Source organism: Salmo trutta, chromosome 19 (assembly GCF_901001165.1).
Source record: "Salmo trutta chromosome 19, fSalTru1.1, whole genome shotgun sequence".
NCBI lineage: Eukaryota > Metazoa > Chordata > Actinopteri > Salmoniformes > Salmonidae > Salmo > Salmo trutta.
This window is the reverse complement of record NC_042975.1, coordinates 55,740,311-55,812,399: the sequence shown is the minus strand read 5'-3', so window position 1 is coordinate 55,812,399 and position 72,089 is coordinate 55,740,311. Positions and strand designations below refer to the sequence as shown.

The 72,089-nt window shown below is 42.0% G+C and overlaps 1 protein-coding gene across 1 annotated transcript; it reads left to right on the top strand.

The window, feature by feature from the left end:
• Nucleotides 1–29,850: 29,850 nt before the first annotated feature.
• LOC115153784 (transcription initiation factor TFIID subunit 6-like) lies at nucleotides 29,851–58,963 on the top strand. The gene is made up of 12 exons (XM_029699359.1): nucleotides 29,851–30,006; nucleotides 30,210–30,296; nucleotides 31,753–31,873; nucleotides 34,683–34,804; nucleotides 44,354–44,431; nucleotides 52,166–52,267; nucleotides 52,517–52,699; nucleotides 53,011–53,085; nucleotides 55,776–55,901; nucleotides 56,279–56,452; nucleotides 56,693–56,884; nucleotides 58,685–58,963. Exons 1-12 carry the CDS (start codon nucleotides 29,851–29,853, stop codon nucleotides 58,961–58,963), a joined length of 1,695 nt encoding a protein of 564 aa, XP_029555219.1.
• Nucleotides 58,964–72,089: the final 13,126 nt, after the last annotated feature.

The following is a 72,089-nucleotide window of genomic DNA, read 5'->3' as shown; positions in this document are numbered from 1 at the left end:
AGCCCAGAAGACGGTATCCTGGAGAGGTCTCCCCATGAGACCCTATCCTTTTCTTTTTAATTCATTATTTAAATAAACACCCTTGAAACCGAGCTAATCGTACTCTGTCCGTGTCTGATCTGTGTAAACGTCTTGACCAAACCCCCTGGTCTGCCACACTGTACACAGCCAATCTGTAAATAGCACACCCGATTACCTCATCCACATATTGTTATTTATCTTCTTGCTCTTTTGTACCCCAGTATCTCTACTTGCACATCATCATCTGCACATATATCACTCCAGTATTAATGCTAAATTGTAATTATTTTCACCTCTGTGGCCTATTTATTGCCTATCTCCCTACTCTACTACATTTGCACACACTGTACATATATGTTTCTATTTTTCTTTTCTTTTGTGTTATTGACTGTATGTTTGTTTATGTGTAACTCTGTTGTTTTTGTCACACTGCTTTGCTTTATCTTGGCCAGGTCGCAGTTGTAAATGAGAACTTGTTCTCAACTGGCCTACCTGGTTAAATAAAGGTGAAATAAAAAAATCCTATTGAAGAAAACTTGGAGTCACGCGATAACATGTTGTGTGGTCCTCCCACTGCGACTCATCTGTAAAGCATACAATTTGAGGCTACAGATAAAATAAATGATGATGAACTTCACAGGGTGCTGAAAGTGCAAGTTGATGAGCTTGATGCTCCTTTCCAATAAATATTGAGGGTCTTATTCTGGTGACATGATAGATGATTGGCTGCAGTTTGACAAATAAAAATAAACAAGCTATTTTGTCAGTATTCTCATAATTTAGGCTATAAATTGTGCGCTCAAGCCAACAGCGTGCAGGTAGCCTATCTGCTGTCGCTGTTGGCTAGAGCACACGTGCCAATATCAGAGTGGGCAGACTCGCTATAACGCAACAACAACAAAAATTGAGAAAAACATCAGTAGAGTTGAAAATCCGATTCAAACCCATTTAACTTGTATTTTTTATTCGGTACATGGGAATGTGACCGCAAAAGGTATTTTTATGCACATCATGCACAGCCTTTTGTGTGCAATAAGTCAATTTGATGGAAAGTTATCTCTAACCACAATTCCATTCACAGTTTTTATGCAAGTAAAGTTATACTGTATAAAAATGAATGGCACCTGTGATGGAAACAGGATGTTTTGATATAATTGTAAAAATACTGACAGATAATTCGTTCGTTTTACATGGTGGGGTCCTTTAGTGTAGGTAAAATGAATTATGTGAGAAATGGGGTGGTAAGGCTTGATAAAATAACCAGAATATCAAAGTAAACTGGACAAGCGATGATATGGTGTGTGATCCTCCCCATATGACGCGGGAAACCATGCAGTTTATTAGGCAACTCACTGCCTTTCTGAAGACAAACAATGTATATGAAATGCGTCAGTCTGGTTTTAGACCCGATTATATCACTGAGACTGCACTTGTGAAGGTGGTAAATTACCTTTTAATGGCGTCAGACAGAGGCTCTGCATCTGTCCTCGTGCTCCTAGACCTTAGCGCTGCTTTTGATACCATCGATCATCACATTCTTTTGGAGAGATTGGAAACCCAAATTGGTCTACACGGACAAGTTCTGGCCTGGTTTAGATCTTATCTGTCGGAAAGTATCAGTTTGTCTCTGTGGATGGTTTGTCCTCTGACAAATCAACTGTTAATTTTGGTGTTCCTCAAGGTTCCGTTTTAGGACCACTATTGTTTTCACTATATACACTGCTCAAAAAAATAAAGGGAACACTTAAACAACACAATGTAACTCCAAGTCAATCACACTTCTGTGAAATCAAACTGTCCACTTAGGAACCAACACTGATTGACAATAAATTTCACATGCTGTTGTGCAAATGGAATAGACAACAGGTGGAAATTATATGCAATTAGTAAGACACCCCCAATAAAGGAGTGGTTCTGCAGGTGGTGACCACAGACCACTTCTCAGTTCCTATGCTTCCTGGCTGATGTTTTGGTCACTTTTGAATGCTGGCGGTGCTTTCACTCTAGTGGTAGCATCAGATGGAGTCTACAACCCACACAAGTGGCTCAGGTAGTGCAGCTCATCCAGGATGGCACATCAATGCGAGCTGTGGCAAGAACGTTTGCTGTGTCTGTCAGCGTAGTGTCCAGAGCATGGAGGCGCTACCAGGAGAAAGGCCAGTACATCAGGAGATGTGGAGGAGGCCGTAGGAGGGCAACAACCCAGCAGCAGGACCGCTACCTCCGCCTTTGTGCAAGGAGGAGCAGGAGAAGCACTGCCAGAGCCCTGCAAAATGACCTCCAGCAGGCCACAAATGTGCATGTGTCTGCTCAAACGGTCAGAAACAGACTCCATGAGGGTGGTATGAGGGCCCGACGTCCACAGGTGGGGGTTGTGCTTACAGCCCAACGTGCAGGACGCTTGGCATTTGCCAGAGAACACCAAGATTGGCAAATTCGCCACTGGCGCCCTGTGCTCTACACAGATGAAAGCAGGTTCACAATGAGCACGTGACAGATGTGACAGAGTCTGGAGACGCCGTGGAGAACGTTCTGCTGCCTGCAACATCCTCCAGCATGACCGCTTTGGCAGTGGGTCAGTCATGGTGTGGGGTGGCATTTCTTTGGGGGGCCGCACAGCCCTCTATGTGCTCGCCAGAGGTAGCCTGACTGCCATTAGGTACTGAGATGAGATCCTCAGACCCCTTGCTGGTGCGGTTGGCCCTGGGTTCCTCCTAATGCAAGACAATGCTAGACCTCATGTGGCTGGAGTGTGTCAGCAGTTCCTGCAAGAGGAAGGCATTGATGCTATGGACTGGCCCGCCCGTTCCCCAGACCTGAATCCAATTGAGCACATCTGGGATATCATGTCTCGCTCCATCCACCAACGCCACGTTGCACCACAGACTGTCCAGGAGTTGGCGGATGCTTTAGTCCAGGTCTGGGAGGAGATCCCTCAGGAGACCATCCGCCACCTCATCAGGAGCATGCCCAGGCATTGTAGGGAGGTCATACAGGCACATCTGGGATATCATGTCTCGCTCCATCCACCAACGCCACGTTGCACCACAGACTGTCCAGGAGTTGGCGGATGCTTTAGTCCAGGTCTGGGAGGAGATCCCTCAGGAGACCATCCGCCACCTCATCAGGAGCATGCCCAGGCATTGTAGGGAGGTCATACAGGCACATCTGGGATATCATGTCTCGCTCCATCCACCAACGCCACGTTGCACCACAGACTGTCCAGGAGTTGGCGGATGCTTTAGTCCAGGTCTGGGAGGAGATCCCTCAGGAGACCATCCGCCACCTCATCAGGAGCATGCCCAGGCATTGTAGGGAGGTCATACAGGCACATCTGGGATATCATGTCTCGCTCCATCCACCAACGCCACGTTGCACCACAGACTGTCCAGGAGTTGGCGGATGCTTTAGTCCAGGTCTGGGAGGAGATCCCTCAGGAGACCATCCGCCACCTCATCAGGAGCATGCCCAGGCATTGTAGGGAGGTCATACAGGCACGTGGAGGCCACGTGCCTGTATGGCTAGCCTCATTTTGTCTTGTTTTAAGGACATTACATCAAAGTTGGATCAGCCTGTAGTGTGGTTTTCCACTTTAATTTTGAGTGTGACTCCAAATCCAGACCTCCATGGGTTGATAAATTGGATTTCCATTGATTATTTTTGTGTGATTTTGTTGTCAGCACATTCAACTATGTAAAGAAAAAAGTATTTAATAAGATTATTTCTTTCATTCAGATCTAGGATGTGTTGTTTAAGTGTTCCCTTTATTTTTTTGAGCAGTATATTTTACCTCTTGGGGATGTAATTCGGAAACATAATGTTAACTTTCACTGCTATGCGGATGACACACAGCTGCACATTTCGATGAAACATGGTGAAGCCCCAAAATTGCCCTCGCTGGAAGCCTGTGTTTCAGACATAAGGAAGTGGATGGCTGCAAATGTTCTACTTTTAAACTCGAATAAAACAGAGATGCTTGTTCTAGGTCCCAAGAAACAAAGAGACCTTCTGTTGAATCTGACAATTAATCTTGATGGCTGTACAGTCGTCTCAAATAAAACTGTGAAGGACCTAGGCGTTACTCTGGACCATAATCTCTCTTTTGATGAACATATCAAGACTGTTTCAAGGACAGCTTTTTTCCATCTACGTAACATTGCAAAAATCTGAAACTTTCTGTCCAAAGATGGTGCAGAAAAATTAATCCATGCTTTTGTCACTTCTAGGTTAGACTACTGCAATGCTCTACTTTCTGGCTGCCCGGATAAAGCACTAAATAAACTTCAGCTAGTGCTAAACATGGCTGCTAGAATCTTGACTAGAACCAAAAAAATATATCATATTACTCCAGTGCTAGCCTCTCTACACTGGCTTCCTGTTAAGGCTAGGGCTGATTTCAAGGTTTTACTGCTAACCTACAAAGCATTACATGGGCTTGCTCCTACCTATCTTTCCGATTTGGTCCTGCTGTTGTAACAGTATAGCTTCCGTCCCTCTCTTCGCCCCAACCTGGGCTTGAACTAGGGACCCTCTGCACACATCAACAACTGACACCCACGAAGCATCGTTACCCATCGCGCCACAAAAGCCACGGCCCTTGCAGAGCAAGGGGAACATCTACTTCAGGTCACAGAGTGAGTGACGTCACCCGATTGAAACGCTATTAGCGCGCACCACCGCTAACTAACTAGCCATTTCACATCAGTTACACTGTACATACCTACACGTACGCTATGGTCACAAGACGCAGGCCTCCTAACTGTCCCTAGAATTTCTAAGAAAACAGCTGGAGGCAGGGCTTTCTCCTATAGAGCTCCATTTTCATGGAATGGTCTGCCTACCCATGTGAGAGACGCAGACTCGGTCTCAACCTTTAAGTCTTTATTGAAGACTCATCTCTTCAGTAGGTCCTATGATTGAGTGTAGTCTGGCCCAGGAGTGTGAAGGTGAACGGAAGGGCACTGGAGCAACGAACCGCCCTTGCAGTCTTTGCCTGGCCGGTTCCCCTCTCTCCACTGGGATTCTCTGCCTCTAACCCTATTACAGGGGCTGAGTCCCTGGCTTACTGGTGCTCTTCCATGCCGTCCCTAGGAGGGGTGCATCACTTAAATGGGTTGAGTCACTGACGTGATCTTCCTGTCTGGGTTGGCGCCCCCCTTGGGTTGTGCCATGGCGGAGATCTTTGTGGGCTATACTCGGCCTTGTCTCAGGATGGTAAGTTGGTAGTTGAAGGTATCCCTCTAGTTGTGTGGGGGCTGTGCTTTGGCAAAGTGGGTGGGGTTATATCTTGCCTGTTTGGCCCTGTCCGGGGGTATCGTTGGATGGGGCCACAGTGTCTCCCGACCCCTCCTGTCTCAGCCTCCAGTATTTATGCTGCAGTAGTTTATGTGTTGGGGGGTTAAGATCAGTCTGTCATATCTGGAGTATTTCTCTTGTCTTATCCGGTGTCCTGTGTGAATTTAAGCTTGCTCTCTCTAATTCTCTTTCTTTCTTTCTCTCTCTCTCTCTTTCGGAGGACCTGAGCCCTAGAACCATGCCTCGGGACTACCTGGCATGATGACTCCTTGCTGTCCACAGTCCACCTGGCCGTGCTGCTGCTCCAGTTTCAACTGTTCTGCCTGCGGCTATGGAACCCTGACCTGTTCACCGGACATGCTACCTGTCCCAGACCTGCTGTTTTCAACTCTCTAGAGACAGCAGGAGCGGTAGAGATACTCTGAATGATCGGCTATGAAAAGCCAACTGACATTTACTCCTGAGGTGCTGACCTGTTGGACCCAGTGATTATTATTATTTGACCCTGCTGGTCATCTATGAACATTTGAACATCTTGGCCATGTTCTGTTAATATCTCCACCAGGCACAGCCAGAAGAGGACTGGCCACCCCTCATAGCCTGGTTCTTCTCTAGGTTTCTTCCTAGGTTCTGGCCTTTCTAGGGAGTTTTTTCTAGCCACCGTGCTTCTACACCTGCATTGTTTGCTGTTTGCGGTTTTAGGCTGGGTTTCTGTACAGCACTTTGAGATATCAGCTGATGTAAGAAGGGCTTTGTAAATACATTTGATTTGATTTGGCTACAGATTAAATAAATGATGATGAACTTCGCAGGGTGGTGAAAGTGCACTGTGACCTTGATGCGCCATTCCAATAAATATCGAGGGTCTCATTCTGGGGACCTGATGATTGATGCTGGACTAACATTTGACAAATCAGAATATTCTCCCTCATATCCATAATAATCTCATCATGTAAACTAGCCTACCTACAGAGCCTATCTGCACTGTATCTGTGATATGTTGGCTAGAGCACACATTCCAAGATGAGTAGGCAGTTTTGCTATTTAATCAGTAGAGTTGAAAATGAGATGGAAATACACTAAATTCAACATACTTTTTGAGGGATAGGCTACATGAAAACTTAAAACAAAGTACATTTTGTGTGCGCTGCTTCATCAAGCACTGATTTTTATTCGCAAAAAGTTTGGTGGAAACACCAATATTTTCTTTATGCGGATTTTTGAATGTTCACATTAACATCTGTCGCCAATTGGATGGAAACCTAGCATTCACATTTGTTATTGCCAATAGAGTGGATGCTATCGAAATTCCACTTCTCACATGATGCTGAACATGGTCCAAGGAATGAAAATCTTGATTATAAGGAAATGAGTTACCAGCCCAAGCTCTTTCCTACATTCACAAGACTTGTTTTGTATTGGTTTTCTCAAAATATAAGTGCAGCACATAGTCTGCTAGAATGAGAACATATAGGTGTTTTTTCAGCATATGAGAAATGCTCTGTTAGCCATTACTTCAATCCCTTGTACCTTCCTCATTATTTGTGATTGTGCAACATGGTATTGTAACAGATGGAGTCCACAAAGATTTTTACTGTATGGTAATTGATTGCAGGTCAGCATCACTACAACTTGCAGTGTATTTCTTTAATTCTCAATCTTTATTTATCTTTTTTCAGTAAGCATGTAAAGCATTATTCAATCATGTGAAGAACAAAACACTCACTGTACAGAAAAGGATTAGACTATACAGTACCAGTCAAAAGTTTGGACACCTTCTCATTCCAGGGTTTTTCTTTATTTTTTACTATTTTCTACATTGTAGAATAATAGTGAAGACATCAAAACTATGAAATAACACATATGGAATCATGCAGTAACCAAAAAAGTGTTAAACAAATCAAAATATATTTTATATTTGAGATTCTTCAAAGTAGCCACCCTTTGCCTTGGTGACAGCTTTGCACACTCTTGGCATTCTCTCAACCAGCTTCATGTGGAAACCAAGATTGAAACCTGGCACCATCCATACTGTAGCATCATGCTGTGAAGATGATTTTTTAGCAGCAGGGACTGGTAGAATAATCAGGATAGAGGAAAAGATGAAAGGAACAAGGTACAGAGAGATCCTTGATGAAAGCTTGAGAGGATCTGCAGAGAAGAATAGGAGAAACTCCCCAAATACAAGTGTGTCAAGCTTGTAGCGTCATACCCAAGAAGACTCGAGGCTGTAATCGCTGCCAAAGGTGCTTCAACAAAGTATTGAGTAAAAGGTTTGAAAATATTTATGTAAATGTCATAGTTCAGTTCTTTTTAAAAACCTGTTTTTGCTTTGTCATTATGGGGTATTGTGTGTAGATTGATGAGAAAATAAAATTGAATCCATTTAAGAATAAGGCTGTAACGTAACAAAATGTGGAAAAAGTCAAGGTGTCTGAATACTTTCCATCAGGTATCAAGGTAAGACCCAGATGCAGACCGTGTTGAAGTAACAATGTTTATTACAGCAACACGGGCAAAGGAAACAGGAGACAAAGGGCTGTGATACATGGGTTTACATCTAGACACAGAAAAGGTAGGAAAATACGGAGGGTACAGAGCAACAGAGAATGAACAGCAGAGGGGCTAATGATCTTGGAGCAGGGGGGAAAGGTCTCGGCTTCCAAGGGGTGTAGCCGCGGCACTATAGCAGCGTGCCAGCGCCTCAGGCTTGACCTTCTTGGATACTGGTCGGTGCTGCGGAAGTAAAGTGGCCCGGGCCTTACTGCATCCCTCCCGGAGGTCCTGGTACTCCGGGGCAATTTCCAATCCCCCAGGAAGACGTCCCGGGGCAGGCAGAGCTGACTTCAGGTAATGAGTGTAGCACGATGGCACCAGTAGACCAGTCAATGGAGGGATTGTGTTGCTGGAGCCAAGAGTATCCCAATACCACGGGAACCTGTGGAGACTCAACTAGCAGGAATTGGACTGTCTCGCTGTGGTTCCCTGAAACTCGTAGGTTGATGGGGGTGGTATGGTGGTTGACCTGGCCTAGAGAGCACCCGTCCAGCGCTCTAACATCCATAGGAATGGAGAGGGGTTGAGTGGGGATGCCCAGCTCGGACGCCAGGGTAACGTCTATAAGACTCATATCAGCCCCTCGAGTCGATGAGTATCTGGAGAGACTTGGACTGGTCGCCCCACAGCAGGGTGGCATGGAGAGGGGGGTGAGTAAGGGGAGAAGCAAAATGATCCTTAAGATCCACCAGAGTACTCATTCCTACCAATGAGCTAGATCTCTTAAAAGGGCAGGTAGACACATAATGACCAGCATTACCGCAATACAGACAGCTCTGGGTGTTAAGTCTGCGTACGCGGTTGGCTGGAGACAGCCTAGCCCTGCCAAACTGCATCGGCTCGGGAAGAGGAAAATCGGCAGTCTTCAGAGGAGAAAATCGGCAGTCCTCGGGTTAGCTCGGATCCTCTTGGGAACGAAGACGCCAAGGACTTCCGGAGTTCATCGGATGCAAGGTGGGATCCTTGAGTGAGTGATTGGGACCGCAATCAGACCTCTTCTCCCTCCTACGTTCCCGTAGCCGACCATCGATCAGGATGGTTAAAGCGATGAGTGAGTCGAGATCCGTCGGTAGTTCCCGGGCTGCAAGCTCGTCCTTTACTTCCTCCGATAATCCGTGCAGGAACGTGTCAAACAGCGCTTCCGGGTTCCAGGCACCCTCTGCTGCTAGCGTGCGGAAATCCACCACATAGTCTGCCACACTGAGGGAGTCCTACCAAAGCTGAAGTAACTTCCAGGCAACCTCTCTCCCGGACACCGGAGCCTCAAACTTTTCTCACTTCCGCCACTAATATCTCCAGACTGAGGCAGACAGGAGATTGTTGCTCCCACACCGCCGTGGCCCAAGCGACTGCCCTCCCAGACATCAGCGTAATAATGTATGCTGTCTTTGAGCGGTCTGAGGGGATTCGTAGAAGGCTGCAACTCGAAAACAGGGAGCACTGGGAGAGAAAGGACCGGCAGGTTCTGGAATCTCCATCGTAGCGCTCCGGGGGAGGTAAGCGGGGTTCCCGGAAAACCGAGTGGTCAGGCAGGCAGGTGGACGGGAAAAGAGAGACTGGGGAAAACCAGGAGCTGACACAAAAACGCTGGTTGGCTTGACAAACAAGACAAACTGGCAACAGACAAACAGATAACACAGGAATAAGTACCCAGGGGATAATGAGGAAGATGGGCGACACCTGGCGGGGGGTGGAGACAAGAACAAGGACAGGTGAAACAGATCAGGACGTGCACTTTCTGAATGCACTGTATATTGTTGCAAGTAGGATATTTAATGTATTTATGTTAGAAATTTCAGATGTAAGCCTGTGTAATTAGATTGTAAGGAGGAATATTTATTTAAGCTCTAAATAGTCATCCACTCAAAACAGTAAACATGCATTGATAATAACCAATAATAGGTGGCGACTTCAACCATTTATGAGCATGTAGTGCCTTTTGCTTCCAAAAAACGATTCTCCCACAATGCTTTGGTTCTGACGTCAATTTGCAGTTGGTGAGAAGCAACTGCAGAAATTTCCAGTCGACTGCAGTCGAAAGTTCATGACCTTTGATCACATGGTTATTGTAAAGGTCTTGCAGTCGACATGTTTTAGAATTTTTTTTATTTGACCTTTATTTAACCAGGTAGGCCAGTTGAGAACAAGTTCTCATTTACAACTGCGACCTGGCCAAGATAAAGCAAAACAGTGCGAAAAAAAAACAACAACACAGAGTTACATATGGGACAAACAAACGTACAGTGATTAACACAATAGAAAAATCTATGTACAGTGTGTGCAAATGTAGTAAGATTAGGAAGGTAAGGCAATATATAGGCCATAGAGGCAAAATAATTACAATTTAGCATTAACACTGGAGCGGTAGATGTGCAGATGATGATGTGCAAGTAGAGATACTGGGGTGCAAAAAATAAATACATAAATAACAATATGGGGATAAGGTAGTTGGGTGTGCTATTTACAGATGGGCTGTGTACAGGTACAGTGATCGGTAAGCTGCTCTGACAGGTGATGCTTAAAATTAGAGAGGGAGATATGTCTCCAGCTTCAGTGATTTTTGCAATTTGTTCCAGTCATTGGCAGAAGAGAATTGGAAGGAAAGGCGGCCAAAGGCGGTGTTGGCTTTGGGGATGACCAGTGAAGTATACCTGCTGGAGCGCGTGCTACGGGTGGGTGTTGCTATGGTGACCAGTGAGCTTAGATAAGGCGGGGCTTTACCTAGCAAAGACTTATAGATGACCTGGAGCCAGTGGGTTTGGCGACGAATATGTAGCGAGAACCAGCCAATGAGAGCATACAGGTCACAGTGGTGGGTAGTATATGTAGTCACAAATCGAACAATTTATACCCATAATGCAACACACTTTGAAAGGTGGTGACCAACGTCAACATCTTGACAAAAGTGATCCGCTCGAACGCGCCCATTGTGTATTGTATTGACAAGATAGTCAGTGACCACTCTAACAAAGTTTCCACTAGTTACCACAGCCACAAAGAATTGGCTATATCATACAAATTAATGAAAACAAAAATGTGCTTTTTGGTCTAAATTTAAGTTTAGATTTAGGGTTAAGGTTAAAGTTAGGGTTAAGGTTAGGTTTAAAATCACATTCTAAGAAGATAAATGATAGAAATAGGTGGGGTTCCTCAAAATGGGAATCCTGGAAGTTCCATGGCAGAAATAAGCTAAAGAGGGGTCGGAACCCAGTGTAAATCAGTGATGCCTCGCAACACATCAAACCAATCAAATGCCTTGCTTGCACGGAGCTCCAAAGGTGCTCACCAGATTAGTGCCATAGGAGCAAACAATGCGTGAGGACTAAACATGTCAACAAAACAAGCACTGGTGACAAAACATTTTAGAACATTTGCAGCACACTGGTTTTCACAGCATTTCTCTGTTATTTCGTGATGAGCTGAAGCCGCAGCAAGAGGGTGGAAAGTCTACAATGCTGGCCATATCAATATTTTTATTTGGGTGTTTCTGATGTGATTTTTGTCTGTAAAGGCTAGCATGAGGGACAAGAAGTAGATAGCCACAATGAGGTTTGTTTTGAGAAAAGTCAGCTAACCTTGTAAACTACCTAGGTATAACTAACTAGCTAGTTACTAACTAGTTACATTTCTCTCACGATTATAAAGCCAACAAAATGTTAATAAAAATATATATTATTGATCTTAAAGGTTGACTGTGTTATCCCAGTTGCTAGCTTATCCAGGGTCAGTGATACACAGAGCAAACTCCGCTATTAACAATCGGCCTGAAAGAGGACGTGTGTCTATATTGACCCCACGAACAGTGAGGAGGATGGTTAGAGTGGCCAAAAAAATCTCCAAGGATCACAGTTGGAGAATTGCAGACATTAGTTGGATCTTGGGGTCAAAGTCTCTAACTATGATCAGAAGCCACTTACGTAACCACAAGTTGTTTGGGAGGGTTACCTTAAAAAAGCCTTTGCCATCAAACAACAAACTCAAGTGCCTACAGTTTGCCAAACATTAGCAGACCTTTCAATGGGACCAGGTTCTATGGTCAGATGAGACCAAAATATAGTTTTTTGGAAACAAACACCAGAGGGGGGTTTGGTGTAGACAGAAAGATGTTCATGCAGAAAAGTACCTCATTCCCACTGTGAAGTATGGTGGTGAATCTTTAATGTTGTGAGGCTGTTTTTCTTCCAAAGGCCCTGGACAACTTGTTAGGATACATAGTATCATGGACTCCAAGTACCAGCAGATATTAAATCAAAACCTGACTGCCTCTGATAGGAAGCTTAAACTGGGCCTTGGTTGGATCTTCCAGCAGGACAATGAACTTAAGCACACATCAAAATCAACACAAAAATGGTTCACTGGCCACAGAATCAAGGTTTTGCCATGGCCATCCCAGTCCCCTGGCCTAAACCCCATAGAAAACCTGTGGGATGATCTGAAGAGGAGAGTCCGCAAGCGTGGACCTCAGAATTTGAAGGATCTGGAGAGATTCTGTATGGAGGAATGGTCTCAGATTCCTTGCCATGTTTTCTCCAACCTCATTACGCATTATAGGGGATGACTCAGAGCTGTTACCTTGGCAAAGGGAGGTTGCACAAAGTATTGAATGAAGGGGTGCCAATAATTGTGGCACACATATATTTGAGAAAAATATTTGTTTTATGTTAAGAATTAATTTTTTATTTAAATTATTTTACTTTAATTAAAAGTTACATTTTTGTGAATATTTTGAATGAAAGACCAAGAGGATAAACAATAAATACACATATAAGGGTGCCAATATTAGTGGAGGGCACTTTATATACAAAGTATGCAGATACCGCTTCAACTTAGTGGATTTGGATATTTCAGTCACACCTGTTGCTGACAGGTGTATAAAATCCAGCACACAGCCATGCAATCTCCATAGACAAAGATTAAGTAGTAGAATGGCCTTAAGAGCGCAGTGACTTTCAATATGGCACCATCATAGGATGCCAACTTTCCAACAAGTCAGTTCGTCAAAGTTCTGCCCTGCTAGAGCTGTCCCAATCAACTGTTATTGTGAAGTGGAAACTTCTAGAAGCAAAAACTGCAAAGTGGTAGGCCACACAAGCTCACAGAACGGGACCGCAGAGTGCTGAAACACACAGCTCGTAAAAATCATCTGTACTCGGTTGCAACACTACCAAGTACCAAACTGAATCTGGAAGCAACTTCAGCTCAATAACTGTTTGTCGGGAGCTTCATTAAATGGGTTTCCACACAAGCCTAAGATTACCATGCGCAATGCCAAGTGTCGGCTGGAGTAGTGGCTCAGAGGTCTAAGGCACTGCATCTCAGTGCAAGAGGCGTCACTGCAGTCCCTGGTTTGAATCCAGGCTGCATAACATCCGGCCGTGATTGGTCAGTCCCATAGGGTGGCGCACAATTGGCCCAGCGTCGTCTGGTTTTGGCAGGGGTAGGCCATCCTTGTAAATAAGATTTTGTTCTTAACTGAGTAGCCTAGTTAAATAAAGGTTAAATAAAATTATATTTAAAAAAGCTTGCAGCCATTGGACTCTGGAGCAGTGGAAACACGTTCACTGGAGTGATGAATCACGTTTCACCATCTGGTAAGTTTGGAATAATGGTTTGGGCTAGGCCCCTTACATTCTAGACGATTCTGTGCTTCCAACTTTGTGGCAACAGTTTGGGGAAGGCCCTTTCCTGTTTCAACATGACAATGCCCCCGTGCAAAAAGCGAGGTCCATACAGAAAGGGTTTGTCAAGATCGGTGTGGAAGAACTTGACTGGCCTGCACAGAGCCCTGACCTCAACCCCATTGAACACCTTGGGGACCCAGGCCTAATCGCCCAACATCAGTGCCTGACCTCACTAATTCTTGTGGCTGAATGGAAGCAAGTCCCCACAGCAATATTCTACATTTTTTACATTTACATTTTAGTCATTTAGCAGATGCTCTTATCCAGAGCGACTACATTTCATACAATTTCATAAAAAATTTTTTTTCTGTGCTGGCCCCCCGTGGGAATCGAACCCCCAACCCTGGTGTTGTAAACACCATGCTCTACCAACTGAGCTACCAACTGAGCTTCTAGTGAAAAGCTTTCCCAGAAGAGTGGAGGCTGTTATAGTAGCAAAGAGGGACCAACTCTATATTAATGCCCACTTTTGTATATATAGTGTATTTTTTTATTTAACCTTTATTTAAATAGGCAAGTCAGTTAAGAACAAATTCTTATTTACAATGACGGCCTACACCGGCCAAACCCTAACCCTGCTTATTATTTATTGTTTGATGATATAACTAGTTAGAAACTTGAAGAAATGTGCACTAGTCTAGTATTGACATAGTGTAACAAGCTGTCAATGGTGATTTTGAATAGGCAAACAGTAAATGTGTCAGTTTTCAATAGTAATTAAAGGGTTTATGTAGGAAATGAAAAGGGATCAGGAGCAATTCAGTAGTGACAACACTACCCACACAAATGGCAGTATAAATTCAATAGAGATTGAGTAGGCATAATAGTGAACATGTAGGAATTTTATTGGTATGTGAAGGTTTGGGCAACTCCAGTCCTCGGGGGCTTGATTGGTGTCTTTGATTGGTGACTTTTTCCCCTGCCCCAGCTAACACACCTGTCTCCAATAATCAACTAATCATGATCTTCAGTTAAAAATGCAATTAGTTTAAATCACCAGTAGGTTTGTATAGATCTTGTGAAGTAGTGATTAAGTAGTATTCTTTCATGAGGGTGGGCGTTAGGGCTAAATAACATTAGTGGAGGAACCCGCACTAACGCCATGGATCAGAGCTAGGGCGTTAGGGCTAAATAACATTAGTGGAGGAACCCGCACTAACGCCTTGGATCAGAGCTAGGGCGTTAGGGCTAAATAACATTAGTGGAGGAACCTGCACTAACGCCCTGCATCAGAGCTAGGGCGTTAGGGCTAAGTAACATTAGTGGAGGAACCCGCACTAACGCCCTGGATCAGAGCTAGGGCGTTAGGGCTAAATAACATTAGTGGAGGAACCCGCACTAACGCCCTGGATCAGAGCTAGGGCGTTAGGGCTAAATAACATTAGTGGAGGAACCCGCACTAACGCCCTGGATCAGAGCTAGGGCGTTAGGGCTAAATAACATTAGTGGAGGAACCCGCACTAACGCCCTGGATCAGAGCTAGGGCGTTAGGGCTAAGTAACATTAGTGGAGGAACCCGCACTAACTTCCTGGATCAGAGCTAGGGCGTTAGGGCTAAATAACATTAGGGGAGGAACCTGCACTAACGCCCTGGATCAGAGCTAGGGCGTTAGGGCTAAATAACATTAGTGGAGGAACCCGCACTAATGCCCTGTGTCGTGTCTTTGGCTATGCCGGATTAAGTGATATGACATGCTAACCTATAAAATTATTTCTCTAATTAATATTACCTGATTAAGCTAATCATGTAAATGTAATTAACTAGAAAGTCGGGGCACCACGGAAGAACGTTTATAGAGCCGTTATCTTCCGAATAAACTCTTAAAATACTTAGTAATATTTTACATCGATAGCAGTCAATATTAACCCTTATTTTATTTTCAGTCTCATAATGAAAGTTGTAAATTCTTGGCTATCTTCACGAACCCTGGCTAACAAGTTGAATCAGCAATACAAAATTGGGTTTAATTATTTATTTACTAAATACCTAAACTAATCACACAGAATTACAAATACACAGAATACAAATGATGTCACACAGAAAACGTCCCGGTGGACGGAACCTGGTTACACAAAGGAAAGGGGGTTGGGCTTGAATGAAAGAGCGGGAAGACTTAGGAACCACAAACAGCAGCTATGCTATCGTAAATACATTATCTTATGCATTCTAAATTACCGCCCATTTGGAAAAGGAAAATGCAATAAATATTTACTCTGAGCTGCGCTTCGGTAGATTGGTCGTAGATGCTGGCTGGGTTGGCCAACAGATCTTCCTGTACGTACTCGGAAGAATGTCTCTGGTGGTAAATTGGATACGTGGTGGTATCTTCGTCCGTCTGTTAGACTGGATCCGTCGTCCGTCCTTTCCTAGCCCACATCTACAGCGGCCGCTGCTAACTCAACGGCTAGGAAGTAGCACTTCTGTAGTGAATAAGCTCAAAGTTCATACCAGTTCATACCATAGCTCACGCCGAGGTTGGCTTAGTTGACATGTGTGTCCTTCTAACGTAGAGGCTGCAGACCTCACGTACTGGAACAACGTGGTTATCTTTTCGTCAAAGGCTTATATAGTGGAGAGGGGGGAAGGATGTGTTTCATCGTTTATAACCCCTCCTCTTCACAGGGGTGGGCCACTGATCAAGCAGGGCACTTTCCTTATGAAAACCCAATTCTCTCATTTGGAAGCTAAAATTACATTTAATCTCCTAACAAACAATTTCAATATCAAACATTTAAATTGCATAACAATTCCATGTGACTCTGATAACTAGAGGGTGTATACTTTCCCAGGTACAGTTTATGTCGTCCTGTCATCAGTCATAATGTCACAGATAACAATGAACTGACATCCATACTCATTACGTTATCAAGCATATTTCCAACTGGTTTTATTACCAAAATATGGTTCCTTTCCCCATTTGTTTGATGTTCCCAGACTCTCTATATTTAACAGGACAGCAGTCCTTCAGTAGGGTCAGTAAGAGAGGGGAAGGGAGAAAGGTATTTATGGGGGGGGTCATAAACCTTACCCACAGGCCAACGTCATGACAATGTTATCAAATTGCACGCTCCTGTTTGTAGATAACTCGACAGATTTATCTAGTTTGGCATGGACTACATCGCATTTAGTTTTGGCTAAATCGAGTTGTTCCTGCAGACAACGATTTTGTTGGAGTGTTTGTGCTCGTTCATCGTCATAAGTATTTGCAATTACTTTTAATTGTTCCGATTTCAAACGCAGTTCCTCGACTAGCAGAATGTTTTCATTTCCTGCTTTTGTCAATAGTTGCTCAGTTCTCTCCACCTGTGCCCTCATGTTAGCCATGTCTTGCACCTGCTTCAGCTGTGCACTGTGGTATTGGACCGAAGCCAACCTTTGATGGCGATACATAAGTGCTAAAGTGGAGAGAACGTCACAAAGCCTGTGTTTGATGGTTGATATTGGAGAGCGTTCGCAATTTCGGCTGTGTTCTCGCTAATGTCATAATTAGAGTTGGTATCCCTGCTGAGGTCAGAGATCGATCCTTTTATGGGTTGAGGTTCACTAATTAGCGGAGGAGTGGTGACCACCTCCTTTGGTAGCTTGCACATTATTAGAAAAATTTAGAGGAAAAATGTTCCTATTTTTTTTCAATGTTTGGGTTTGGAATTCATTGGAAGCTGCAAAGACAAGTTTAATCTATTCATAGATGTTGACGAACCATCAGTACTGTACCAGTAATGTGGAAGTTGGACGTGAATGAATTTGCAAAAGCAAATTGAATTGATTAATCAATGCCAATGATTAATCATACCTGGGTAGGCTATCTGGGTATTAACCTCAATTAACCTGAGAGGTTGCTTCATCAGGTTAATATGGGAAGTTTAAAAGTGTCTCATTTGATTGCAAGAACATTAAGGTATGTTCAACAATTTAACTTATTAAATTGAATGAGATGATAATCCATACAATCTCCATTGATTGGATATCATAAGTGTAAACAGTAGTTCAAATGTTGGGAACACTCCCCACTATGGTACACTTCTTCCTTGGGCCGAAGCCACATGGGATTCCCGCGGGGGCGGGACTTCTGTCAGTACTGGATTACTGAATGGGTTTTGCAAAAACCAAATTTTACTGATTGATCCATTTTAATGATAAATCAAACCTGTATAGGCTATTTGGGATTTAAACTTTAATTAACCTGAGAGGTTTATTCATCTAGGTTAATGTGGAAAAAAGATTACAATGTCTCATTTAGAAAACTTATTTAAAAGATCCACTTGAGAATGTAAATCTGGCAATTTCACTTATTAGTTCAATTGAATAAGACATCGATATCCGTCTGGATATCACGAGTAACGACTTGAGTGTCACCTGACTAATTATTCTTGAAGGAAAGTACTGGTGACTCTTCAGAGGTCCCTGCTGGCACACGCTGAAATCCAACTCAAGTCGGATGAATTACAATGTGGCACAAAACAAAATGGCTGTTTTCCCTTTTGTTAGCTTAGCATCTCGAGCAAGCTAATGCTACTTGATGCCTGAAAAATGCTCAACATAGGATTCCCTTGGCAAGGGAAAGGTTTTACTTATAACGTATAATGTTCAAACCCTTTTCGGCGATATTTGACGATGTTTTAACCGGAACTCGCGGCAAACAATCGAAATGCACCGTGGTCTACTCGCATCGAAACGCGAGAGAGACAGAGAGATACTTATCGCTGGTCAAGCAAATCTCTCCTAAATTTCAATCGGCTGGGTCTTTGTCCTCGCTCGAGAAATTAATAATGACCTAGCCAACACGCGTCTGAAACGCGAGAGGCAGAAATAGCCCAGCATTTGGCCAAACGCACTATTTCTCAGATAGCTTTATCAGTCCTCATACAGAACTATATAGCTTATGCTCGCCACTGACTACCTCAGAGCACAACACGGAGGCGATTCTCCAGAGCACACACGCACCAATAATTCCGGTCTACAATTCCCATAATGTATATAATAAACTTGGTATATTATGTAATCTGCTTTTCAATTTTATATAGGCTGAATCAAAATGAAAGCTTCATCCTATTTTAGATTCCTCGCACGGGGGCTCCATTATGTCGTGTCTTTGGCTATGCCGGATTAAGTGATATGACATGCTAACCTATAAAATTATTTCTCTAATTAATATTACCTGATTAAGCTAATCATGTAAATGTAATTAACTAGAAAGTCGGGGCACCACGGAAGAACGTTTATAGAGCCGTTATCTTCCGAATAAACTCTTAAAATACTTAGTAATATTTTACATCGATAGCAGTCAATATTAACCCTTATTTTATTTTCAGTCTCATAATGAAAGTTGTAAATTCTTGGCTATCTTCACGAACCCTGGCTAACAAGTTGAATCAGCAATACAAAATTGGGTTTAATTATTTATTTACTAAATACCTAAACTAATCACGCAGAATTACAAATACACAGAATACAAATGATGTCATACAGAAAACGTCCCGGTGGACGGAACCTGGTTACACAAAGGAAAGGGGGTTGGGCTTGAATGAAAGAGCGGGAAGACTTAGGAACCACAAACAGCAGCTATGCTATCGTAAATACATTATCTTATGCATTCTAAATAAACCGCCCATTTGGAAAAGGAAAATGCAATAAATATTTACTCTGAGCTGCGCTTCGGTAGATTGGTCGTAGATGCTGGCCGGGTTGGCCAACAGATCTTCCTGTACGTACTCGGAAGAATGTCTCTGGTGGTAAATTGGATACGTGGTGGTATCTTCGTCCGTCTGTTAGACTGGATCCGTCGTCCGTCCTTTCCTAGCCCACATCTACAGCGGCCGCTGCTAACTCAACGGCTAGGAAGTAGCACTTCTGTAGTGAATAAGCTCAAAGTTCATACCAGTTCATACCATAGCTCACGCCGAGGTTGGCTTAGTTGACATGTGTGTCCTTCTAACGTAGAGGCTGCAGACCTCACGTACTGGAACAACGTGGTTATCTTTTCGTCAAAGGCTTATATAGTGGAGAGGGGGGAAGGATGTGTTTCATCGTTTATAACCCCTCCTCTTCACAGGGGTGGGCCACTGATCAAGCAGGGCACTTTCCTTATGAAAACCCAATTCTCTCATTTGGAAGCTAAAATTACATTTAATCTCCTAACAAACAATTTCAATATCAAACATTTAAATTGCATAACAATTCCATGTGACTCTGATAACTAGAGGGTGTATACTTTCTCAGGTACAGTTTATGTCGTCCTGTCATCAGTCATAATGTCTCAGATGACAACAGAACTGACATACATACTCATTACGTTCCCAAGCATATTTCCAACTGGTTTTATTACCAAAATATGGTTCCTTTTCCCCATTTGTTTGATGTTCCCAGACTCTCTATATTTAACACAGGCTATTCAAGTCCTTCAGTAGGGTCAGAGAGGGGAAGGGAGAAAGGTATTTATGGGGGGGTCATAAACCTTACTCACAGGCGAACGTCATGACACCTGGATCAGAGCTAGGGCGTTAGGGCTAAATAACATTAGTGGAGGAACCCGCACTAACGCCCTGGATCAGAGCTAGGGCGTTAGGGCTAAGTAACTTTAGTGGAGGAACCCGCACTAATGCCCTGGATCAGAGCTAGGGCGTTAGGGCTAAATAACATTAGTGGAGGAACCCGCACTAACGCCCTGGATCAGAGCTAGGGCATTAGGGCTAAGTAACATTAGTGGAGGAACCCGCACTAACGCCCTGGATCAGAGCTAGGGCGTTAGGGCTAAATAACATTAGTGGAGGAACCCGCACTAACGCCCTGGATCAGAGCTAGGGCATTAGGGCTAAGTAACATTAGTGGAGGAACCCGCACTAACGCCCTGGATCAGAGCTAGGGCAGGCACAGCTCTGCTTGCTACTCATCAATAGAAGTGATGCTGCATGACTAACATGTTACGTCTTCCAACATCAACTCAGACAACGGCTCCTTGTCAAGAATGAGAAAATAACTGAAGTAGTTCAACAGAACTTATGTACGGCAAATGTTTTTGGCACCATTCCTTTCCCAACTCTTCCATTTGCGTGTCAGCAAAATTACCTGCTACTGAATTCTTTCCCATGAATGCAAGAATGTAGGCCTTTAGGCTACCAGTGTTTGTGCTACTGCGATCATCAGCTGTCAACCATATCATTGCCCTCTTCCACTCTCATAATGGAAAAAACAAAGCAATCGCCATAGAATAATTACAAAATCAGTTTTATTATAGGGTGTAAAAAAGGAACATGAAATCAATTAGAATGTTGGTTGAACCATTATAAATGCCCACACAGCTTTTAGGCGAGTGTGACTATATGTACAATAAGAAAAAGAGATACAATTTGTGCACTTTACTGCATGCACCCCTCCATCCCTCACTATCCATCATATTTTCACATACAGTGGCAAGAAAAAGTATGTGAACCCTTTGGAATTACCTGGATTTCTGCAAAATTGGTAATCAAATTTGATCTGATCTTCATCTAAGTCACAACAACAGACAAACACAGTCTGCTAAAACTAATAACACACAAATTATTGTATTTTTCTTGTCTATATTGAATACATAATTTAAACATTCACAGTTTAGGTTGGAAAAAGTATGTGAACTCCTAGGCTAATGACTTTTCCAAAAGCTAATTGGAGTCAGGAGTCAGCTAACCTGGAGTCCAATCAATGAGACGAGAATGGAGATGTTGGTTAGAGCTGCCTTGCCCTATAAAAAAAACCTCACAAAATTTGAGTTTGCTATTCACAAGAAGCATGAATGTGAACCATGCCTCGAACAAAAAGAGATCTCAGAAGACCTACGATTAAGAATTATTCACTTGCATAAAGCTGGAAAGGGTTACAAAAGTATCTATAAAAGACTTGATGTTTATCAGTCCACTGTAAGAAAATTGTCTATAAATGGAGAAAGTTCAGCAATGTTACTACTCTTCCTAGGAGTGGCTGTCCTGCAAAGATGACTGCAAGAGCACAGTGCAGAATGCTCAATGAAGTTATTAAGGGGGTGATAAGTTTTCAATTTTTTTCAAAATTTGACCCTTGGGTGTTGACTTGTGTTACATTTGCAATATGAAAATCCACGGTGGAGCGCGCTCGCCATCTATAGGATTTTTGGGGTGTGACACTTGGCATTTGCCATATGACATTTGCAATATGATTTGGATGAATATGGGCCAAATTGGGTGGTATTGTCCATTGGGTGTATGATCCGTACAGTGCCAATATGTTCCCATAAATGTTCCCTTACATATGTAATTATTGGCGGAGACTCAAGTCATATTTTTGATATACTGTAGGCCTACCGTAGGCAACATGAGTCTCACTAGTGTTGAGTAATATGCTATTAAAAATGGTGTAGGTCTTATTTAAAGAGCATATTGAAGTTAGAAACAATAGGATTTGAAGCAATAGCCTACAACTATTTTAGCACCGTTTCGCACTGCTCTGAGACAAGCATGGAGACTGGTCTTGATAAATCAATTACATTTTTATTTTCACTGAATCTCTGTTTGGGTATTGGTTAGAATTAGAAAATTAGGGGGTAGAAATGTTATGCTCTTAGTGTAACCTTTATTTAACTAGGCAAGTCAGTTAAAAACAAATTATTATTTACAAGGACAGCCTACTCCTATCTTCAACAAGAAGCAACTGTGACCTACCTAGAGCTGACACCAATTAGTTGACTGTTCGATTGTTTGGTCGATAGGCTGTTGGTCGACCAATACTTTTTTTAGTCGAGCAGTAGCAAATATTATATATATATTTTTTTTATGGCACACAAGACACCTGTCTTTTTTGCGCCCATCTGTGAACTAATCCATTGCAGAGGCCGAGAATAATCCATTGCGGAGGCCTCGGTGATGGCACAGTCCAAGAAGAAGGGGTGTGTGGCTAAGATGCTCAATGCACATCTCTCTCCAGAATGCTCGCAATCCTGCCAATTTGTGCACATTCATTGTTTCATAACACCATTGTATGAATTGTTTGCGTTTGATTGTTAGTGTCTATCAATTTCCATTACACATCACCAGTAGTAAATGTACCGTTAATTCCAATAATTTCTGTTAAAGTATTTAATATATTATTCCAATCTTTTATCATTGTCAGAGTGGACACGTTGTTTGTAGAGCGCACAACCTATGCTACACTTGTGAGAAACAAGTTTTTGTTTATTTTATTCCATTTTCGAGTTTTGCCAATTTAGTCATTGTCTTGAGTGCTCCTGTCATTGTTGAGTATGGACGCACACCTGATTATGCATAGAAGTAGGACTATAGGCTACATGGCCTGCGTGCAAATGTAGACATAAATGTGCCCATTTGGGGAGCTGATGGTATTTCTGATTGGCTTGACGCACCACCACTAATGAGCTGTGGAGCTTCTCAAAGTAATGTTTTCACCTCAAACAGCAAGCTAACAAAAACTGTTTTTACATCCATTGAGAATGACAATAGTTTCTCAATGCATTTGAAAAATCTTTCCAGCTTTCTCCCTTTCAATAACCACTGTGTGAAAGGTAAAAATGTCATGCTCTGATTCAGTGGAAATGTCATAAAATAGGCCTACCTGATTACTTCTTATCCCTTGCGAGTATAGCCTACAGTTGTGTCTGTCCCGAGCTCACTGGGGTGGGACTTTAAAAAAAAATAAGTTTGCTAGTACAAGCTTCAGGCCTGACCCAAGTTAGTAGTGATGCAATGTTTCAAGTTCGTTGCAGGCAGGCTATGTGTAGCCAATATTTTCTACCTGCAGGCTTCAATGTTTGTATTTGTTGGCTTTATGTAAGCTGTTTTTACATAGTTGGCAATGTCAATATAAGTACATTTTTTCATTTGTATCATATTCATTTAGATTTGGATTTAATTTTGATTAACCACATGACAATGATTGAGATACAAATGACATTATTATAAATTAAATGAAACTGTTCCAAGAAAATATGCAAATGAATGCACATGCAGATCGGTAGAAATGGCTAGATACATTGGAATTCCACATGAGAAAGTTTGACGACTCCTCAGTGTAGCCTATTACCGGCAACATCAGGAGAGTACTGGCAGAGAAAGCGAGCAGGAGCATGGTCAGGTTTTCTTCTTCTGGTTATCTTGATCTCTGGCTCCTTCTTGAGTAATTTGTCTTATTTCATCATTAAGTGAGCTTAAAGCATCAAACAAGCTCAATGCATATACATTTCCTTTTACAATCGATTGGTCAAAAGAACAGACGACTTTCGGTTGACCAACATTTTTTTTGCCGGGGACAGCCCTACTGTGACCACATTTATCCTAAGATCCAAAAATAAACTTTTCTATGGACCAAAATCCACATTCCAACACTCCAAAAAAAGCATGGCTAACACGGAACCCAAACCGGCTGCGCGTGTGCGCCATATTGCATAAATATATTTTGTCCCCTCACACCAAACGCGATCATGACACGCAGGTTAAAATATCAAAACAAACTCTGAATCAATTATATTAATTTGGGGACAGGTCGAAAGCATTTAACATTTATGGAAATTTAGCTAGTTAGCTTGCACTTGCTAGCTAATTTGTCCTATTTAGCTAGCTTGCTGTTGCTAGCTAATTTGTCCTGGGATATAAACATTGAGATGTTATTTTACTTGAAATGCACAAGGTCCTCTACTCCGCCAATTAATCCACACATAAAATGGTCAACCGAATCATTTCTAGTCATCTCCTTTCCTTCCAGGCCTTTTCTTCTCTTGACTTTATATTGCGATTGGCAACTTTCATAAATTAGGTGCATTACCGCCACTGACCTTGTTCGTCTTTCAGTCACCCACGTGGGTATAACCAATGAGGAGATGGCACGTGGGTACCTGCTTCTATAAACCAATGAGGAGATGGGAGAGGCAGACTTGTCTGTGTCAGAAATAGAACTGATTTCTATTTTAGCCCTTGGCAACGCAGACGCTCGTTTGCGCGCTCAATAATTGAATAACATAGAATTCAAAATGTATTTTGCAATGCTCGCGCACGCGACGTGAGCAGTGTAGTCAGCCTGTTAGGGGCTTCTGCGAAATCCATGGCCAAAGTGTTGCAGTTGAGTTTAGCCCGCACTCGGCAAGCCGTATAAAAAAAAATTAATAATCCCCCAGAATTAACGCAACGCGCAGCCCACACAAATGCCTTGAAAACATCTCTTTCCCAAAGGCTTGTACTATCTATGACAGCATCAGCAGTTAGCTACCAACAGCTGGCAGACATGTTTACATTTGGTTAGTTTTATAAGTGCTTTAAGATGGAAGAAGTGAGCTAAATGTGGTTGCTCTTTAGCTAGCTAACATTAGCATAGAGGTAGCAAGCAAGCTAGCTCTTTCACTTACCCGATTCATTTCCATGCCATTGATAATGCTTGCGGTCTCTGCTGGTACTGCTGTCTGTTTTTAGATGCTTTAGAAGCCACGTCTCTGCTGGTACTGCTGTCTGTTTTTAGATGCTTTAGAAGCAACTTCTTGCTGAATCCCTCCTACCATTGTTGATAGCTGTGGAAGTTCTTGGATGAAATGTGCCCCACCGAAGTTAGAGCTGATTTGGAGAACCTCAAACCCAACTTTTAGAACAACATTATACTATTATAACAATTGATTTAAGAGTTTGTAATTTGAGAATGTTTTCTTGAGGTGCTGTAAGTTACTATTATATGAGTTTCTGGCATTGAGAAATAGGTGTTACACTGTCTTTTAAATGGTGTGCCCCATCTCACGCCGGTTTGTAAACCTATTGCGCCCACTTGGGCTTTGGATGTGCTGTGTGAGGACCCTTTTAAACTGATGGATTCTGTGGATCTGAAGATCCTCTCCTGTAAGACCACCCTGCTTGTGGCTTTGGCTTCGGATAAACGCATTGGAGATCTCCTTATACCTTGACTACACCGCTCGCGTCGCATGTGCGAGCGTTGCAAAATAAATGTAGAAATCTTTGTTATTCAATTATTGCACCCACACTGCTCCCGTGTGTCAACGAGCGTCTGCGTTGCCAAGGGCTAAAATAGAAGTCCTTTCTATTTCTGAAGCAGATCGCACTGCAATTCCTTCCTCTCCCATCTCCTCATTGTTTTATAGAAGCAGGTACCCTCGTGCCATCTCATTGGTTATACCCACGTGGGTGATTGAAAGACGAACTGTGTTGCCGGTCGTCATGGTAATACTATGAAAGTTTAGATGCCAATCACCATATAAGTTCAAAGATGAAAAAGCCTGGAAGGAGGAGAGATGACTAGAAACAATTTGGTTGACTGTTTTATGTGTGGATTAATTGTCAGAGTAGAAATTAATTTCATAATTAATGTTTATGTAATTTATTTAGGCAAAGTTTTAAAATATTTGATCTATCAAATAAGTCAACATATCAGCCAGGATCGTCAGTGTTTGCGCGCATCACCTGCATGTTTGCGAGGTGAGTGGACCATTGCTCAAGGAGAGACACATTGCAGCAGCAGGTAGGCATAGCCTATAAAATATGATAGAGAACAGACTAACTAGGTAGATAATAAAAATCATATCTTGTACCCTCTAGTTAACAGTTCAGCTATTATTAGCTTGTATTCATGTTTTCGTCATGTCCCAAAAAAACCTATCACTGACACTTGTGAATAAGGCCGTACAAAGTTGATTTACTTTTTTTGAACCATTCATATGATTAATTTAAACGATTATTTTCGCAGAAACGAACTATTCACTTTGCCATTGTATTAGTTGGTATTCATTCAATCACATTCATTTTTAGGAAAAACATTAAATGTAGCCTTTCTTTTGGATTAAGTGGCTTCAAAACTTGTTTTGTAGATACTTCCACTTTATTTGGCCATCCAATGTAGGGGATATTGCAACTCAATAAATGCTATTCAGCCTGCAAAGTAAACACTTTTAAGGTAGCTAAGATAAATATGACTAAACCAGAAAATAGAAATTTCATGAAGAAAATGTGTGGGCTTGCTTCAGCTGAATAAAAAGATTTGTAGCCTACCATAGCCATTTGATCTTTTGATATATTGAATAAGCAAATTATTTCAAAAGGCACAAAACATATCAAATTTTATTGGTCACATACACGTGTTTAGCAGATATTATTGCGGGTGTTGCGAAATGCTTGAGGTTCTAGCTCCAACAGTGCAGTAATATCTAACAGGTAACAGGTCACAACAATACACACAAATCTTTAGTAAAGGAAAGGAATTAAGAATATAAATATATGGATGAACAATGTCAGAGCGTCATAGACTAAGATACAGTAGAATAGTATAGAATACAGTATATACATATGAGATGAGTAATACATAGACTAAGATACAGTAGAATAGGATAGAATACAGTATTTACATATGAGATGAATAATGCAAAAATATGTAAACATTATTAAAGTGACTAGTGTTCCATTATTAAAGTGACCAGTGATTTCAAGTCTATGTACACTTCCGGTCCAAAGTTTTAGAACACCTACTTATTCAAGGGTTTTTCTTTATTTTGACTATTTTCTACATTGTAGAATAATAGTGAAGACATCACAACTAGGAAATAACACATATAGAATCATATACTAACCAATAAAGTGTTAAACAAATCAAAATATATTTTATATTTGAGATTCTTCATAGTAGCCACCCTTTGCCTTGATGACAGCTTTCCACAGTCTTGGCATTCTCTCAACCAGCTTCAGCTGGAATGCTTTTCCAACAGTTTTGAAGGAGTTCCCACATATGCTGAGCACTTGTTGGCAGCTTTTCTTTCACTCTGGGGTCCGTGTTATCCCAAACCATCTCAATTTGATTGAGGTCGGGTGATTGTGGAAGAAGGTGTTTAGCTGAACTCGGATAGCCGAACCGAACTCTTGAACTTGCATACGTGGCTGGTTTTCCTTTGTAATCCGTGATTGTCTGTAGACCCTGCCACATACGTCTCGTGTCTGAGCTGTTGAATTGTGACTCCACTTTGTCTCTATACTGACATTTTGCCTGTTTGATTGCCTTACGGAGGGAATAACTACACTGTTTGTATTCGGCCATATTACCAATCACCTTGCCATGGTTAAATACTGTAGTTTGCGCTTTCAGTTTCAGTCCACTGTTTCTGGTTAGGGTAGGTTTTGATAGTCACAGTGGGTACATCATCTCCTATACACTTCCTGATAAACTCAGTCACCGTATCAGTGTATTCGTCGATGTTATTGTCGGAGGCTACCCGGAACATGTCATATTTGGTTGTAATGTTTTACGTCAAGGGTGGTCAACCATCTTTTAGGAGAGCTAATAGGTGTGCAGGCTTTTATTCCTGTCCACCTCTAAAGGTGTCAGCATGCTTCAGTTCAGCTGGTGCCTAGCTGAACTCGGCTAGCCGAACCGAACACGTGTACTTGCATACTCCCTTAAACGACCTTAGCTTGAAAAACGAGAAAAAAAGCGTCAATAGTACTGTTTGTCCATTTTGAAACGCATAGCCAGTATACATTACCTCAAAATAGTCAGAATGAATCAAAGACAAAATCTGTCATTCATTTTGCCAAGGAGATCTTAGTCGTGCAATTTTACATCTAACTAAGATATTTGGTGCTGTATTTCTCAATTAAAAAATGTGCATGAAAATTTTGTTGAATGACAACAAAGACTTTATTGAAGAATCCCTACTGTTGACCAATCACCGACGAAGGAACATAGACTTCGACTCCGAATTCAGCTTGCCTCCATAAAAAATGTTGTGTGCACTCACCGAAGTCCAAAACGAGCAAAAGCGTCACATAATGTCATGCTAATATATGCACAAACTCTGCCGAACTGTTTCGGCTGGGAAGCATGTGGATGCCTTAACATACCACATTTTAGAAATGGGCTGCTCAACCGGACCTTGATAAAACTGTGTCTGATGTGTTTGAGCAGGGCTTGATGAAAAGCTTGCACACCCAGTAGCTCTCCAGACTGAGGGTTTACCACATGTGTTTTATACAGTTGCCTAACAGGTATTCATTCTACTTTGTGGAATGAAGTGCCTTGCTCAACGACAGGAGATGGTACATGGGCTCAGAGAGCAGCCTCCCAGTGTTGATACCACATTACGCTTACTTTTGTATATAGAAACACAACCAATTGTTGGTCATAGAAATTTGGTTAAAAGTTATGGAAAAATCATGAAATTCCATCTGTCAAAATGTGTATGAACCCTGTTACTAGCATATGCGCCTAAATATTTTGCTGTGTGACCTGACCTGGAATTTTTATTTAGGAGCACCAGTGAACCTAGAAAAAAAAAGCTTTAGTACCTCAAAATGCTTCATTGGGCTCCTAAATTTCTTTGTGTGCATCTACATTTTTCAACTTAGGCACACACGTTCTCATTGTAAAAAAGTAGACTCTACGGTGACGTTGCGTTCTAATGCATCTTTCGCCTTTAAGGTCATGAATGTCCTACAGGTCTCTAGCTTTTGAGCATTTTCCTATTTTGCCGCCTCTGTTTGCTTCTGAGGAGCAGCGGCTGTTACATGTCCGGTACGAGCGTTACGCATGTACATTGAGCATTTCTAACCAGCGTCTCTCCCACTGGATTGTGGAGGCTATTTCTCTGGCAAATGACAGCAGAAGGCAAGAATTACCTAATGGTGTACACGCGTACACTGTGCTTATGGCTGGAGAGGGAGAGGGTCATTAGGCAGTGCGTAGATTGTGCAATACCTGGGTACCGCACATTTTCCTGTTGGGTTGTAACTCTGGGTAGACTGCCGTGGACCATTTCATTTGGTGTGTCCACTGGGGTCGTCTTGGGCGTGATTTTGTATCCCCATAGCTGTGTTGAACCGAGTTGATCGACTAAAAGGGAATGTACAGATGACTATAACTACTGTTTACTGAAGGAGGGAAACAATGTACAACACCTGTTCAGCCTGCACCGCCCAGTTCTGGACTCGGTGAAGCTCGGTACTGAATTGAAGGAATTAATCCGGGCTTCGGGTTATCACCTTATCAGGCGTGATTCTAATGTTCTTCAGTAGAGGGCTCAATCACACAAACTCCCCATAACTGTGTTTTACCTCGTTTCCTTTCTTCAGGAAACAGTATTTATAGTCCTAACCCCTAATCCTAACCACCTGTGGAAGGCAGCCTTATCAGGCGTGATTCTAATGTTCTTCAGTAGAGGGCGCAATCATGCAAACTCCCCATAACTGTGTTTTACCTCGTTTCCTTTCTTCAGGTCATAAGTAACTGTACGTTTTCTTTCAGCTTGACATCCCTCCTCATTGACCTCTGCGCTATCTCTCTTATCCAACAGCCACCATGGCTGAGGAGTGGAGGCCGAAGCAGTGCACTGTGGTTCTGCCCACGGAGTCAATGAAGGCCATGGCAGAGTCCATAGGAGTGGGGCAGCTACAGGAGGAGAGCTGTGCTGCCCTGAGCGAGGAGGTCAGCTACAGAATAAAGGAGATCGCCCAGGTAAGAACAGGGCCGTGTTCCGTAGGGCACACAGTAGCAAAATGATTTACAACAGAGAATGATAAACTGTGATCTTATTGGACCACTCACTCTGACATGTCGCACCTCAGTTCATATCAATACCAATGAACATAGGGTAATTGTGTTATGAAATGTGATCCTTTGCTCATATTTTCTGTTTTCCCCCTCCCTTTGTCTTCCAGGATGCGTTGAAGTTTATGCACCACGGAAAGAGATGTAAACTGACGACCAGCGACATAGATCATGCTCTTAAACTGAAGAATGTAGAGGTGAGGGGGACTATACTACGCCATCATGGAGAAATGGTTATTTCTTTGGAGAACCTTTCGCAGGACCTCAATGAAATACAGTATATAGGCTATGTTGAAAGGAGCATTTCAGGTTTCATTTGCATAAGCAGACTTGTGAATTTAATGATATCAATCAATTGGTGGTATACAGTGCCTTTGGAAAACATTCAGACCCCCTTGACTTTTTCCACATTTTGTTACGTTACAGCCTTATTCTAAAATGGATTTTAAAAAATAAAACATGCTCAGCACTCTACACAATACCCCATAATACGAAAACATTATTATTTTGTTTTACATTTTCGCAAAAAAACAACAACAGATAACGTATTTACATAAGTATTCAGACACTTTGCTATGAGACACGTAGTTGAGGTCAGGTGCATCTTGTTTCCATTGATCATCCTTGAGATGTTTCTAGAACTTGATTGGAGTCCACCTGTGGTAAATTCAATTGATTGGACATGATTTGGAAAGGCACACACCTGTCTATAAAAGGTCTCACAGTTGGTCAGGGATTGTCACTATGACAGAGCTCTAGAGTTTCTCTGTGGAGATGGGACAATCTTCTAGAAGGACAACCATCTCTGCAGCACCACCAATCAGGCCTTTATGGTAGAGTGGCCAGATGGAAGCCACTCCTCAGTAAAAGGCACATGACAACCCGCTTGGAGTTTGCCAAAAGGCACCTAAAGACTCTCAGACCATGAGAAACAAGATTCTTTAGTCTGATGAAACCAAGATTGAACTCTTTGGCCTGAATGCCAAGTGTCACGTCTGGAGGAAACCCAGCACCATCCCTTTGGTGAAGCATGGTGGTGGCAGCATCATGCTGTGGAGATGTTTTTCAGGAACTGGGAGACTAGTCAGGATCAAGGCAAAGATGAACGGAGCAAAGTACAGAGAGATCCTTAATGAAAACCTGCTCCAGAGCGCTCAGGACCTCAGACTGGGGCGAAGGTTCACCTTCCAACAGGACAACGACCCTAAGCACACAGCCAAGACAACGCAGGAATGGCTGAATGTTCTTGAGTGGCCCAGCCAGAGCCTGGACTTGAACTCGATTGAACATCTCTGGAGAGACCTGAAAATAGCTGTGCAGCGACGCTCCCCATCCAACCTGACAGAGCTTGAGAGGATCTGCAGAGAATAATGGGAAAAAATCCCCAAATACTGGTGTGCCAAACTTGTAGCGTCATACCCAAGAAGACTCGAGGCTGTAATCGCTGCCAAAGGTGCTTGAACCCAAGACTGAGTAAAGAGTCTGAATACTTTGTCATTATGGGGTATTGTGTTTAGATTGATGAGGGAAAAAAACTATTTAATCCATTTTAGAATAAGGCTGTAACGTAACAAATTATGGAAAAAGTGAAGGGGTCTGAATACTTTCCGAATCCACTGTATACCACCACCCTTCCATCCCCTTCTCTTTCCCTCAGCCCCCAAAGAGCAGCAGAAGACTGAATCTACAGAGCCTCTCAAAGCGGTCAAGCCTGGTCAGGAGGAGGAGGGCTCCATCCAGAAGGGCCAGGGAGCTACATCTGCAGAGGCTAAAGGTCAGTGTATTCTCTGTTTGTAATGTCTACTGTCTCTCTATCTGTCTGTCTGTACTGTCTGTGTGTTGGTACTGTATGCCATCTTAAAATTGTACGTGCACAAGTAGAGTTGGATTATTTGCTCTAAAATATTAAATAGAGATTTATTTTATTTGTGGGACAAAACAAACCACATCCATGACATTCAAGATATTTTTCAGTATTAAACGCATTCTTCAAGTGGCAATCAGCATTTTAAACAATAAAAGTGTTCTCCCCGTTATGGTTAGGTGATGTCAACCTTTGTCCTATCGTGATTATGTACTCATAAAGCATTGTGATATATGCAATGGTATCGCCCCTTATTGGCCAACCTCAAACATAAAAATAATAACAAAAAAAACACAGTTGGGCTGAAACGACCATTAGGCTATAGTACGAAATTGTATGCTACATCTGGATGAATCATGATGAAAGATAATGTTGTTGAAAGCTTGCCAGAGGTTAAGTGCAGACAAATCTCTTCTAATATTCCTTTCTGGTGGGGCTTCATTATAGAAGTGTGTGTGTGTGTGTGTGGCGCACATGATGGAGCAAAGTAACAGTCAACTGATGAGGAACGGGCTGTCTTACCGTAAGTGAATTCATTTATAAATCATGGACTGGATAGAAGCAAAGTCTACCGTCTTCAGAACTGGATAATAATTGCTTTGACTCATCCTACTCTCTTAATAGGCTGTTTGTTCTATCTCTCATAAAGCTGTGATTGAGAATAGCCTATAGACTTCGACTTTCATTCTCGTTCTTTTTGAAAGCGGCAACATTAGGGCAACAGTATTAGAATATTTGGGAAATAGGCTACTATTCACAACTTGAATTTGTCTTAAAGCTTGTATGATAGACCTAGTAGGAGGATAGGTTATTGGCCATTTGGCTTTCAACCTCAAATGGAGCGATTTGCCTCACACGGATCATTTATTTTTTTATAAGCTTAAACTAGATTTTTCTGTAGGCCATTGATATTGTTTCTTCTCTCTCATTATTAGTCCCCTGGCTACCTTCCGTTTTTAGGCTATTCAAACAACTTTTTGAGATGGACTCCAGCCACCCTAGTCACAGACTGTTCTCTCTGCTACCACACGGCAAGCGGTACCGGAGCGCCAAGTCTAGGTCCAAAAGACTTCCTTAACAGCTTCTACCCCCAAGCCATAAGACTCCTGAGCAGCTAATCAAATGGCCACCCAGACTATTTGCATTGCCCCCCCCACCCCTCCCACTTTTTATGCTGCTGCTACTCTCTGTTTATTATCTATGCATAGTCACTAACTCTACCTACATGTACATATCACCTCGACTACATGTACATATTACCTCGACTAACCGGTACCCCCGCACATTGACTCTGTACCGGTACTGTATATAGCCTCGCTATTGTTATTTTACTGCTGTTCTTAAATTATTTGTTACTGTTATTTTTTACTTAACCAACAATGCACTTAAGAAAAATTAAGTGCTTGTAAGGAAGCATTTCACTGTAAGGTCTGTTGTATTTGGCGCATGTGAGAAACAAAATTTGATATGGATGCATGACCATCCATGATATCAACATTTTAACCATGTTTTGAGGCCATTATAGTTTTATTTTTTTTACATTTACTTTGGTCTAAAACAAGCTTATATGTTGGGTTGTTACAGGCTTTGGTTTTTACATTTGTTTTGAGATTGGACTTTAGCACGTATAGCTTGTTAGCACATAGGGCACACCGATAGTCAGTATGTGTTACATCTGTGCTGGTTGCCATCTCGTTAGTGGGAAGGTATTTCACCTGTGCTGGCCCAGGTGCTATTTAAGAGTGGCTGGCCAAGTGCACCAGTGGTTTTAATAGATGCAGAGGGTTAACACCTTTTAGTTGGTGCTCCCGATTTTAATTTCTAGACCAACAATCCTTTAACTGATTTCCCTGATTTCATTTTGCTCCACCTTGTTGGTTTGCTTCCTGGTGTAGGTTTTCTTTTGTTTGCCTCTTCTTGGGTAAATTTAGTGTGCGCTCATTGTTGGTGTCTTAAGTTGCTGTTGCTAGTCAACTTTCAGTGGACACTATTGTGAATTTTTCAGTACATATGTGGCAATTATTTATTTCAGAAGGAGCTAGCAAAACTTGTGCACTCTATATGTGCTCTGAGTCATTAGACACCATTAGACATGCACCTATCTGGGGGTTGGACACGACTGGTTATTCCTGTAACTGTTCTATGCCAAAATATGAAGGCAATATGATAATGGTGGCTAAATGCCAGAGGGGATGAACCATTAAGAGGAGTTACTATGAGTGTGACATAAGGAGAACAAATGTATAAGTAGTCTGTGCCAAGACTGGAAGGCAGTTGTATTCATGAACCAGCTTGGCTTTTGTTATGTTGTAATACAAGTCTATTTGAACTCACAGGCTCCGGTATTTGTGAAATATGATTGACCGACTATTTCCATGACAACACCGCCATGAGTGTCTTTCAGAACCCCTCCTAATACCCCACCTGTTTTGGATGTTGGTCAGTGACTCTTTGTTAGTTCCCCTTTGTTTGAGCGACTTGGGTTTCTTGCTGGGGAACGTAACAGGGTTCTGATGGGGTACAACAGTTGAACTAAGCTCATGAGGCATTTCTAAGTTATATTCTTCAAGAATCAATGGGTACATATCATTAATTTACAAGTCCAACAATTGATGTAGCAGCTGCAGATAGCCCCATTAAGGAAAAGCAATTCCTATTTAATAAACATTTGTTTGCATTTCTCTCTCTTTCCCTGTGTTTTTCTACCCCCCTTTTCCAGGTAAGAAGGATGGTCTGATGAGGATGAAGGCTCGCAGTACTCACGAGCTCTCAGTGGAACAGCAGCTCTACTACAAGGAGATCACGGAGGCCTGCGTCGGATCCTGTGAGGCCAAGAGAGCTGTGAATCAACTGTTTATCAAGTGTGCATTTCTGTGTATGTGTGCGTGCATGAGTTGTGTGTATGTGTCTCCTCCAAAATTATTGGCACACTTGATAAAGATGAGCAAATGACTGTGAAATAAACAATACAAATAGAATAGCTACACCACATGGCTTAATTAGTGGATTCGGCTATTTCAGCCACACTTGTTGCTGACAGGTGTATAAAATTGAGCAAACAGCCATCGCAATCTCCATAGGAAAACATTGGCAGTAGAATGGCCCATATTGAAGAGCTTAGTCACATTCAACGTGCCACATTCATAGGACGCCACCTTTCCAACAAGTCAATTAGTCAAATTTCTGCCCTGCTAGACCTTCCCCGGTCAACTGTAAGTGCTATTATTGCGAAGTGGAAAGGTATAGGAGCAACAACGACTCAGCCACGGATTGGTAGGCCACACAAGCTCACAGAACTGGACTGCCAAGTGCTGAAGCGAGTAGCGCGTAAAAATTCTGTCTTCGGTTGCAACACTCACTACAGAGTTCCAAACTACCTCTGGAAGCAACTTCAGCACAAGAAATGTTCGTCAGGAGCTTCATGAAATGGGTTTCCATGGCCGAGCAGCCGCACACAAGCCTAAGATCACCACGCGCAATGCCGAGCGTCGGCTGACGCCATTGGACTCAGGAGCAGTGGAAACACTTTCTCTGGAATGATGAATCACGCTTTACCATCTGGCAGTCCGATGGATGAATCTGGGATTGGCGGATGCCAGGTGAATGCTACCTGCCCGAATGCATAGTGCCAACTGTAAAGTTTGGTGGAGGAGGAATAATGGTCTGGGGCTGTTTTTCATGGTTCGGGCTATGCCCCTTAGTTCCAGTGAAGGGAAATGTTAATGCTACAGCATACAATAACATTCTAGATGATTCTGTGCTTCCAACTTTGTGGCAACAGTTTGGGGAAGGCCCTTTCCTATTTCAGCATGACAATGCCCCCGTGCACGAAGCGAGGTCCATACAGAAATTATTTGTCAAAATTGGTGTGGAAGAACTTGACTGGCCCCGACCTCAACTCCATCGAACACCTTTGGAATGAATTGGAACGTGGACTGCAAATCAGGCCTAATCGCCCAACATCCGTGCCCAACCTCAGTTATGCTCTTGTGGCTGAATGGAAGCAAGTCCCCGCAGTATCAGAATGGGTAATTAACAAACTGGTCTTAAATACATCTAAAACCAAAAGCAATGTATTTGGTTCAAAGTGCCTCCACTCTTCTGAGAAGGCTTTCCACTAGATGTTCCAACATCTAGTGGAAAGCCTTCCCAGAAGAGTGGAGGCTGTTATAGCAGCAAAGGGGGGGACCAACTCCATTTTAATGCCCATGCATTTGGAATGAGATGTTTGATGAGCACCCATGTTGGACTGTGTCAACATACTTTTGGGCATGCAGTGTACCTCTCCCCATCTTCACAACTTCGCAATACAGTCTGCTATCATTCTCAATAGTCCAATAGCCCATCTAGGTTTTCTATACCTGGTGGCTTATCATTATTGATGGATAACAACCGTTTTTCCACTTCTTCCACACAAACTAGACCAAATTCAAAACGGCAATCCTTCTCTTTCGTTAGTAGATCTTCAATCCACAAATATGATGGTTCACTGTTCAAATCAAGTTAAAATCAAATGTTATTTGTCACATACACATGGTTAGCAGATGTTAATGCGAGTGTAGCAAAATGCTTGTGCTTCTAGTTCCGACCATGCAGTAATATCTAACAATTTCACGACACCTGCCTTATACACACAAGTGTAAAGGATTGAATAAAAATATGTACATATAAATATATGGATGAGCGATGGCCGAACGGCATAGGCAAGATGCAGTAGATGGTATAGGGTACAGTATATACATATGAGATGAGTAATGTAGGGTATGAAAACATTATATAAAGTGGCATTGTTTAAAGTGACTAGTGATACATTTATTACATCCAATTTTTCATTATTAAAGTGGCTAGAGATGAGTCAGTATGTTGACAGCAGCCACTCAATGTTAGTGATGCTGTTTAACAGTCTGATGGCCTTGAGATAGAAGCTATTTTTCAGTTTCTCCGTCCCAGCTTTGATGCACCTGTACTGACCTCGCCTTCTGGATGATAGCGGGGTGAAGAGGCTGTGGCTCAGGTGGTTGTTGTCCTTGATGATCTTTTTGGCCTTCCTGTGACATCGGGTGGTGTAGGTGTCCTGGAGAGCAGGTAGTTTGCCCCGGTGATGCGTTGTGCAGACCTCACTACCCTCTGGAGAGCCTTACGGTTGTGGGTGGAGCAGTTGCCGTACCAGGCGGTGATACAGCCTGACAGGATGCTCTAGATTGTGCATCTGTAAAAGTTTGTGAGTGTTTTTGGTGACAAGCCGAATTTCTTCTGCCTCCTGAGGTTCTGCGCCTTCTTCACCACTCTGTCTGTGTGGGTGGACCATTTCAGTTTGTCCGTGATGTGTACGCCGAGGAACTTAAAACTTTCCACCTTATCCACTACTGTCCCGTTGATGTGGAAAGGGGGCTGCTCCCTCTGCTGTTTCCTGATGTCCACAATCATCTCCTTTGTTTTGTTGACATTGAGTGTGAGGTTATTTTCCTGACACCACACTCCGAGGGTCCTCACCTCCTCCCTGTAGGCCATCTCGTCGCTGTTGGTAATCAAGCCTACCACTGTTGTGTCGTCTGCAAACTTGATGACTGAGTTGGAGGCCTGCATGGCCACGCAGTCATGGGTGAACAGGGAGTACAGGAGAGGGCTGCGAACGCACCCTTGTGGGGCCCCAGTGTTGAGGATCAGCGGGGTGGAAATGTTTCCTACCCTCACCACCTGGGGGCGGCCTGTCAGGAAGTCCAGGACCCAGTTGCACAGGGCGGGGTCGAGACCCAGGGTCTCGAGCTTAATGACTAGTTTAGAGGGTTCTATGGTGTTAAATGCTGAGCTGTAGTCGATGAACAGCATTCTTACATAGGTATTCCTCTTGTCCAGATGGGTTAGGGCAGTGTGCAGTGTGATTGCGATTGCGTCGTCTGTGGACCTATTGGGGCGGTAACAATGGGAACAGGAACAATGGTGGCCCTCTTGAAGCATGTGGGAACAACTTACAATCAAGACCAGCCAGCTGGTCTGAACATGCTCTGAGGACGCAGCTAGGGATGCCGTCTGGGCCGGCAGCCTTGCGAGGGTTAACATGTTTAAATGTTTTACTCACGTTGGCTGCAGTGAAGGAGAGCCTGCAGGTTTTGGTAGCGGGCCGTATCGGTGGCACTGTATTGTCCTCAAAGCGAGCAAAGAAGTTGTTTAGTTTGTCTGGGAGCAAGACATCGTGGTCCACGACGGGGCTGGTTTTCTTTTTGTAGTCCGTGATTTACTGTAGACCCTGCCACATACCTCTCGCATCTGAGCTGTTAAATTGCAACTCTACTTTGTCTCTGTAATGATGCTTAGCTTGTTTGATTGCCTTGGGAGGGAATAGCTACACTGTTTGTATTCGGTCATGTTTCCGGTCACCTTGCCCTGATTAAAAGCAGTGGTTCGCGCTTTCAGTTTTGCACGAATGCTGCCATCAATCTATGGTTTCTGGTTGGGAAGGTTTTAATAGTCGCTGTGGGTACAACATCACCGATGCACTTGCTAATAAACTCGCTTACCGAATCAGCGTATTCATCAATGTTATTGTCCGACGCTATGCGGAACATATCCCAGTCCACGTGATCGAAGCAATCTTGAAGCGTGGAATCCGATTGGTCGGACCAGCGTTGAACAGACTTGAGCACGGGCGTTTCCCGTTTTAGTTTCTGTCTATAGGCTGGGAGCAACAAAATGGAGACGTGGTAAGATTTTTTTCGAAAGGAGGGCGGGGGAGGGCTTTGTATGCGTCGCGGAAGTTAGAATAACAATGATCCAGGTTTTTGCCAGCCCGGGTCGCGCATTCGATATGCTGATAAAATTTAGGGAGCCTTGTTTTCAGATTAGCCTTATTAAAATCCCCAGCTACAATAAATGCAGCCTCAATATATGTGGTTTCCAGTTTACATAGAGTCCAATGAAGTTCTTTCAGGGCCGTCGATGTGTCTGCTTGGGGGGGATATACACGACTGTGATTATCATCGAAGAGAATTCTCTTGGTAGATAATGCGGTCGGCATTTGATTGTAAGGAATTCTAGGTCAGGTGAACAAAAGACTTGAGTTCCTGTCTGTTGTTATGATCACACTACATCTCGTTAATCATAAGGCATACACCCCTGCCCTTCTTCTTACCAGAGAGATGTTTGTTTCTGTCGGCGTGATGCGTGAAGAAACCAGGTGGCTGTACCGACTCTAATAATGCATTCTGAGTGAGCCATGTTTCCGTTACAATGTTGTCATTTCACTTGTCAGTTTGTCCACTTTACTGGTGAAATAGGCATTGAAATGATTGGCTAAATCCAAAGGTTTTGTTATAAATTACCCTTTAACTTCAATGAACAATGGAGATTAATTTGGTTTTCTGCCCATAATATCATTTAAGGTTCTCCAAAGTATTTTCCCATTGTTTTTATAATTTGTCTTGTTTTGGTCATATAATTAAGTTTAGTCTCAATTTCAACATTTACAGGATGTCAACCAATCAGCTGAGCAGCCTGACTTGTTTGCCATATTTTTTAGCATAAATTCTATGGTTCATAACAATGTTCAATTCATCATCGAACCAGGTGGCTCTAACAGTTCTCAGTTAGTTTCTTAACAGGTGTGTGTCTGTTAACAATTGGCAAGAATAATAATAAAAAAGTATATTTAGTGCTGCATCTGGATTCTCCTCCTTATACACATCATACCAACATACAGTGCATTTGGAAAGTATTCAGACTCCTTCACTTTTTCCACATTTTGTTACGTTACAGCCTTTTTCTAAAATTGATTAAATTAAAACATGTCATCAATCTACAGACAATACCCCATAATGACAGTGAAAACAGGTTTTTAGAAATCTTTGCAAATTTTAGAAAAAATTTAAAACAGAAATGCCTTATTTACATAAGTATTCAGACCCTTTGCTATGAGCCCTGTAATTGAGCTCCGGTGCATCCTGTTTCCATTGATCATCCTTGAGATGTTTCTACAACTTGATTGGAGTCCACCTTGGCTAAATTTAATTGATTGGATACGATTTGGAAATGCGCACACCTATCTATTGTTAGGTTCTAATTCTCACAGTATAAAACTCAACGTACATTATGCGAGCTTAACCAAGTTTATTCTTCCCAGAGGATCAATACAGCTGCATTAGACAAACATTTTCACACAAGCACTGATATTTAACCGTTCCTCATAGGCTGAGTCTCCTCCTACCCATCTGTACAAACATCGTTCTTTACTGCTAGGCAGGACACTAGTGATACGGGCCATTAACTTTTATTTCTCCTTTAAGGTGACCTGACCTGACATCAACCCACCTCCATCACTAATCCATGGCTCTCTCCCCTTATCAATGCCTGCCACATGTAATCGCTTCCCTGCACTCAACACATTCCAAGCTTAGTGAAACACACTATATACCTTCCTCCTATAACCCTTAACTTCTGGTGCAGACCCTCTAAACCTTAGCACTCCATCAGTGACATGAATAAGTATATTTTATATTCTCAGAACCCAACACTACATAAGGTCCCACAGTTGACAGTGCATGTCAGAGCAAAAACCAAGCCATGAGATGGAAGGAATTGTCTGTAGAGCTCAGAGACAGGATTGTGTCTCGGCACAGATCTAGGGAAGGGTCCCAAAATAATTCTGCAGCATTGAAGGTCCCCAAGAGCAAAGTGTCCTCCATGATTCTTAAATGGAAGAAGTTTTGAACCACCAAGACTCCTACTAGAGCTGGCCGCAGGCCAAACTGAGTAATCAGGGGAGAAGGGCCTTGGTCAGGGATGTGACCAAGAATCTGATGGTCACTCTGACAGAGCTCTAGAGTTCCTCTGTGGAGATGGGAGAACCTTTCAGAAGGACAACCATCTTTGCAGCACTCCACCAATCAGGCCTTTTATAGTAGAGTAGCCAGACGGAAGCCACTCCTCTGTAAAAGGCACATGACAGCCTGCTTGCAGTGGTCTAAGCCACTGCATCACAGTGCTAGAGGCATCACTACAGACCCGGGTTCGATCTCAGGCTGTGTTGCAGCCGGCCGCAACCGGGAGACCCATAAGGTGGCGCACAATTGGCCCAGCATCGTTAGGGGAGGGTTTGGCCTGCCGGGATGTGCTTGTCACATTGTGCTCTAGCGACTCCTTGTGGCAAGCTGGGCGGATGTACGCTGACTTTGGTCGCCAGTTGTGCAGTGTTTCCTCCGACACATTGGTGCGGCTGGCTTCCTGGTTAAGCAAGCAGTGTGTCAAGAAGCAGTGCGGCTTGGCAGGGTCGTGTTTCGGATGATGCATGGCTCTCGACCTTCCTCTCCTGAGTCCGTACGGGAGTTGCAGCGATGGGACAAGACTAACTACCAATTAGATACCAAGAAATGAAGGGGAAAAATCCAGATGAAATATGGATTTCATTGTCATTTTTGGTTAACGATCTACACAAATTACTCTGTACTGTCAGTACTCTCTACTGTCAAAGTGGAAGAAAAATTCTCAAATCTATAACAAATGTATAAAGAATGACACTTGTTTTAGATAAGTATTCACCCCCCTGGGACAATACATGTCAGAATCACCTTTGGCAGTGAATACAGCTGGGAGTCTTTCTGGGTTAGTCTCTAAGAGCTTTCCACACCTGGATTGGGCAACATTTGCCTGTTTTTATTATTTAAAAAATTCTTCAAGCTCTGTCAAGTTGGTTGTTGATCATTGCTAGAAAGCCATTTTCAGTCTAGCCATATATTTTCAATCCGATTTGAGTCAACACTGTAACTAGGTCTCTCAGGAACATTCAATGTCGTATTGGTGAACAACTCCAGTGTATATTTCTCCCACTGTCTGTTGGAAAAATGACTAAACCAGGTTTTCCTCTAGGATTTTGCCTGTGCTTAGCTGAATTTCATTCATTTTTATCTTAAACTCCCTAGTCCTTGACGATGACAAGCACACCCATAACATGATGCAGCCACCACCATGCTTGAAAATTTGAAGAGTGATACTCAGTAATGTGTTGTTGGATTTTCCCCAAACATAATGCTTTGTATTCATGACAAAAAGTTAATTTCTTTGCCACATTTTTTGCAGTGTTACTTAAGTGCCGTGTTGCAAACAGGATGCATGTTTTTGAATATTTGTATTCTGTACAGGCTTCCTTCTTTTCACTGTAATTTAGGTTTGCATTGAGGAGTAACTACATTGTTGCTGTTCCTTCCTCATTTTTCTCACAACGATTAAACTCTGTGCCTGGTTTATGATTTCACCATTGGCCTCAAGGTGAAATCCCTAAGCATTTGCATTTCTCTCCAGCATCTGAGTTACGAAGGACCTGTATCTTTGTAGTGACTGGGTGTATTGATACACCATTCAAAGCCTAATTAATAACTTCACTATATTCAAAGGGATGTTCACCGTCTGCTTAGATTTTTTTCAAACCCTTTGTTATTGACGTATGTATGTTTGTATATACAGGCAACTGCCAAAAATAAAGGAAACACCAGCAAGTGTCTTAATAGGGCGTTGGGCCACCACATGCCAGAAAAGCTTCACTGTGCCTTGGCGTAGATCTATTGGAGTAATGTGACAACATTCCTCCATGAGAAGTTCCATAATTTGGTGTTTTGTTGATGGTGGTGAAAAATGCTGCCTCAGGCCCCATTCCAGAATCTCCCATATGTGATTGAGACACACACACGCACCCTTTATGCTCCATTGAGACCACTCTTTCAAAGTCACTGAGTTATTTTCTTCTAGCCATGGTAGCCTAAATAATAATAATGGGCATTTGTATGTCCCTAAGCATGATAGGATTTTAATTGCTTAACCACGCCTGTGTGGAATCACCTACTTTTAATATACACTGAGTGTACAAAACATTAGGGACATTCCATGACAGACTGACCAGGTGAAGGCTATGATACGTTATTGATGTCACCTGTTAAATTCATTTCAATCAGTGTAGATGAGGAGATGGTTAAATAATTATTTTTAAGCCTTGAAACAATTGAGAGATGGATTGTATATGTGTGCCATTCAGGGGGTGAATGGGCAAGACAAAAGATTTAAGTGCCTTTGAACGGGGTATGGTAGTAGGTGCCAGGTACACCGGTTCGAGTGTCAAACTGCAATGCTGCTGGGTTTTTCATGGTCAACAGTTTCCTGTGTGTATCAAGAATAGTCCACCACCCAAAGGACATCCAGCCAACTTGACACAACTGTGGGAAGCATTGGAGTCAACATAGGCCAGCATCACTGTGTAATGCTTTCAACACCTTGTAGTCCATGCCCCGACGAATTGAGGCTGTTCTGAGGGCAAAAGGGGGTGCAACTCAGTATTAGGAAGGTGTTCCTAATGTTTTGTACTCTGTGTCCCTCATTTTCACTAGTGTTTCGTTTATTTTGGTTACCTGTTATGTACACTTCCGTTCAAACGTTTGGGGTCACTTAGAAATGTCCTTGTTTTTGAAATAACATCAAATTGATCAGAAATACAGTGTAGACATTGTTAATGTTGTAAATGACTATTGTAGCTGGAAATGGCAGATTCTTTCATGGAATAGCTGCATAGCTGTACAGAGGCCCATTATCAGCAACCATCACTCCTGTGTTCCAATGGCACGTTGTGTTAGCTAGTCGAAGTTTATCATTTTAAAAGGCTAATTGATCATTAGAAAACCCTTTTGCAATTATGTTACCACAGCTGAAAACAATTTTGCTGATTTAAAGAAGCAATAAAACTGTCCGCTTTTAGACTAGTTGAGTATCTGGAGCATCAGCATTTGTGGGTTCGATTACAGGGTCAAAATGGCCAGAAACCAAGAACTTTCTTCTGAAACTCGTCAGTCTATTCTCGTTCTCAGAAATGAAGGCTATTCCATGCGAGAAATTGCCAAGAAACTGAAGATCTTGTACTACGCTGTGTACTCAGTTGGTAGAGCATGGTGTTTGCAACGCCAGGGTTGTGGGTTCGATTCCCACGGTGGACCAGTACGGAGAAAAAAATGTATGAAATGTATGCATTCACTACTGTAAGTCGCTCTGGATAAGAGCATCTGCTAAATGACTAAAATATAAAATGTAGGTAGAGTTGCAAAGAGAAAGTCTTACCTCAGACTGGCCAATAAAAATAAAATATTAAGATGGGCAAATGAACAGACACTGGACAGAGGAACCCTGCCTAGAAGGCCAGCATCCAGGAGTCGCCTCTTCACTGTTGACGTTCAGACTGGTGTTTTGCATGTACTATTTAATCAAGCTGCCAGTTGAGGACTTGTGAGGCGTCTGTTTCTCAAACTAGACACTCTAACCCAAACTTTTGAATGGTAGTGTATGTGTGCGTGCGTGTATGGTTTTCTTATTTTCGCATCATGTCATCTCTCTGACCCAGTATGTGTCTCTTCTCTCCTTCAGGAGGCTCTACAGAGTATCGCCACAGACCCCGGGCTCTACCAGATGCTCCCCAGATTCAGCACTTTTATTTCTGAAGGGGTGAGCTGTTTTTCCTGTCAATTACTCTCACCCAGGGCTCTAAAGTGTGACCACTTTGGTCGCATATGAAACTAAGTATTTAGCTGTTTTATTTTGGGAGCAATTGTGTGACTAGGAGAAAAATCTCCAAGATAAAAATGGTTTTAATGATAAGGCCACTGTCGTGTCTTTGTCATCATTAAAGGTGAAGACTTATTTTATCAAATCAATTCTCTGTAATTATTATTACGTGATTAAACTAATCGTGTAAATTTAATTAACTAGGATGTCGGGGCACCACGGAAAATCTTCAGATTACAAAGTTATAATTTTCCGAATATAACTCTACAGATATTTTAATATCTGATCAATTAGTCTTCTATTAATGAATTATTCTTTACCTTACGTCAGTCTCATTTCAAACGTCGTAGAATTCTTGGTTATCTGCACGAACCAAGCCTTAACTATGAATCCTCCATAACCTGTATAAATAGGCCCATGTGCACCCTGATATTGAGGGTGTGCCATGCGGCCGTGCCTAATGGGGAAAGGGGGTGCGTCATGCAGGGAAAGGGGGGGATGGAGCCGGTCGGGCGCAACCCAGGCGACATGGAGATCGGAGCTCGGGCGAGAGCCAAAGCCACCCTCCCGAACCTCCTGGCCCAGAACCCCGTGCCGAGGGAAGGGAGAAGCGGAGGGTGTGGGCCCCCTACCCTACCCAGTCCTCAGAGTCATAGATACTCCCGCCGTTTACCCGTGCTTCATTGGGTCTGTTTCGCTTGATGGCCCTCCAATCTGCACTTGTTAGATGGCCCTTTGACCTGCAACCGTTTTCTACAGTTATGTGTTCCCTTTCTTGTAGTGTATCTTATTTCCCGTTTTACAATCGTCCTGGGCTTATAGGTCGAGTCAATCCTTCATGAGATGAACCGCAATATGTCAGCTAAAGTGATTTAATTAATGAATGCATTTGAACGTTTTTAATATTGTGATAGTGAAGAGCAAAATTCCTCTCAAGAGAATTAACATTATAGTTACACCAACTGGTAGGCTAATCACACAATTGTACAAAATGGTAAGAGAACTGGTGAAGAAAGTTACTCCTCTACATACACATTTCTTTACCGGAATCTCGAAATGGAAATACTGGCAGATCCATAAAATGTCCTTTGACAGTAATAGATCTAATTATATTTAGAGGATTCTAAATTCATATCTAAGGTGCTTTTATACAATTAATGCAGGGTTTTAAAAAAACTGTTTTAAAAGGTTTATGTTTATTAAGTAGTCTTGCTTGTCTCAGCAGCCTCCCTTAATAATAATAACAATATTGACAATTATTGATTTAAATAATTCATTATTTATTTAGTGGCACCACAAATGTGAATTAATATTTACCAAACAAAACACATTACAGAATTGCACCATTTCTGCAGACATGTCAGACCATAATAAATAAAACATTTACTTTGTATAGTGCTTTTCATTACAATTTCCAGCAAGACTATTCAAGCTATCGACTCACTGATGGTTGAAGATGATGGGCGATCGGCAAAGGCCATCTGGAATCTGCTGGCATCACGGAACAACATCAACATCGCTCTAATCACAGTCAGAAGACAGTTGAAGGAACTTGAGTGGACTTAAGGAAAGGCTCTGTAAGACACATTTTATATAAACTCAGCAACAAAAAAAAACATCCTCTCACTGTCAACTGAGTTTATTTTCAGCAAATTTAACATGTGTAAATATTTGTATGAACATAACAAGATTAAACAACTGAGACATAAACTGAACAAGTTCCACAGACATGTGACTAACAGAAATGGAATAATGTGTCCCTGAACAAATGGGTCGTCAAAATCAAAATAACAGTCAGTATATGGTGTGGCCACCAGCTGCATTAAGTACTGCAGTGCAGCTCCTCCTCATGGACTGCACTAGGATTTGCCAGTTCTTGCTGTGAGATGTTACCCCACTCTTCCACCAAGGCATCTGCAAGTTTCCAGATATTTCTGGGGGGAATGGCCCTAGCCCTCCGATCCAACAGGTCCCAGATGTGCTCAAAGGGATTGAGATCCGGGCTCTTTGCTGGCCATGGCAGAACACTGACATTCCTGTCTTGCAGGAAATCACGCACAGAACGAGCAGTATGACTGGTGGCATTGTCATGCTGGAGGCTCATTTCAGGATGCAGTGAGAGATGCAGTGCCTTAGACCGCTGCGCCACGCGGGAACCATGACCAATATATTTATTTTTTCAGAACATTAACCATGTGTGTTCTCTTGTACTGTTCTATAGTTTCGACCCAATGATTCATCTGACAAACAAAGAACGTTGCGTCCTGCAGGCTCAGGCATGGATCAAAGCTGCCGAGAGTATTTTTATCATTATTTTATTAACGAAAGCATAAAGATGTTGATGAAGAAGCAACATTTGCCTCGGGATCCAACCCGGGTCAGTTTCAAGTCCTCTGGTGGTTGCAGTCCTAACACACTGCCGCCAGGGTTTGCATTGCAAATGAGGGCATAAACTGGGTCAAGACGCCAGCAGAGTAAGTAGACCTTTATGTAGTTGAATAAAAGGCCTACAACACCTACGGTAGAACTACAGTACATGTAAAAATATATTTTTCATCTTTTCATGTAGGTCTCCTGATTTAAACCCAATCGAACTTGTTTGGCATCAACTGAAAACATAAATCCGTAATGATACAATTCTCCCCCTACCCTCCTTGGCAAGAGTTTTTTGTCCTGCTAGTAGCCCATAATGGGTGGATGGCTTGATTAGTAATTTACCGTTCTCATTCTCTGACTGGAAACGTTGTTTGCAGAGTTCACAATCTCATTTTCAAGTCCTTGTTTAAAAAATAACTATATTATTTAGATTTGTGGTAGCCAAAAGTGAGCAGTTGTAATAGAGATAAAGGCCATTCTTGACCATGGGGTGAGACAATAGGCCCTTTTTAATTTTGTCTGGCTTGCCATTCCAAATAAAATGGAATATTTTTTCCTCATATCATTTAAACAGGTCGCTCTCCGCCTGACTCTCCACCAATGCCGCCTGGCAATCAACCAAAAACACAGCATCTACCGTGGTATTCCATTTCCAGCGAGACTATTCAAGCCATCGACTACATGATGGTTGAAGATGATGAGCGATCGGAAAAGGCAATCTGGAATCTTTTGTATGACTAACGCCTTTAGTGAATAGGGCTGTATTCTGTATACCACCCCTACCTTGTCACAACACAACTGATTGGCTCAAAGGCATTAAGAAGGAAAGAAATTCCACAAAATAACTTAGGCACACCTATTAATTGAAATTCATTCTAGATGATTACCTCATGAAGCTGGTTGAGAGAATGCCAAGAGTGTGCAAAGCTGTCATCAAGGCAAAGCGTGGCTACTTTGAAGAAAAATATATTTAGATTTGTTGAACAATGTTTTTTGGTTACTACATGATTCCATATGTGCTATTTCATAGTTTTGATGTCTTCACTATTTTTCTACAACGTAGAAATTAATAAAAAAATATATAGAAAAACCCTGGAATGTGTACAGTTGTGGCCAAAAGTTTTGAGAATGACACAAATATTAATTTCCACAAAGTTTGCTGCTTCAGTGTCTTTAGATATTTTTGTCAGATGTTACTATGGAATACTGAAATATAATTACAAGCATTTCATAAGTGTCAAAGTCTTTTATTGACAATTACATGAAGTTGATGCAAAGAGTCAATATTTGCAGTGTTGACCCTTCTTTTTCAAGACCTCTGCAATCTGCCCTGGCATGCTGTCAATTAACTTCTGGGCCACATCCTGACTGATGGCAGCCCATTCTTGCATAATCAATGCTTGGAGTTTGTCAGAATTTGTGGGTTTTTGTTTGTCCACCTGCCTCTTGAGGATTGACCACAAGTTTTCAATGGGATTAAGGTCTGGGGAGTTTCCTCGCCATGGACCCAAAATATCTATGTTTTGTTCCCCGAGCCACTTAGTTATCACTTTTGCCTTATGGCAAGGTGCTCCATCATGCTGGAAAAGGCATTGTTCGTCACCAAACTGTTCCTGGATGGTTGGGAGAAGTTGCTCTCGGAGGATGTGTTGGTACCATTCTTTATTCGTGGCTGTGTTCTTAGGCAAAATTGTGAGTGAGCCCACTCCCTTGGCTGAGAAGCAACTCCACACATGAATGGTCTCAGGATGCTTTACTGTTGGCAGGACACAGGACTGATGGTAGCGCTCACCTTGTCTTCTCCGGACAAGCTTTTTTTCCGGATGCCCCAAACAATCGGAAAGGGGATTCATCAGAGAAAATGACTTTACCCCAGTCCTCAGCAGTCCAATCCTTGTACCTTTTGCAGAATATCAGTCTGTCCCTGATGTTTTTCCTGGACAGAAGTGGCTTCTTTGCTGCCCTTCTTGACACCAGGCCATTCTCAAAGTCTTCACCTCACTGTGCGTGCAGATGCAGTCACACCTGCCTGCTGCCATTCCTGAGCAAGCTCTGGTGGTGCCCCGATCCCACAGCTGAATCAACTTTAGGAGACAGTCCTGGCGCTTGCTGGACTTTCTTGGGCGGCCTGAAGCTTTCTTCACATCAATTTAACCGCTCTCCTTGAATTTCTTGATGATCCGATAAATGGTTGATTTAGGTGCAATCTTACTGGCAGCAATATCTTTGCCTGTGAAGTCCTTTTTGTGCAAAGCAATGATGACGGCACGTGTTTCCTTGCAGATAACCATGTTTGACAGAGGAAGAACAATGATTCCAAGGACCACCCTCCTTTTGAATCTTCCAGTCTGTTATTCAAACTCAATCAGCATGACAGAGTGATCTCCAGCCTTGTCCTCGTCAACATTCACACCTGTGTTAATGAGAGAATCACTGACATGTCAGCTGGTCCTTTTGTGGCAGGGCTGAAATGCAGTGGAAATGTTTTTGGGGGATTTAGTTCATTTGCATGGCAAAGAGGGACTTTGCAATTAATTGCAATTCATCTGATCACTCTTCATAACATTCTGGAGTATATGCAAATTGCCATCATACAAACTGAGGCAGCAGACTTTGTGAAAATGTATATTTGTGTCATTCTCAAAACTTTTAGCCACGACTGTAGGTGTCAACTTTTGACTGGTACTGTACATATAAAAAAGCAAGCGTAATATCGACACTGGGATGCTGCTCTCGGATCCCATGTCCTATCGTAGAATAAGGCACCCACCAAAAGTAGAATACCTCTTAGGCAACTGTATGAAACGTGATCAACCCTCAGTCTGGAGACCTACTGGGTGCGCAAGCTTTTGATCAATCAATGCTCAACACATCAGAGACAGTTTATCAAGATCCTGTGAGCAGCTCATTTCTAAAATGTGAGCCTTTTCAGGAAACTAGGCGTATGTTGCAAGTCACAACATTTTTAAATGTGTTGCGTATTAAAACTTAACAAAAAAATCCAGTATGCAAAAATCTATTTCAATAGAACATCACTGCAACAACTGTTTCAGATCACTCTCCTCTAAGTGTACTAGAGCGCAGAATAACTGATGAATTTACGAATGCTCAACACCAGTTGAATATGGCCAGTGTCAGTGAAGTCGGCAAAATAGCATAATTCAATTTTTGCCAGGAGCACAGTTACAGTCACCAACGCTCTGGATAACATGATAACAGCCTAACCAGCTCTGTTAGGGCGAGTAAAATGGTCAGAGTTTGGGTGGGTGGCTAATGCTTAAGATGCTTCTTATGGCATTGCACATGGTCAGTGTGAACCAGAGTGACTTGACACAAAAACAATGGGCCAAGCAAGCTGTGCATACATAACAGAAATGACACAGGACGTCTTATTTAATGAAAGGGGTTGCAGTCTTCCGTGAAGCTTTCATCCATGTATACGGGTAAGAGTCTAGTTACAGTTTGATATTATACATTTCTAATTTTGTCAAAGTTGATTTCATTGCAAGTTAAAGCTTGCTGTTACCTCGCTAGCTGAAGTTCGATGGCTGGCTTGCTAGCTAACAGTGAACCTATTTGGCTAGCTATGAAAATCGGTTTGTATTGCTATTACTCTATGGTTTGGGATGATAGTTCACTGTTTAGCTAGCTAACATTAACATTACATGTCTACTGTTAAAGAAAAGACCCCAAGTTAAAGCTTGCTGTTAGCTAGCTAAAGTTAGCTGAGGTTAGATAGCTGGCTTGCTAGCTAACATTAACATGTGTGTATGAACTGTGTGTAACGTTAGTGATGTTGGACTGGAGGATGATTCGGTGCTGGTGGAAAGCTATGACTGGCAACAACACCTGACTCCGTACTTTTTGAGAAGATCAGGGAGTTTTGCGACAAAGAGGCTATGAATATCACATGCCCTGCACCAAAGTCAAGGGCAGTATAGAAACAGGCTCTCCGAAAAGGCCTACAACGTTCCCTTGTTCATGTGTGTGTAACAGTGTAGGTTCCGTCCCTCTCTTCGCCCCCAACCCGGGCTCGAACCAGGGACCCTTGCACACATCAACAACTGACACCCACGAAGCATCGTTACCCATCGCGCCACAAAAGCCGCGGCCCTTGCAACGCAAGGGGAAACCCTACTTCAAGACTCAGAGCGAGTGACGTCACCGATTGAAACGCTATTAGCGCGCACCACCGCTAACTAACTAGCCATTTCACATCGGTTACACTCACCCCCCTTTTGACCTCCTCCTTTTCCGCAGCAACCAATGATCCGGGTCAACAGCATCAATGTAACAGTGTACGTTCCGTCCCTCTCTTCGCCCCAACCTGGGCTCGAACCAGGGACCCTTGCACACATCAACAACTGACACCCCACGAAGCGTCGTTACCCATCGCGCCACAAAAGTGTTATTAAATCTTAAACTTCTGAGAAAGAGACTAAACATTTTTCCAATTAATATTTCTTAAAAGACCATTCCAGAAAGATACTTTGACATATGGGACTGAAACATCATATTTAAATAATTGTTTTTAAAAACAGTAGGAGAGAAACATGTCTTGCCCACTGGTGAGTCAGCTGGATCAAGAGATGGTAAAGAAGCGGGCATAGATTTGGCCACATCCTTAAAAAGTACAATAAGTCCAGAGGGGATTGCATCAATAATGATCATAGCAATGAATGACAGATCTCTTGCATTTCATTATCACAAACATTACTTTTTTAAAGAGACAGTGTACAATTTTCAATGTAATACATCCCAATAGGAAAATTGTGATTTCACACAATGTAGAAACCTAATATTCCACAAATGACTTTATTTATTAAATGACAGATATTTGTATCAACATCTTAGCTTTTATAATAAACGTGTCTTAACAGTGTTAAATATTCGTTTCTCGAGCACAACATGTGCTTCAAAAGTAGCTAGAATTCAAATAGGCTTTATCTCAGTCAATAAAACAAAAACATTTTCTGATGCTCCTAACTTTAAGTTATCAGTGAGAATGTTTTATTTAGCCCTGCTCTCACCTGCCATCTACCCTCCTATATCTTGTTCTGCTGGGTTGTGTTCATTAGGGCACGCAATATAAAAGGTTACATTACATTCAATACATTTTTTCAACAAAAACCTAAAATATTGTTACCAAATAGTGCCTCCCTGTTTCAATACATCTTTATTCTGCTTGGTATCTAATGAATACAATCCTGGTGATGCTGAGGTGTCTCAGTGCAGTAGGGATCATGACGCTGTTACCTTTAACTTGTTTTTCTCTTACGTCTTTCTCTTGTCCTGTAGGTCCGTGTGAACATGGTGCAGAACAACCTGGCCCTGCTCATCTACCTGATGAGGATGGTCAAGGCCCTCATGGACAACCCCACACTCTACTTAGAGAAATATGTAAGAGCCGCCATGACTCAGATTCTGTCAAATTCTAACACAGCTAAAAAGCATACAAAGTAAACTGAAAATGAAATCAAAACGCATTAAACTGAACTATGACGCAGATCAATATTACACACAAACTGAAAACCAAATCCTAATATAATCCTAATAAACTTGATAGAGTATTTCAATACAGACAGTCCTCAACTCAGTGCTGATCATAACACATTGTGTCCCTCTCTTGGTTCCCTGGTCGTGGTCTAGCTGCATGAGTTGATCCCAGCGGTGGTGACGTGTATAGTGAGTAAGCAGCTGTGTTTGCGGCCTGACGTGGACAACCACTGGGCTCTGAGGGACTTCGCTGCCCGTCTGATGGCCCAGAGCTGTAAGACCTTCAGCACCACCACCAACAACATCCAGTCACGCATCACCAAGACCTTCACCAAGGTATGACGCATCCGATTCATCAACCTTTACTTAAAGGGTGTGTGTGTGACTTTTGTGAAAAATAAATGAACACCATTTCATTAAACATATTTACATTTACATTTTAGTCATTTAGCAGACGCTCTTATCCAGAGCGACTTACAGTAGTGAATGCATACATTTCATGCATTTTTTTTCTCCGTACTGGTCCCCAGTGGGAATCGAACCCACAACCCTGGCGTTGCAAACACACTGGATACTGGGATTGAGACAATAAGTGGTGGTATTATTATTATTAGCCATGAACATCACCTTCCATCTCTTTCTCTCAGAGCTGGTTGGATGACAAGACTCAGTGGACGACACGCTACGGCTGCATCGCTGGACTGTCTGAACTAGGACCTGACGTGAGTTGTGCCTTTGTCTCTTGCACACTTGAAGAAATGTCCTCACCCCATAGTGTTTCTCTCTCTTTCTCTCTCTCCAATTCAAACTGCCTTATTGGCATGGGAAAAGTATGTGGACACCCTTTCTCATTACTGGATTTGGCTATTTCAGCCAAACCCGTTGCTGACGGGTGTATAAAATCGAGCACACAGCCATGCAATCTCCATAGACAGACATTGGCAGTTGAATGGCATTACTTAAGAGCTCAGTGACTTTCAACGTGCCACCGTCATAGGATGCCACCTTTCCAACAAGTCAGTTCGTCAAATTTCTGCCCTGCTAGAGCTGCCCTGGTCAACTGTAAGTGCTGTTATTGTGAAGTGGAAACATCTAGGAGAAACAATGGCTCAGTCGCGAAGTGGTAGGCCACACAAGCTCACAGAACGGGACCACCGAATGCTGAAGTGTGTAACACGATAAAATTGTCTGTCCTCGGTTGCAACACTCACTACCGAGTTCCAAACTACCTCTGGAAGCAATGTCAGCACAAGACCTGTTAGTCAAGAGCTTACTGAAATGGGTTTCCATGGCCGAGCAGCCGCACACATGCCTAAAATCACCATGCGTAATGACAAGCGTCGGCTGGAGTGGTGTAAAGCTCGCCGCCATTGGACAGTAAACATGACAAATGTCATATTGTGGCTGCATACACTGTTGTAATGATGTGCAAATAGTTAAAGTAAATACATAAATACATAAACATGTTCTTCACTGGTTGCCCTTTTCTTGTGGCAACAGGTCAAAAATCTTGCAGCTGTGGTATTGTTTTATTTAACCTTTATTTAACTAGGCAAGTCAGTTTAGAACAAATTCTTATTTTCAATGACAGCCTAGGAACAGTGGGTTAACTGCCTTGTTCAGGGGCAGAACGGCAGATTTTTACCTTGCTAGATCAAATCCCGAGCTGACAACCTTTCGGTTACTGGCCCAATGCTCGAACCACTAGGCTACCCTACCGCCCCATATTTCACCCAGTAGATATGGGAGTTTATCAAATTGGATCTGTTTTTTAATTATTTGTGGGTCTTTGTAATCTGAGGGAAATATGTTTCTCTAATATGGTCATACATTTGGCAAAGGTTAGGAACTGCATCTCAGTTTCCACCTCATTTTGTGGGCAGTGTGCACATAGCCTGTCTTCTCTTGAGAGCCAGGTCTGCCTACGGCGGCCTCTCTCAATAGCAAGGCTATGCTCACTGAGTCTGTACGTACCGTAATTTCCGGACTATAAGCCGCAACTTTTTTCCCACGCTTTGAACCTCGCGGCTTAAACAATGACGCAGCTAATATATGGATTTTTCCCGCTTTCAAATTTTTTTGCTCAAAAAACACATTCTGTGATGTGCTCAGTTTTTGGGCGGCATGAAGCTTTCATTAGACCAATGAAATTGCCGAACGGGTTAAGGTCAAACAACTTTTCTGTTTACTGTTTAGATTAAATTGAGCGCTCTCAAACTTCCCATCATTTTGATTACGGTAGTCATTTTGTCACCCTCATCATGGCAAAGACACGGAGAAATGCATATGATGCAGCTTTAAAGTTGAAGGCGATTGATCTGGCTGTTGGAAAAGGAAATAGAGCTGCTGCACGGGAGCTTGGTCTTAATGAGTCGATGATAAGACGTTGGAAACAGCAGCGTGAGGAATTGACTCAGTGCAAAAAGACAACTAAAGCTTACTGCAAATTTTTTATTTTTTATTACAAGCCGTGTTTCGTTAAAGCCTATTTATTTTTGTTACAAGCCGTGTTTCGTTAAAGCCTATTTATTTTTGTTATAAGCTGTGTTTCGTTAAAGCCTGTGTAAAGTTCATTTGTTTCAATGTACCGGTAGGCACCTGCGGCTTATAGACATGTGCGGCTTATTTATGTAAAAAAAATATATATATTTTTTAATTCAGTGGGTGCGGCTTATATTCAGGTGCGCTCAATAGTCCGGAAATTACGGTAGTCAAAGCTTTCCTTAAGCTTGGGTCAGTCACAGTGGTCAGGTATCCTGCCAATGTGTACTCTCTATTTAGAACCAAATAGCATTCCAGTTTGCTCTGTTTTTTGGTAAATTCTTTCTAATGTGTCAAGTAATTATCTTTTTGTTTTCTCGGGATTTGGTTAGGTGTAATTGTTTTGCTGTCCTGGGGCTCTGTGGGGTTTGTTTGTGTTTGTGAACAGAGCCGCAGGACCAGCTTGCTTAGGGCACTCTTCTCCAGGTTCATCTCTGTAGGTGATGGCTTTGTTATGTAAGGTTTGGGAATCGCTTCCTTTTAGGTGGTTATAGAATTTAACGGCTCTTTTCTGGATTTTGATAATTAGCGGGTATCTGCCTAATTCTGCACTGCATGCATTATTTGGTGTTTTACATTGTACACAGGGGATATTTTTGCAGAATTCTGCATGCAGTCTCAATTTGGTGTTTGTCCCATTTTGTGAATTATTGGTTGGTGAGCGCATCCCAGACCTCACAACCATAAAAGGCAGTGGGTTCTACAACTGATTCAAGTATTTTTAGCCAGATCCTAATCAGTTATAGATCCCATTGCCCTTTATGGTTGTGAGGTCTGGGATCCGATCACCAACCAAGAATTCACAAAATGGTATGTTGAATTTTATGTTCCCCTCTCTTTCTATCTACCTCCCTCTTCTCACTCTCTCCAGGTGATCAAGACGTTGATCCTGCCCAGGCTCACTGTAGAAGGAGCTCGTATCAAAGCAGTGTCTGATGGACCTGTTGTCTCCAACATCGATAAGATAGGAGCAGACCACGTCCAAAGCCTTTTATTGGTGAGGAGCCAAACTTATTGTTCTACTGATTATTACTCAATGCCTCTTTATGATAGAACATGTTTGTTTTATTCTCATGTACCTGATTTGTTAACACAAATAAGACCATAGACAACATACAGTAATATAGACACCTCTTCATCCAGTACATTTAGGGCCAGTTTCCCAGACACAGAGGAAACCCAGTTCTGGACTTAAAACATGCTTTAATTTGTAAGTCGCTCTGGATAAGAGCGTCTGCTAAATGAGGTAATGTAAAATGTAATGCTTTTTAATCTGTGTCCAGGAAACTGGCCTTTAAAGTCCCATCTGTGACTTTAATATACCCATCTGTGAGAGATACAGAGATACTTGACTAATATCTTCTTCTCTCTCAGAAACACTGTGCCAGCGTCCTCGCTAAAACTTGTCCCCTGCCTGACAATGTGGAGCAGTACCGGGCAGACTACGGTTACCTTGGGCCCATGCTGTGTTCTCATGTGGTCAAGGCCAGGGCCCAGGCAGCACTACAGGCCCAGCAGGTCAACAGAACCACACTCACCATCACACAGGTAGGGCACATGGACGTCAAACATCTATTGACCCAGCTTAGTGTTAGGTAAATGTCGGTGTAATAAATATGTAAATTCAGTCACTTCAAGAAGTAAACTTAAATTCCAATTCTCTTCATTGAAAAACAAAGTTGGAATTGACTTCAACGCTGATATTGACTGACAATATCAGCAACTTCATCCTGTTAGTGTTTAGTAACATAACAAAACCCAATCTGAAGTTCTGTTTCTATGTTGCAGCCTCGGCCCACCCTAACAGTGTCTCAGAGCGGAATAGGAGGGTCAGGGGGGTCCCGTACCCCCAGCATCATTAAGGTACCCAGCTCCCTCACCCTCATGTCCACCCGACCAGGCACCCCAACACAGCCATCGCCCCCGGCAACCAAGTACATCGTCATGGCAACCAGCTCAGGGGCATCGTCCACCCAGCAGGTATTGTGGACAGCAGTTTTGTTGTTTTTGTTTTCTTTGAAATGGTAACAAAGACTATTGTATTTAAGAGCATAAATAGTATTCACTCTGTCCTCCTAGATTCACATATAGTACCAGTCAAAAGTTTGGACACACCTACTCATTCAAGGCTTTTTATTTTTACTATTTTCTACATTGTAGAATAATAGTGAAGACATCAAACCTATGAAATAACACATATTGAATCATGTAGTAACCACAAAAGTGTTAAACAAATCAACATATTTTATATTTCAGATTCTTCAAAGTAGCCACCCTTTGCCTTGATGACAGGTTTGCACACTAATGGCATTCTCTCAACCAGCTTCATGAGGTAGTCACCTTCAATTAACAGGTGTGCTTTGTTAAGTTAATTTGTGGAATTTCTTTCCTTCTTATTGAGTTTGAGCCAATCAATTGTGTTATGACAAGGTAGGGGTGGTATACAGAAGATAGCCCTATTTGGTAAAAGACTAAGTCCATATTATGGCAAGAACAGCTCAAATAAACAAAGAGAAATTATAGTCCGTCATTACTATAAAACATGAAGAACTTTTAAAGTTTCTTCAAGTGCAGTCATAGAAAGTGCAGTTGCTATGATGAAACTGGCTCTCATGAGGACCACCACAGGAAAGGAAGACAGAGAGCTACCTCTGCTGCAGAGGATAAGTTCATTAGAGTTACCAGCATCAGAAATTGCAGCCCAAATAAATGTTTCTCAGAGTTCAAGTAACGGACACGTCTTAACTTCAGCTGTTCAGAGGAGACTGCGTGAATTAGGCCTTCATGGTCGAATTGCTGCAAAGAAACCACTACTAAAGGACACCAATAAGAAGAAGAGACTTGCTTGGGCCAAGAAACACAAGCAATGGACATTAGACCGGTGGAAATCTGTCCTTTGGTCTGATGAGTCCAAGTTTGAGATTTTTGGTTCCAACTGCTGTCTTTGTGAGATGCGGACTAGGGGAACGCTTTATCTCAGCATGTGTGGTTCCCACAGTGAAGCATGGAGGAGGAGGTGTGATGGTGCTTTGCTGGTGACACTGTCTGTGATTTATTTCAAATTTAAGGCACACTTAACCAGCATGGCTACCACAGCATTCTGCAGCGATACGCCATCCCATCTGGTTTGCGCTTAGTTCCACTATCATTTGTTTTTCAACAGGACAATGACCCAACATACCTCCAGGTTGTGTAAGGGCTATTTGACCAAGAAGGAGAGTGATGGAGAGCTGCGTCAGATGACCTGGCCTCCACAGTCACTCGACCTCAACCGAATTGAGAGGATTTGGGATGACTTGGACCGCAGAGTGAAGGAAAAGCAGCCAACAAGTGCTCAGCATATGTGGGAAGTCCTTCAAGACTGTTGGAAAAGCATTCCAGGTGACTACCTCATGAAGCTGGTTGAGAGAATACAAAGCTGTTCATCAAGGGTAGGGTGGCTACTTTAAAGAATCTAAAATCTATTTTGATTTGTTTAACACTTTTTTGTTTACTACATGATTCCATGCTATTTCATAGTTTTGATGTGTTCACTATTATTCTACAATGTAGAAAATAGTTAAACTTTTTTATTTTAAATCCTGGAATGAGAAGGTGTGTCCAAAACTTTTGACTGGTGCTGTATAAGGTGTGGTCGTAAATAAACATTTAATATACAGTCATTGATATCCTATACATTCACTTTTTGATAAACATTTAAGTTTCTCTAAAAAAAGTCATTATCTAGATGCCCTAGTAGTGGTGATGTGTAATGTAATATTCCCCTCTCCTTTACTTCAGGTGATCACTCGGACTTCCTCCTCAGTGACCAGCACGGTCGCCAGCGCTACCTCCACGCTGCAGCCTCTGGTCAAGTTGGAGTCTGGAGGGGCCGGCGGCCTGGGGGGGTCGCGACCTCTCCAGAAGTACATTGTGGTGTCCCTCCCCTCCTCCTCTCTGGAAAGGAAGAGTGGCGTGCTCCCTCCCTCCTCTTCTTCCGCCTCCCCCATCTTGCTGGAAGCCGGGATGAAGATGGATTGCTCAGACTCCCCCGGCGCCAGCACACAGTCCCCGCACTGAGACTCTGGGTGTGTCCCAAATGGCAAACAATTCCCTTTATAGTGCACTACTGTTGACCAGGGCCCATAGGGCTCTGGTCAACAGTAGTGTGCTATATAAGGAATAGGGTGCCGTTTGACACAGACACTGGCTTGTAATTGGCTGAGACAGCCCTCTGATTGGCTGATGGTAATAACAGAGACCTCTACCTCCGATTGGATAGAGACTAGGTGCCTGGGAGCGAGGACTTTTGGTGCAGGTGTGGAAACTAGCTTCTGGAGTGGCAAAGGAATTGTCAGAAAACGGGGGATATTACAGTGGCAAGAAAAAGTATGTGAACCCTTTGGAAATACCTGGATTTCTGCATAAATTGGTCATAAAATTTGATCTGATCTTCATCTAGGTCACAACAATAGTCAAACACAGTCTGCTTAAAACCTCTCTGGCGCATGTGGGACGAATTCGTCCCACCTACGTAACAGCCACTTCAATCCAGTGGCGCGATTTTTGAATCGTTTGAAATACTATTACTTCAATTTCTCAAACATATGACTATTTTACAGCTATTTAAAGACAAGAATCTCGTTAATCTAACCACACTGTCCGATTTCAAAAAGGCTTTACAACGAAAGCAAAACATTAGATTATGTCAGGAGAGTGCCCAGCCAGAAATAATCAGACACCCATTTTTCAAGCTAGCATATCATGTCACATAAACCCAAACCACAGCTAAATGCAGCACTAACCTTTTATGATCTTCATCAGATGACACACCTAGGACATTATGTTATACAATACATGCATGTCTGTTCAATCAAGTTCATATTTATATCAAAAAACAGCTTTTTACATTAGCATGTGACATTCAGAAAAAGCATACCCCCCGCAAACTTCCGGGGAATTTACTAACAGTTTGCTAAATTACTCACGATAAACGTTCACAAAAAGCATAACAAGTATTTTAAGAATTATAGATACATTACTCCTCTATGCACTCGATATGTCCGATTTTAAAATAGCTTTTCGGATGAAGCACATTTTGCAATAATCTAAGTACATAGCCCGGCATCACAGGGCTAGCTATTTAGACACCCACCCAGTTCAGCCTTCACCATAATCACATTTCCTATAAGAAAAATGTTCTTACTTTTCTTGTTCTTCATCAGAATACACTGCCAGGACTTCTACTTCAATAACAAATGTAGGTTTGGTCCCAAATAATCCATCGTTATATCCAAATAGCGGCATTTTGTTCGTGCGTTCAAGACACTATCCGAAGGGTAACAAAGGGTGACACTATCAGAATGCTACATCACGGTCTCGCGCATGGCGCATTGGCGTGACAAAAAATGTCTAAATATTCCATTACCGTACTTCGAAGCATGTCAACCGCTGTTTAAAACCAATTTTATGCCATTTATCTCGTAGAAAAGCGATAATATTCCGACCGGGAATCTGCAATGAGCCTAAACAGCCGAATTAAATTTCTCCACGGGGGCGAATCGTGTACGCGCCTCATTCAATGGTCCTCTGATCGGCCACTTACCAAAAGCGATAATCTGTTTCAGCCAGAGGCCGCCTCGTCATCCTTCAGGTTTTTCGCGGGTTCTGAGAGCCTATTGGAGCCCTGGGAATTGTCACGTTACAGCTAAGATCCTTACTTTTCAATAAACAGATGCAAGACGCACAACTCCTTGTCAGACAGGCCACTTCCTGCATGAAACCTTGTCAGGATTTTGCCTGCCATAGGAGTTCGGTTATACTCACAGACACCATTCAAACAGTTTTAGAAACTTTAGGGTGTTTTCTATCCAAACCTGAACAATAATATGCATATTCTAGCTTCTGAGTTGGTGTAGGAGGCAGTTAAAAATGGGCACATATTTTTTCCAAAATGCTCAATACTGCCCCCTAGCCCAAACAGGTTTTTAAACTAATAACACAAACAATTATGCGTTTTCATATATTTATTGAACACACCGTGTAAACATTCACATACCAGCGTGTAAAAAGTATGTGAACCCTTGGATTTAAAAACTGGTTGACCCTCCTTTGGCATCAATAACCTCAACCAAACATTTTCTGTAGTTGCGGATCAGACCTGCACAATTGTCAGGAGGAATTTTGGACCATTCCTCTTTACAAAAATGTTTCAGTTCAGCAATAATCTTGGGATGTCTGGTGTGAACCGCTCTCTTGAGGTCATGCCACAGCATCTCAAATCGGGTTGAGATCAGGACTCTGACTGGGCCACTCCAGAAGGCGTATTTTCTTCTGTTGAAGCCATTCTGTTGTTGATTTACTTCTGTGTTTTGGGTTGTTGTCCTGTTGCATCACCCACCTTCTGTTGAGATTCAATTGGCGGACAGATATCAAGACATTTTGCAGAAGAATGTTAGGCTAAACTTGGGAATTCATTTTTCCGTCAATGATAGCAAGCTGTCCAGGCCCTGAGGCAGCAAAGCAGCTCCAAACCATGATGCTTCCTCCACCATACTTTACAGTTGGGATGAGTTTTTGATGTTGGTGTGCTGTGCCTTTTTTTTCTCCACACACAGTGTTGTGTGTTCCTTCCAAATAACTCAACTGTAGTTTAATCTGTCCACAGAATATTTTGCCAGTAGCGCTGTGGAACATCCAGGTGCACTTTTGCAAACTTCAGACATGCAGCAATGTTTTTTTGGACAGCAGTGGCTTCTTCCGTGGTGTCTTCCCATGAACACTATTCTTGTTTAGTGTTTTACGTATCGTAGACTCGTCAACAGAGATGTTAGCATGTTCCAGAGATTTCTGTAAGTCTTTAGCTGACACTAGGATTCTTCTTAAAACCTCTACGGGCCACGGTGGCAGTATTGAGAATTTTGAAAAAAATACGTGCCCATTTTTAACTGCCTCCTACACCAACTCAGAAGCTAGGATATGCATATTATTAACACATTCGGATAGAAAACACTCTGAATTTTCTAAAACAGTTTGAATGGTGTCTGTAAGTATAACAAAACTCATATTGCAGGCAAAAACCTGAGAAAAATAGATTTAAAAAAATGAGAATTTTGTGGCTGTACTATTTAGTGTCATTGTTTATTAGATACCATAGTGAGAAAGGATTCCGTTCGCAACTCCTACGGATTCCACTAGATGTCAGCGATCTTTATAAAGTTGTTTGAAGCTTCCATGATTAACAGGGAGCAAATTAGAATGCATTGAAGTTGACGTCCGTGGGATGTCGTCACTTCCATTATGGCCTGCACCTGCGCAATCATGAGACACGAGACATTTAAAAAAAACGTTTTTCTAGACACAGGTGAAGTCGGGTTGAAACATTACTGATGTTTCACGTTAAAAATGGCTCTAAAGATTGATGCTAAACAACGTTTGACATGTTTGAACAAACATAAATAGATTATTTTTGTAACTTTTTTAACTTTTTGCCGTGACTTCACACACCCCCCCTCGCTACTTTTTAGTAGCCACCGAAGCGCTAACAACATGGAACAACTTGGAGTTATTTGGACATCAATTATGAACTTTGTCAAAAGAAACCACATTTGTTGTGGACCTGGAATTCCTGGAACTGCCAATGGATGAAGATAATCAAAGGTAATGGATTATTGACAATAGTATTATTGATATTACATGGTTACAAGATGATGCTAAGCTAATTAGGCTAGCTTATTGTTCTTAGCACAGCACCTGGTTTATTGCAACTTGTGATTTCCCAGTAAAGTTATTTTGAAATCTGGCAAGACAGTATCATTTACGAAATGTTAAACTATAATTATTTGAATGACAATATTATAATTTACCAATGTTTTCGAATAGTAATTTTGAAAATTGTAACGTTGTTCACCGGAAGCATTTCAGAGAAGAAAAAAATCAGAATTTCACCGCTACTGTAAAATGCGGTTTTTGGATATAAATATGAACTTGATGGAACAAAAAATGCATGTATTGTATAACATAATGTCCTAGGAGTGTCATCTGATGGAGATTGTCAAAGGTTGGTGCATAATTTTAGCTGGTTTCTGCTTTTGGTGACGCCTGACCTTGAATTGAAAATGGATGTTTGTATTTTTGTGGCTATGTACTGTCCTAACATAATCTAACTTTATGCTTTTGCCGTAAAGCCTCTTTGAAAATTGAACAATGTGGTTAGATTAAGGAGATGTTTATCTTTTAAATGGTGTAAAATAGTTGATTGTTTGAGAAATTGAAATTATTAGATTTTTGATGTTTTGAATTTCCAGCCTTGCTAGCAATCCCGTCTCAGGGTTCATTGCTAACACGTGGCCTCAACAGGTTTTAAGATTGAGAATTTAAAAAAAAATATGTGCCCATTTTTAACTGCCTATTACACCAACTCAGAAGCTAGAATATGCATATTATTGTTCAGGTTTGGATAGAAAACACCCTAAAGTTTCAAAAACTGTTTGAATGGTGTCTGTGAGTATAACAGAACCCATTTGGCAGGCAAAACCCTGAGACAGATTCTGACAGGAAGTGGATACCTGATGTGTTGAATTGACTTTAAGCCTATACCATTGAAAAACAAAGGGAAGGAGGAATATTTTGGCACTTCCTATTGCTTCCACAAGATGTCCCCAGCCTTTACAAAGTGTTTTGAGTCTTCTACAGTGAGATCTGACTGAAGAAGAGCGTTGGAACGGCGATGGCCCATTAGACACCTGGCGCGCAATTTGATGGTGGGTACTCTCATTCCGAAACGTTTTAAAAGAGAACCCAATGGTCCGCCTTGAATTTTATTCATGTTCTGGTTAAAAAAGGCCCTAATGATTTATGCGATACAACGTTTGACATGTTTGAACGAACGAAAATATATTTTTTCCGTTCTTGAAGTGAAGTGAAGTCCGGCTGGCTTAGATCATGTGCTACAACACGGAGGTTTTTGGACATAAATGATGAGCTTTTTTGAACAAAACTACATTCGTTATGGACCTGGGATTCTTTGGAAGTGACATCTGATGAAGAGAATCAAAGGTAATGGATTATTTACATAGTATTTTCGATTTTAGATCTCTCCAACATGGCGGTTAGTCTGTATCGCAATGCGTATTTTTCTGGCGCAGTGCTCAGATTATTGCAAAGTGTGATTACCCAGTAAGGTTAATTTTAAATCTGGCAAGTCCATTGCGTTCAAGAGATGTAAATCTATAATTCTTTGAATGACAATATAATATTTTACCAATGTTTTCTAACATTAATTAATTATTTTGTTGTCATGACTTGACTGCCGGTATTGGAGGGAAACGATTTCCTGAACATCAACGCCATAGTAAAACGCTGTTTTTAGATATAAATATGAACTTGATAGAACTAAAAATGCATGCATTGTCTAACATAATGTCCTAGGAGTGTCATCTGATGGAGATTGTAAAAGGTTAGTGCATAATTTTAGCTGATTTTATGGTTTTGGTGACGCCTGTCTTTGAATCGACAATACACTACACACAGCTATTGTCAATGTACTCTCCTAACATAACCTAACTTTATGCTTTCCCCGTAAAACCTTTTTGAAATCGGTAAACGTGGTTAGATTAAGAAGATGTTTATCTTTCAAAGGCTGTAAGTTAGTTGTATGTTTGAGAAATTTGAATTTTGACATTTATTTGGTTTCAAATTTGCCGCTCTTGAAATGCACCTGCTGTTGATAGGGTGCGCCACGGGTGGCACGCTAACGTCCCAAATAGCCCCAAGAAGTTAAAAAAGTGCTTTCTGGACCGTTTTTCGTCAATTACACATGTATAAGAGCTGTATGAACATACTTTTGACATATTTTATTGACATAATGTTTTTGTTGTTGTTGTTTTTGCTTGTGCATAAGGCATATGTTTTGTGCATTTGGAATATGATTTCATAGGAAGTCAAAAGTGACTTTTTTTTCTTTTTTTGGCCAAATGCCATTAGAGATATCCAAATGAAATGTCCAATTCTTTTTTTGTCAAATATACATGTATGAAAGTATTGAATGTGCCAAATCACAGCAAATATCCAATAGATGGCGAGCGCTCTCCACAGTGAATTTTCTTATTGCAAATGTAACACAAGTCAAGACCATTAGTCAAATTTTGAATTTTTTCTTTTTTTTTCTTAAACTTATCACCCCCTTAAAAAAGTGCTTTCTGGACCGTTTTTCTAAATTCGTTTGATTGTTTTTGTCAACTACACATGTATAAGAGCTGTATGAACATATTTTTGACATTTTATTGACATCATTTTTTGGGTTGTTTTTGCTTGTACATAAGGCACATGTTTTGTCCATTTGCAATATGATTTCATAGGAAGTCAATTTTTTGCCAAATGCCATAAGAAATGTCCAAATGAAATGTCCAATTATTTTTTTGTCAATTATATATGTATGAAAGTATTGAATGTGCCAAATCAGGATGTTTGTCCATTTGCCATTTGCCAATCATAGGAAGTAGGTTTCCAAACCCAAAAGTCAGTGAATCATGTCCAAATGGCATTTGTACTGCCCAAATGATATATAGCCCTATGTTAAGCCATGAATCAACCTAGATGGTCTATTTGTCATGTATAATGAGGGAGAAGTGGGACTGTTGTTTTTTAACGATTTTTAGAAAAACGTCCAAAATGACCATTACCATCACGAATTTGACATGCTCAAAAATACTGCAGAAATGCAAAATTGACTGGCCCGATGAACTCAGGATGGCCAGGCAGTGACTGTGTTTCCTTTCCATCGCTCATTGTGGTGTTTTCATCATGTCCATTTGGTGATGTTTTGCACAATTGAATCATATTGCAAATGTACAATATGTTGCAATTTCTTGCAATATTTTTCAATGGGCATTTACCATAACAAATTTGACATATTCAAAAATACTGCAGAAATGCAAAATTGACTGGCCCGATGAAATCAGGATGGCCGGGCAGTGACTCTGGTTCCTCTCCATCGCTCGTCACCCAGCAAGTCAGCATCCATCAGTCAATTAGATGTCATTCTGACACCAAACTGATACCATCTGACACCAAATCCACTTTTTCCAACTCGTTTAGAAGCCAACTATCACATATATCAGAGCAGGCCCATAATTCACAGCGCCTTCAGTTTAAACTATTAAAAAAAACATAAAACATGTAGTTACGTTCTAGCTGCGGGTCCAGCTCTGACATTATCTGTAGGCCTATGTGAGGCGACCCCGAATCCCAAGTTTCGGCTCAATAGGTCATTCGGTGCCCGAGCAACGACCTTAATTGGTGCTGAAATTCCACTTTTTCAGGGCGTTGCTATGGGGTCCTTGAATGAGCTATCGGACAGAAACGTTGGGGTCCGTCTCTATGGGCCGAGGCGGTTTCAATGCACCTAGTCTTGCAACTCTGGGACATTTCTAAATGTCGCCATTTTCGTGATGGTCAAAATGAATTGAACATATTGCAAATGTACGAGGCTGTTTCTCAGCCTGAGAACCTTCTAGAGCCACATAACTCACCGTGCACTATCGACTTGATCTCTAGAAAAGGTTTCTAAAGTTTCAGAGCTCTAGGTCTGACGGTTCTTGAATCGTTCGAACGAAGGTAACTATTGCAGGCATTGTATGTCTCTAAGCCCCACACTGTGTCACTATGGCCTAGCTGTGTGTGTGTGTGTTAGTTTTTTTTCAAATCTGATGGGATAAATGACAGATTTACAGTTCATGAGGGTTACCTAGTCACACATATGAAGTTTTGGAAAGATGTGACTTTTTTAACCCTTCAAAACAGCTACTGTGACCCCAATTTAAGGCATTTCCGGTTGGCACAGGAAGCTTAGAATCGACACACATTGTCTTTGTGGTAGGCTTTCACAGAATCCTGAGTTTTAAGTCTTTACGTTAAGAATTGACTGATCTACACAGGGTTGAATTCAGTGATTTTCACAATCTGTAGGTTGGTTATACCAAAACAGCTTTAGGGTGTTTTTAATAACTTCCGGTTGCTCCAGGAAGCTTAAAATCGACACACGTTGTCATTGGGGTAGGCTTTCACAGAATCCTGAGTTTTAAGTCTTTACCTTAGGAATTGACTGACTTACACAGTGTTGAATTGAGTGATTTTCACAATCTGCACTCTGTCACTCCATCCTTGCTGTGTGTGTGTGTGAGAGAGCTTTTTGAAATCTGTTTGGAGAAATGACTGATTTACAGTTCATGAGGGTGCCTAATCACACATATGAAGTTGTGGAAAGATCTGCCCTTTTTAACCCTTCGAAACAGCCCCTATGACACCATTTTAAGGCACTTCTGGTTGACACAGGAAGCTGAAAGTGAACACATATCCTCCTTGGGTTAGGCTCTTATAGAATATTGAGTTTTAAGTCTTTACATTAAGAACTGACTTATTTACAGAGGGTTGAATGAGTTTGTGTTGTTTCAGAAAATCACAGAAATCTCACAGAGCTCCGAAACACGCCTTAACAGATTCATCTGAACACGCTGCAACTGGATCTGTAACTTTTTGAAAAAAAACTCTTTTTTTTTAATATCACCAATTTGACATTGTACAATTTCTCTTAAATGACGATAGATAAATGTCAGTTTCTTTTTTTCCTGACACCGTAGGCTCATGTACTTTGCCGTGAAGTGGTCAAATTAGCACTCTATTTTCATTTTTGACCTTTAATCCCAGAAAAATGGCCTTAACTCAAAAAGCGTTGAGGCATCGACTCCATCTTGTTCGACTCCAACTGCCCATTATGCCAAACCAATGCTCACCAAGTTTCGTCTTCGAAGTCTTTTCCGTTTAGGAGAAAAGGCCACGTCGTGATTGGTGATGTTTGTTAAATTTGCAATATGATTCCATGTGCCCTCCATTCGCCCTCCTGTGGTATAATCCGGGACAGGTGAAAAATGAACAAAATTTGAAAATTTTATTAAACCGAAACAGAACGTCCGAGAGACTTCGTTCGATGACTTCCCGGAAGATCCGGCCCCGGTGCACGGCCCGGTGCCATCCGCCGATTTTACAAACGTTCGCGGACGTCTAGTAAGGGACCGTACATTTGCAATATGGACTAGTCATACAGCAAATGCCGAAATGTTCCCTTCATGTATGGAGGATATTTCTGTAATTCAGTGATATTTATTCCCATAGTAATTCGTTATGGATCCATAACTAAATAAACATCGGCATATTGAAAGAGTATTTTTATCATTATTTTATTAACGAAAGCATAAAGATGCCATTATTAGTTACATTGTTTTAGTTTGAACGTGCAGACTGGCGCTAAGAACAGAACAGTGGGAACGTTTCCCTAGTCAGCTCCATTATTAGTGCAATGCCCCTTAAAGTGTTGCCAGTGTAGCGGTCCACCCTGCTCGCAAAGCGCCTGTAGGAACATTAAAAATGTCCACCAGAGCGCTCTGAAAAAGGAATAATTCCTTTATTTTGGCACCAAGCTCAAACGCCTGCCACTTATATCCATACAAGCCTCTTGTGGAGGGTGCCCTTGCGGACTGTATAGTAGCAATAACGTTCAAAGGTAAACCCATTGCCATCAGATTGGACCTTTCAGGGGCCAAGTCCACAGGTTCCAAATCTCTGGCCACGGGTGCCAGACCTGCCTGTGAGCCTGGGACAACAGGTCCCTGCGCAACAGGAATTGCCATGGGTCCCTGCCTAAAAGACAAATAATGACCGCGAACCAAGGTGGTTTTGGCCAACGGGGTGCCACAAGGATCAACGACAAGCTCTCACGACACACCCTCCAGCTCTTATTAAGAAAAACTTCCGACACATGGGCCCCTCAGGGGTGCGTGCTTAGCCCCCTTCTGTACTCCCTGTTCACCCACAACTGCGTGGCCACACTTGACACCAACACCATCATTGAGTTTGCTGACGACATGATGGTGGTAGGCCTGATCATGATGAGACTGCCAAGTCTCTGACCTCCTCCCTATAGGCTGTGTGGTGCCAGGACAACAAACGCTCCCTCAACGTCAGCAAGAAAAAAAGGAGCTGATCATGTACTACAGGAAAAAAGGTGGAGCACACCCCCATTCACATTGGCTGTAGTGGAGATGGTCAAGAGCTTCACTATAGTGAAGAGGGCACGAGAATGTCTCTTCCCCCTCAGGAGGCTGAAAAGATTTGGCATGGGCCCTCAGATCCTCAAAAAGTTCTACAGCTGCACCATTGAGAGCATCTTGACTGGCTGCATCACCGTATGGCATGGCAACTGCTCAGCATCCGACTGCAAGGCACCTAAGTCAAAGTGTCTTATCTCTGCTATGGCAAGCGGTACCAGAGCTCCAAGTCTGGGACCAAAATGCACCTGAACAGCTTTTACCCCCATTGTATTTTTTACATTGGAAAAAAATGGTGTACCATACACTACAGTTGAGGAACAATGTGAAAGTAATTCTGCTTTGAAAGTTGATAAACTTATAACCTCACTTTTGAGAAAATGGCCTTTGAATGTTTTGGTACACATACTGGAGTGCTCTTCTTTGTCTACACTCATTCAGCATCCTTCACACCCTCTTAAGCTTTAGCCCCGCCCATCTCTTTAACTTCTTGCGGATTAGTGGGACGCTACCGTCCCATTTCGACACTTTCCGGTGAAATTGCAGAGCGTCAAATTCATATTAACTTACTATAAATAGTTAACTTTCATGAAATCACAAGTGCAATACATCAAAATAAATCTTAACTTGTTGTTAATCCAGCCGCCGTGTCAGATTTAAAAAGGCTTTATGGCGAAAGCAAACCATGCGAATATCTGAGGACAGCGCACAGCACACAAATGCATAACAAATCATTTTCAACCAGGGAGTTGCGACACGAAAGTCAGAAATAGCGATGTAATATATGCCTTACCTTTGAAGATCTTCTGTTGGCACTCCAAAAGGTCCCAGTTACATTACAAATGGTCCTTTTGTTCGATAATGTCCTTTATATGCATATAAACTCAGTTTAGCTGGTGCTCTTCAGTCAATAAACTGCATATTCTAGTTTCTGGTAAGGAGTAATAATCAGATTAAATCGGGTACGTTTTTTTATCCGGCCGTGAAAATACTGCCCCCTAGCCATAACAGGTTAACCTGTTAGGGTATAGGGGGCAGTATTGAGAATTTTTTGAAAAAAGATGTGCCCATTTTTAACTTCTTGAGGCTACCTGGGACGTTAGCGTTCCCCCCGTGGCGCACCCTATCAACTGCAGGTGCATTTCAAGAGCGGCAAATTTGAAACCAAATAAATGTACAAATTCAAATTTCTCAAACATACAACTAACTTACAGCCTTTGAAAGATAAACATCTTCTTAATCTAACCACGTTTACCGATTTCAAAAAGGTTTTACGGGGAAAGCATAAAGTTAGGTTATGTTAGGAGAGTACATTGACAATAGCATTGTAGGTGTAGGAGGCATTTAAAAATGGGCACATCTTTTTTCAAAAAGTCTCAATACTGCCCCCTATACCCTAACAGGTTAACTGCCTCCTACACCTACCCAGTAACTACAATATGCATATACTTATTATATATGGATAGAAAACACCCTAAAGTTTCAAAAACTGTTTGAATGGTGTCTGTGAGTATAACAGAACTCATTTGGCAGGCAAAACCCTGAGACAGATTCTGACAGGAAGTGGATACCTGATGTGTTGAATTGACTTTGAGCCTATGCCATTGAAAAACAAAGGGGGTGAGGTATATTCTGGCACTTCCTATTGCTTCCACAAGATGTCCCCAGCCTTTACAAAGTGTTTTGAGTGTTCTACAGTGAGATCTGACCGAATAAGAGCCATGGAACGTGATGGTCCATCATTCACCCTGGCGCGCGATTTGATGGTGGGTACTCTCATTCCGAAACGTTTTAAAAGAAAACCCAATGGTCCGCCTTGAATTTTATTCATGTTCTGGTTAAAAAAGGCCCTAATGATTTATGCGATACAACGTTTGACATGTTTGAACGAACGGAAATATATTTTTTCCGTTCTTGAAGTGAAGTGAAGTCCGGCTGGCTTAGATCATGCGCTACAACACGGAGGTTTTTCGACATAAATGATGAGCTTTTTTGAACAAAACTACATTCGTTATGGACCTGGGACTCTTTGGAAGTGACATCTGATGAAGAGAATCAAAGGTAATGGATTATTTATATAGTATTTTAGATTTTAGATTCCTCCAACATGGCGGTTAGTCTGTATCGCGATGCGTATTTTTCTGGCGCAGTGCTCAGATTATTGCAGTGTGATTTCCCAGTAAGGTTAATTTAAAATCTGACAAGTCCATTGCGTTCAAGAGATGTAAATCTATAATTCTTTGAATGACAATATAATATTTTAGCAATGTTTTCTAATGTTAATTAATTATTTTGTTGTCATGACTTGACTGCCGGTATTGGAGGGAAACGATTTCCTGAACATCAACGCCATAGTAAAACACTGTTTTTAGATATAAATATGAACTTGATAGAACTAAAAATGCATGCATTGTCTAACATAATGTCCTAGGAGTGTCATCTGATGGAGATTGTAAAAGGTTAGTGCATAATTTTAGCTGATTGTATGGTTTTGGTGAAGCCTGTCTTTGAATCGACAATGCATTGCACACCGCTATTGTCAATGTACTCACCTAACATAACCTAACTTTATGCTTTCCCCGTAAAACCTTTTTGAAATCGGTAAACGTGGTTAGATTAAGAAGATGTTTATCTTTCAAAGGCTGTAAGTTAGTTGTATGTTTGAGAAATTTGAATTTGTACATTTATTTGGTTTCAAATTTGCCGCTCTTGAAATGCACCTGCTGTTGATAGGGTGCGCCACAGGTGGCACGCTAACGTCCCAGGTAGCCTCAAGAAGTTAACCTCTTACATCTAGACGTGCCGCTAGCGGAACACCTGCTCCAATATCCAATGATGGGTGTGGCGCGAAATACAAACTCCTCTAAAATCCGAAAACTTCCATTTTTCAAACATATGACTATTTTACAGCATTTTAAAGACAAGACTCTTGTCGTGTCTTTGGCTATGCCGGATTAAGTGATATGACATGCTAACCTATAAAATTCTTTCTCTGTAATTAATATTACCTGATTAAGCTAATCATGTAAATGTAATTAACTAGAAAGTCGGGGCACCACGGAAGAACGTTTATAGAGCTGTTATCTTCCGAATAAACTCTTAAA

Bases quoted from the DNA above. Each gene is read 5' to 3' on its own strand.
- LOC115153784 (XM_029699359.1), top strand. From the start codon at position 29,851: ATGGCTGAGGAGTGGAGGCCGAAGCAGTGCACTGTGGTTCTGCCCACG. The intron at 55,902-56,278 runs GTGAGGAGCCAA...CTTCTCTCTCAG, and splicing joins ACGTCCAAAGCCTTTTATTG to AAACACTGTGCCAGCGTCCT. The intron at 56,453-56,692 runs GTAGGGCACATG...TCTATGTTGCAG, and splicing joins CCACACTCACCATCACACAG to CCTCGGCCCACCCTAACAGT.